The sequence below is a fragment of the Pinus tabuliformis genome, chromosome 2_1 (assembly GCF_031772625.1).
Source record: "Pinus tabuliformis cultivar Carrire ecotype Pingquan chromosome 2_1, CPIR1, whole genome shotgun sequence".
Taxonomy (NCBI): Eukaryota; Viridiplantae; Streptophyta; class Pinopsida; order Pinales; family Pinaceae; genus Pinus; species Pinus tabuliformis.
In genome coordinates, this window is record NC_142299.1 from 22,182,270 (window position 1) to 22,254,358 (window position 72,089).

Genomic DNA, 72,089 nt, shown 5'->3' on the forward strand with positions numbered 1-72,089 from the left:
AGCCTTTGATAAAATTTCTGTAATATCATGTATGTCCCAGGGTAGTGCGTAGCTGCTTCACACTCCTTTGTGATTCCAAGTTCAATATCACCAGTATCTTTGTGGGATCTACCATCAGTCTCTGTCTACAAACCACATGCCTCATCAGGTTCCCAAAAGAAACACAAAACAAACACTTCTTGAGATTGAGGGCAATCTGGTATCTTTGACAGGTATCTAGTATTAGGAAAAAGCTTGCTACAGGGCGTTTTACCAGCCCAAACATAATCCGATCATCAAAATATACCTCAAGGAACTTATGAATAAATTCCTTGAATGCAGCAACAACTATGCACTAGAAAATCACAGGCGCATTCTTCAATCCAAATGACATTACAGTGTACTGAAAACAACCCCACTCAGTCATGAAGGTTGTCTTGCTCCTATCCTACGACGTGATTTTGATCTGGTAGTATCCCAAGAACCCATCAATGAAGGAATATGCTTCCTGGTCACCTACATTTTCCAACACTTCATTAGTGAACGGAGTCGGGAAAGGATCATGTACGCAAGCGTCATTCAGCTTTCTGAGATCACACATATCCTTACTTCATCCTTCTTCTTTTTCTCTTGTACCACCATTGGGCTTACCCAGTCAGATTCTTCCGCAGGCTCAGTGATGCCTGCTGTGAGCATCTTTTCTATCTCTAAGCGGACCTTCTCCTTATATTTCGGATTGAGACAGTAAGGTATTTGCTTAATCGACTTCGTGTTGAGCTTCAATGTAATCTTCATCATTCTTAGGTCCCTGATTATCCCCTTCAGATCCATAAAATTGGTAGGGAATAAATCTTGGTATTCCCGGAGCAATTCAATCACGTTATCTACCGTCTCATCGTCCCAATAGTCTCCAATCTTCGCGAATTTGGGTTTGGCCTCCTTACCAATGTTCACTTGTTTCATTTTCAACAACGCCGTTATATCAGGGTTCTCAATCTGTGGTCCTTTAACCTTGTGGTGACCTTCTGTTTTCGGAATGTTAATCCTCTGTCTATCCTCATCTTCTTCTTTAGTGGTCACGTTATAGCATTCTAGCGTGTGACTTAGATGAGTAGCCCACTCAGGCTGAATCAGGTCCAAAGGATCCTGTGGTATTCGAAAGATAGCTCCTTTCACTTCTTGTAGCGCCCCATCAATATAGTCAAACCCGTTGTTGGTATACTAAATTGCCCTATTTTCTACCTCATTTCCATCAATATCAACCTCTATTTTACCTTAATACAAGAGCCTTCTTCCCTACACTAGTACAAGATGGTTACCCTTTTCCTGCACATGCTCATAGTTTACATTAAGATTTGCTACAACACTTTATTAATCTTTTTATGCAGATTTCATGTTATTTACATATTCTTGCAACTCATATTGATTTCCTAGAAGTAATCATGGAATGCAGTGTTAATAATGTATGAGTTGACTAGTGCAGGAAGATTCTTGCACCACCATTGTCCGAGATTCCGAGAGCTATCTTCCACAAGGACGGATCTTGATCTTCGACTCCGAGTTTAATTGCTGATAAACTGAAGTAGGTGGCATGCATCCAGGGATTTTTCTCCAAAGATAGATGATGGCCCAATGAAGCTCGTGTTGTTATAACCATTGGCCATGTTTTGTATTCAATTTCTAATTCTGTTCGGCCGAGAGGCCTGAATCACAATTATCTGTAATTAGTGTAAATGGCTTAGAGTTGAAGGATATATATGATGTAAATCGTAGATAGGAAAGCTAGCGATCCATCGGTTATTATTTTGGTTTATGTAATCTGGTTATTGCCTCGTTCTGGGGTTGGACTGCTTCGTAATGTAATTTGCCAAATCAAGTAAATACAAGAGGATCATTATGGTTTGCACACACAATGTGTAATTTTGTCTTTGATGTGTTATTTGAAGTGCTAATCGCTTTCATTCCTTGGAAGGTGAATGAATTGGTTGGCCAGGGCCTGACCAACCCAGCTCGTTGACCCCTCTCTCTTTCGTGATTTGGGAAGACGGTGTGTTTATTTCGTAGTAGCTGTGTGATGCAATAGTTTAATTGCTAATCTTTGAGTTCTGAATAAAATTATCTTCTGTAGCCTATGTGTTGAACGGATCCATAGTTTGCAGAGTATTTGTGTTCATTTCTGTTTATAAGATATATTTTACGCATTTACTTTATTCTTGCTTCATGTTTTAATTCATTTTCGAAGCAGATCGTGCGAGGAACTCTTTCCTTCACCAGTGCATGTTTTTGCTTGCACCACGCTCAGTCATTCCTTGCAACAAACATTAAATCACTCACTTGCATTTTATTTCCCATTCTTTTGCAAGTGAATGAATCAATAAATCAAGTAACTATTTTAGGTATTAAAATTTCATCTCTAAAAATATCTAGAAGCAGTTATATTAACTACCAAATTATACTTGCAAAAAATATCATTATTGTGGGTAAAGTACCAAAACTGGTTGACACATGCAAAGAACTTCGGCTATTGATTGATTCTTTTGTAAGTGTTTTATCTAATGAAGTTTATTTCCCTTATGAATTTTAATGAGTAGAAGCATTTTCTTTCTTGCAGCTAGTTAATTCATAATTTCATTACAGTTACAATTCCTTTTCGACATATCTTTTCAGCTTTTGAAAGTAAATCTGAAACTGAGTAAAGGGAACCCTACTTCGGGGCAAGAGAAAGTCTCATGATACTGGAATAGAGTTCTCCAAGCCCTGAGGCTTATAGCACCTTCACTCAGACATAAGTCTTCAGTAAGGAGGATTGAATATACTCTTACACAAAAATACTGTACATGCACTACTGCAAGCAAGATTGCAACTGTGCAAGGATAGGTTGTTTGTGTGGGAGAAATATTAGAAGAAAGGAAGAAATATGAAAGGGCCCACTTGTCAAACTACTTATCATCCATCTGGAGATTAACATAGCATTTCATTTAGAATTTAAGATTGTTTCTGTTGTGTGGAATTTCTTTACTTGATTTACTTGCAAATTGTCTTTTACATTCCAGCACTAGATTTGCCTTGGTGTAAATTGCCTTTCCAATTGTTTTCTATCTGATTCTACAAAACATTCCCTTCAAGAAGTAGGATTAGAAATAGGAAAAGTTCATACCATTTCTAGCATTTCCTGTGCTTCGTCTCTAAGTTTATGAAACCCTCGGGTTGACAATTAAGTGTTGAGGAGTTTTCTCAAGCGCAATTCCTACACCCAACATTTTGGCGCCGTTGCCGGGGAGGCGATTTGAATTGGTAAGAATTTTCCATTTTTTGCAATAGGGGTAAGTCTACTATCATTTTTTCCACAGTGTGCTTCTATTGTTTGAAGGAGTTCATAGGTGCTGATTTATTTCTAAAACTTGCAGCTTTTACTTTTTGAATTTCGTTTGTCATTTTTTCTGAAATGAATGCCTAAAAGAGGTAGGGGTCTGAAGCCCACTAGGGGCCAATGAAACACTAAAAAATCTGAAACCAAAACTCATATTGGGCCTTCTTTTGCAGGCAAAAATTCCAAACAAACTTAGACTCATCACGCAGGAAAAATCCACCTAGGCTCTGGTAGCAGTAGTTCAGGTGTGACACAACCCATAAAAGGGAAGAAGGGGACTGTTGGAATCCTTAGTTAGCCTTCTCAGCCTGTTAAGAGCGGTTCATGTGAAAGAAAAAAGTGGAAGATATGGAAGACCACACAAAAGGAAGTGGTGAAAATAAGGGAAATGAGGAACAATCTACTTTCGGATTCCCTATTGTGAATCCTAATATATAAGCACAAATGAAAAATATTTCACCATCAACTCTTCCTCATTTCTATGGTAAGATACACGAAGATCCATAATCTTTCTTATTTGAGTTTGATGTTTTGTGTAGAAGTTATGATTACTTATTTGATGTCCAGAAATTAAAGTTGTTTCTTGCAACTCTCAAGGACATAGCACTCCGCTGCTTCATGGGACTAGGAGGAAACACTATAAATTCTTGGGAGCAAATGAAGAAAGTGTTTTTATCAAAATATCATGAATATTATAAAACTAGAGATATCCAAGTTGAAATCTTTACTATTGTGCAAAATGATGATGAAATGATAGAGGAATATTTGGAGAGATTCATGTATATTATCCAAAGATCAAAGCACAAATTTGATATAGGTACTATTAGAACCTTGTTATTACGTGGACTTACTGATGATTCTAGGAATAATCTAAATCTGTTAGGACAAGGGGATATTGCTCAAAAACCTTTTGATCAGATCTGTGACTTGTGCAGGAAATTCTCGAGGAACCAATATAGATCCGGTAAAGGAATTCAGAATAAAAATAGGAAAATCGAATCTACTGATGCTATGATTATTGGATTAGAAAACAAAATGGACAATATGAAAATTGAAATAATGAATACTGTTAGTAAACAAATAGACTCTTTGAAGTTTCAGCAAAAACTTGTAGAAGAGCAAGAAACATTGTCTATTTTCTGTTCAAGATGTAGAAGAAAGCATCCTCTAAGAGAATGTCCTCTAGATATTAAAGAGACTAATAAATGTGCAATTTGTGCAAATAACCATGCCACGGAAAAATGTCCCTCCCTACCTGGGCTGAAAGTTGTATTTGAAGGGGGACAACCTGAAGCTGAATCATTACATGCAATGGGAGCATGAATAAATTGGCCTCAGGTAAGTGTAGGTATGGTTCTTGAACCTCCACCACATTTTTTTGGTTATAATGCACACTCATATTCCTATCCTAACACTGGTCACTCTCAACATTGGCAACATGGAAATAAATATCAATATGGACAACCCTCCCAATCTTGGCAACAAGGATGGAGAGGGCCAAACCATTCACATCATTCACATAATTCCTATCATGCACTGATGCAATCATATCCTCCTACATATGCACCTTACCCAATGCCTCAACCATCATTACCTCAGCTGAGTCAACCTATGCCACCATTACCTTTACCTCCACCGTTTCGACCTTCTCAGCTGCCTACTCAACCTTTACCTAATCCTAATAATAAATCGGTAAAAATGATCCATTCTATGACCCTGCTTTCTTCATCCAGATTTTAGACTAAGCCAATTGGAATCAATGATATCCAATTGAGATCAGGGAAAGTGTTAACCTCAGAAAATCAAAAGCAACCCATGGTGATTATCGATGATAAGTAAGAGGAGGAAACTCCTGACCATTCTGGGAAAGATGACACCACTCAGGCTATCCATGTATATTCTGAGCCCTTGTCATCTTCTTCCACAGACCTCCCTATTTAGAAAGGTTAGTTGTGGAGAAGAAATGCCTCATTCCTAAGCCTAGCCTAGATTCTGAGCTTAGGAACCTTTTTATACATGTACATTTGCTCCAAGATATCAAAGAGATTCCTATATGTACAAAAATAATTAGGGAAATTTGCCTCAAGAAGTTAGGGAGGAGAAGATTTGAACCCCAAACCATTCAGTTTGTTGGTAGAGTAACAGAGTTAATGACAGGATGTATGAACATGGAAAATATACCGACCCTGGAAACCCTGTTGTCTCTGTTCAGATAGGTGATGTCCTTGTCTCCAATGTACTTATAGACCTAGGGGCAACCATTAATGTTATGACCAAGAAAACCATGGATCAACTTGGATTGGTCCATATTCGTCCTACTCCCACTGTGCTTGAATTGGCAGATAGATCTAAAATCAAGGCAGAAGGAGTATTGGGTGATGTGATCGTTTCCTTAGATTCTTGGGAATATTCCATAGATTTCATTATGCCTCAGCCAAAAAATTCTGTAGGAGGGCATCTCTTGATCTTGGGACGACCATGGCTTGCTACGGATAATGCTTATATTGGATGTCATTATGGTGATATGTATATTTCCCATGGAGATTCTAGAAAGAAATTCACCCTATATCCACCTACTAGATCTATTCAGGAGATCCGAGACACTTTATGGTTAGACTATAGTAGTGATGAGGAGACCCATCCTGTTTCATTGATACATCAGAATGTTGAGTCCTCACAGGAGGGTGAGATTCAAGACTTCCTGAACACTCTATACACCATGCTTAATTTTGAGTCATTAAGTCAGAAATTTAATCTAGATTTTAAGGAAGGATATGACTCTCTACCTCTATCATCACCACCTCTAGCGACACCTTTGTGTACTCTGGAGCTTGACACTACTCTTGTTGAGATTAGTCGAGGTAAATCCTTGTATATCAGTTCAGACTTGGACCCTTCTCAACGAGAGCAGCTTGTGAATTTGTTGCGAAACCATATTGATGCCTTTGCATGGGGTTATGAGGATATGAAAGGCATCCCTCCTGAAAATTGTACACACCATATCTATATTCAGGATGGAGCCCGACCTGTCCGACAACCCCAGAGGCGAATGAACCCAGCTCTAAGAGATGTTGTAAAGGAAGAATTGCAAAAACTCTTAGATGTTGATTTTATCTATCCCATTTCTGATAGCTAGTGGGTCTCTCCATTAGTGTTAGTCCTAAAGAAAGATGGGAGATGGTGCATTTGCATTGACTACAGAGAATTAAATAAAGCCACTCTCAAAGATTACTTCCCCCTTCCTTTCATCGATCAGGTACTCGATACCCTTGCTGGTAAAAAGTACTTTTCTTTTCTAGATGGCTTTAGTGGATATAACCAGATACAGATAACACCTGAGGATCAAGACAAAACCACTTTTACATGTCCATGGGGTACATTTGCTTACCAAGTGCTTCCCTTTGGGCTATGTAATGCCCCGACTACCTTTCAAAGGGCAGTCTTGGCTATTTTTGCTGACCTCGAGTGTGTGGAAATCTATATGGATGATTTCTCTATGTTTGGTGATTCATTTTAGGAAGCCCTTAGGAATCTAGAAAAAGTTCTTCTTCACTGCCAAGAAGCTCATCTTACCTTGAGTGACAAGAAATGCAGATTAATCCCTTTGGGATATGTAATGCCCCGAATACCTTTCAAAGGGCAGTCTTGGCTATTTTTGCTGACCTCGAGTGTGTGGAAATCTATATGGATGATTTCTCTATGTTTGGTGATTCATTTCAGGAAGCCCTCAGGAATCTAGAAAAAGTGCTTCTTCGTTACCAAGAAGCTCATCTTGCCTTGAGTGATAAGAAATGTAGATTAATGTGCAAGGCAGGAGTAGTTCTTGGCCATCTTATTTCTGACAAAGGTATCTAGGTTGACCCTGCAAAGATAGAAGTCATTTTGAGTCTTCCTATACCCAAAACTCAAAGGGAAGTGAGAGGTTTTCTAGGACATGCGGGCTACTATAGGAGATTCATTGAGAATTTCTCAAGGATAGCTACCCCCCTTTTTCGACTTTTGGCTAAAGATAGTGAGTTTTCTTGGTCTACAGCTTGCCAACAGTCTTTTGAGACATTGAAGGAAAAATTAGTTCAGGCACCAGTTTTGAGAGGACCAAACTAGTCCCTGCCATTCCATATTTCCTCTGATGCCTCAGATACTGCTATTGGTGCAGCTTTAGGACAGGAAGAAGACAAACAATCTTATGCTATTTATTTCATTAGTAAAAACTTGTCACCCGCTGAACTCAATTATACTGTTACTGAGAAAGAGTTTTTAGCTGTAATTTTTTCTATTAATAAATTCAGACATTATATTATAGGATTGATTTTTTTTGTACATACTGATCATTCCGCTATAATATATTTGATGAATAAACCATTAACTAGTGGTAGAGCAACTAGGTGATTGCTATTATTATAGGAATTTAATATTACTATTGTTGATAAACCAGGGAAATCGAATGTAGTAGCAGATTATCTTTCAAGATTAAATAATCTTGGTGAAGCAATTCCTGCTGATGATGATTTTCCTGATGAACATCTTCTTGCTATGTCAACAAAGTCTCCATGGTTTTCTGATATAGCTAACTATTTAGTCATTGGAAAATTACCACCCCACTTACCCAATCGTGAAAAGCGGAATATCATTCAGAAAAAGCGCTGCATATTCCTGGATCCAAGGAGACCTCTTTTACACTAGAGTAGATCTCATTATCCATAGATGTGTAAGAGTGGAAGAGGTGTTTGATATCTTAAAATCTGACCATGATGAACCATGTGGTGGTCACTTCGCCGATAAGCAAACTACATACAAACTGTTACGAGCTGGCTATTTTTGGCCTTCCTTGTTTAAGGATGCCAAACAATACGTCAAGCGGTGTGATAACTGTCAGCGAATTGGCTAGCCTAACCAAACCAATGAGATGCCTTCATGTCCTCAAGTTATGATTGAGCCTTTTGAAAAATGGGCTATTGATTTCGTAGGACCAATAAATCCTTCATCATCAAATAAAAAGCATATCTTGGTTTGTACATATTTTGTTACAAAATGGGTAGAAGCTAAAGCTGTTTCTTTTGCTACTGAAAGATTTGTTGTTGATTTTCATTTTACTGAAATCTTTAGTAGATTTTGTGTACCTAGAGAAATTGTTTCTGAAAATGGATCACAGTTTATTTCTAATCTGGTATAGGGTGTAATGGAGCAGTACAAAATCCGGCACAGGAAATCCACACCATATCACCCGCAAGAAAATGGCCAGGTAGAATCCACAAATAAGGTGATTGAGTCTATCCTCACAAAGACGGTAAATATAAATAGAAAGAATTGGGCTGAAAAATTATGGAAGCATTGTGGGCCTATCAGACCACTTGGAGAAACAACACGGGACACACAACATATGAGCTTGTGTATGGGAAACAAGTCCTTTTTCCGATAGAATTCTAGATCAAGACTTTCAGGATTGTAGTCCAATTGGGGCTAGATCTCTCTGAGGCACAGCAGTCGTGCCTTCTACAATTGAACGAGTTAGATGAAATTCGAAGGGATGTTGTTTAGCAGAACATATTGGTTCAACAACAGTGCAAGAAGTGGCATGACAAGTCCATTCAGAAAAAGAAATTCCAACCAGGTGATTGGGTTCTCCTTTACGATTCAAGATTCAAACATTTTAAAGGAAAATTCCATACACGCTAGATGGGACCATATGAGGTGGTCAAAGTGTTTGAAAATGGAGTGGTAGAAGTAAAAACTATTGATGGATAGAATTCAGTGTTCCTGGTAAACGAGCATAGATTGAAGGTATATTTCAACCCCTTACTAAAGGATATTTTATGCAACAAGTCCAACAACCATTTGAAAAGGAGTTGGTAGGTGATAAAGCCACCCCGTTGAAGAATTCATTCCTTCTTGTCCTTATTTTAAAGAAAAAATAATCAAAGAAAAATAAAAATAAAAAAATGACAAAAATAAAAAGTATAAAAATAAATTTTTTTCTTGTAATTGTGAAAATCAGTTGACTGACATGATTGCAGAAGGAACAACTTGAAAACTAGCATGCTGGTAGGAAGATCAATTTTTTTTTTTTTTTAGGGAATTTTACTTGCATTTTAGATATGTTGGCTTCCACCAAGAAGAAGCAGGTTCACGAAACTGAGCCCTTACTCAAGTTTGGGGTAACTAGCATGGACATTTTTTTTCCAAGTAAATGCTTACTTCCCGCAATAGTTATTTTTCTTGCACTAGTGTGGGCAGAAATCAAGGTAAAATCTTCTTCTATTTCCCATTTCGAAATGTCCCACTAGTTTCTTTTCTAAATTCCCCAATGAATTAAATTCCTCTTTCTTCCAAGAAACCACCCTTACCCGATTCATAGAATACCTCTTCTCCCTTGAATTTTTTTCCCACATCCCATTTCGTTTATCCCTCCTGATGATATCGTTCTGAAATCCATGCTATAATATTCCTTCCCATATTGAAATTTTTACCCCTTTCCCACTTCTTTATCCCCTCATAAGTTGATTGCAGAATTTGATGCAGTCATTCAGAAGGCATGTCAAGAAGCATCAAAGGATGGCGAATAATTTTTCTTATATAATGAGGAAATTTCTTTAAAACTCTAGCTATAGAAGTATGTCCTATCGAAGTTTCTATTTGGTAAAATTATCTAGTGCAAGCACCGTGCAGTGAAAGCACAACGCAGTGCAAGCACGAGTGCAAGCAGGTCTGGTGCAGAGATACAATTGACTGTGGAAGCAATTTACACAATCCTGAAATGGTTTATCAAAGATCTATGGGCTTTTACTTTTGTACATATGTTGATATGATAACTCAATCCATGTTTTAAATTGATGCTTTGTTTCATTAATTACTAATCTAGGGATCAACCTTTAAAGTGCAAGGTGTGTAAGGCTGAAATCTAATCTTTTTTAATAAATGCTGAAAATAAGTTTGATTGAATTATGATGATGGCTGCGAAGGGGTACTCCATCCGATAACCTACACTCACCTTCTTTGCAATTATTTTGCACTATCCTACCATCATTAACCTACCTGTGATCAGATCATTCTAGCCGTTGCATCACCACCGCCCATACTGCCACTACATCCAATCATTGCGATTCACCTATAACGATGATTGTTGACACGGATCTACATCCGAAGTGGAAGGACTGTTCCATCATAGCTGGGTAAGCAGGTCTACAAAGACAAAAGGCAAGGAACCTCCAGTACATAATTCTTAGTGAATGTTGGAGTTACCTGGAATTTTTCCAAAGGTATGATCGGTGAAGTGGAAGAGGTTCAAAATGGCACCCGTGAGGAGTGAACCACTGTCGCTACAGGAGATTGAACAAATTTCTGAGTACAGGAACAGTCTTGCACTTTTGCAAGAAACTGGGTTCCTACCATTTCTCCAAAAATTTGACGGATTTGACATGGGCGTAGTGCTATAATTTGCAAGAATGTTCAAGGAAGGCTGAGTTAGGGTCGGGTCCTTAAAATTTAAAATCACTGAAGAGTTCATTTCACAAGCCACAGGCCTGCCACTTACAGGTGAGCACTGGTTTAAGAAGGAGCGGTTGACAAAGAAGCATTGGTAGCGGTTCGTGGTCGATAAGAAGATTGAGGTCGATTGGAGAAAGGGACTGCCACAGACCGCCTTGGTCGGAAAATGGCGAGATTTACTGTTTATATTACAGAAGTTTGTCACAGGTGAAGGATGCTATACCTTGGCATTCGTATACCACCTTCGACTGCTGTCACATTTTGAGGCAGGGAAATTGATTAATTTCTCTTACTTCCTGCTTAGGAGCCTCAAAAATATCACAAAAAATGTGCAGAGTGCGAGTGCAAGCTGGGTTGCAACCAAAATCTGCCACCATGGACTCATTACGATGCTGGTCAAGAAGAAGTTAGAGAAAAAGGGAATAGCATGGGAGGCATTTCTGAAGGAATTCCGAGCAAAGGATGTAGAAGAACCTGCTAGCACAAGTGCAAGAAAAAAGAGAAAGGTAGAGACATTGTCTCTTGCCAAGCGAAGAAGTAAAGGGTAACCAGTGCAAGCAGAGAAAGGGGCCATTGAAAACACTCCACCTGCAACAAAGACAAGGAAAATTAAGACCTCAGCGAGGAGGAAAGTTGTCAGCCAAGGAACAAATCAGTCAGGCTCCCCAATTGTAATCGACGACTTGCCCCAAGTCTCCCCCACAGTTCACAATCTCTCAATGCTTGCAGATGCAGTAGCACACACTATGGAGGATGAGGAGAATGTAGAAGATGATGTGTTATTGTCAACATTTGTCAGCAGGCTAAGGAGCAAGAGAACAATGTCGACACCAAACACTGGCGAAGTCCAAGCAAAGGAGGATGAAGAAGAACAACATGAAGAATCTCCTGACAATTTTAGTGAACCGGAGGTGGAGACCCTTAATGATTTCGAGGACCAGGGCATTGAAGACCCTGCGGTTTTTGAAGGACAGGGCATTGAAGACCCTGCGGGTTGTGAAGATCAAGGTACTGAAGACCCTACAATTTTTGAAGATCAGGGCATTAAAAACCCTGCGGTGTTCGAAGGACATGGTATTGAAGTCCCTATGGTAGTAGAAGAATGGGGAATCGAAACCCCTATTGATTTGGAAGGACAGGGTGTGGAATCCCTTGAGAAAATGGGAGATCAAGTTAAGAGTACTGAAACCCCTTGCACAAATATTGGTGAGGGCATCCAAACCCTCAGCGATAGCAAAACCCCGAGCATAGAAACCCTCAGCGAATCTTAAAGTAGACTTTTGACAGTCTTGACCTTGATGTTGATTCTGTGGTAGAAAAGGCGTTTCCTCCCGAAGATCTTAATACAACACTGTCCACTCTCTTCCTTAATAGCAGAATAGTGGACTTGGAACAACAAGTCCATGACTTGGAAGCTCTAAACTAGGTCATGAAAGAGCAGAGTTGGCTAGAACAGAGTGAGGTGGAATTACGGGATGAAGTAAAGAAGCAGAAGTAGTAGGTAAAGGTGTGGAAATACTGGGCTTCCAGATGCTATAGGAGCCTGAAAAAGGTATCTAAGCAACTATGAAAAGACCAGGACAGTAAGCCAAAGATAGTAAAGACATGAATAAACATTGAAGTGTAGAACTGAGGTGCGGCCACTCATTTTTGAAGGTTTTTTTACGGAGGTAAAATGTTGTGTGAGGACACACAACAACTTAGGGATGGGAGGATGTTGGTATCCTAAATTGCCCTATTTTCTACCTGATGGAGGGAAATCTTCCCCTACGGCTTTTTGGGTTGAAACCCTAGCAGACTGAAAGTTGTCTATTCAAAGAAGCACACATTCACACAGCCATTATGCTATTATAAGCAAATTCTATTGTAAAGGGTACGTACCTTAGGTCCTACGTTCGAGAAGGCCCTTAGTGTCCAAACCCTTCTTGGAGTTCCCTTCTTTTCTTTTGTCCTGCAAAACAACCAATTCCAAAGAACACAGCAGTATATGGACAAAACCTTATAAAGAAACCATCTTCATGTTATAGATAAAGGTAGTTAGTTATGAAACCCAAACAACCATTTACATATGAATTCTAAACATGAATATCATTAACATAAAGAGGATTCATTTCGGGAACCAAGACATGTGTTTCTTTTATTATAGACAAATAAAGTACATAAAAAGGAATATTTTCACCTGAGTCACCTTCAGCAGGCTCCAAGCAAATCTTCCTTCCGGATCTGTTCTAGCCTCAAGCCTCTAACAAACTCCTTCCATGACTCTCTCCATGATGTCACAAGTAATGGATGAACATCAACACACAAGGAAACAAGAGATTCCTGTACAAATGGGGGAAGTGCAGAAGGCACAAGGGACTTCAGACCTGGTCAGGGGAAAAATCTCAGCATAATAACATTTATCTCTCTTCTCTCCTCCATTAGGCCCTCCCTTTGAGGTCTTTTTATACCTCTCCCAAAGTATTTTTTTAGTTGGGAGTTGGTTGGGAACAGTTGGGCCACGGGCACTAACAGGTGATCAGCAAGTAAAACCCGCGATCTCCACCCGAAAATAAGGAATTTTCTATTCTTTTAAGTGTTTTAATACATATACGTGGGTTGGATATACACAGACCCGCGTATACACGCGTTTAACTCAGGGCAATGTCGTGTATAAGGGATAAAACACTATTTTTTAAATCTTAGGACTAGGTCTGGAAGGAGGGGTTGCCCTAGGCCATGAGTACAGCATCAAAAACCATAAGAGTGAGATTTGGAGCTATAACAGATGCCCCCTAATATATGAGGTCATAAGGGGTACATGATGGCCGAAATATATTATGCGAGTACATGGAAAGGAAGTCTGTCAAAAACTGAGGAGGACTTCACTAGAATTCAGCCTGCCAAGCCACCAAAGGAGATCAGAAAGAAACATTGTTTGAGGCGGGCATACCCATGCTCAGAAAAAATAAAGCATGTCCGCATATAAAGTACAAGCGGATCCACTAAGTATACAAGTATAAATGACTGAAAAATACATAATGGATCATCTGATCATAATGAACAAGTACATGTCTGAATATCACATATAAGACTGTCAATGATGCTGAAAGATGCAATGGATCTCTGATATCAAAGGTTGATCCCAAAAGGTACCAACTGAACATGATGGAATAGGATGGTACTACACTGCAAACTCAGGTGCCCGCATATAGAATGTCACCATGACTGACTGCAACATATAAAGTGGAGTGGTATCAACTAGCAGCAACAGGAGCAACTGTCAAGTGAACCAATGAATGCTGATACAACCTGAGGTCTTCACCGACCGCCGTGGTACATTTCTAAGCCATGGGAATAAATGATCTGAAGTCGACCATGTGAGAAATCGTTTGATTACCGGTCATTGATGTATACCGTTAACAAACGCGAGACTAATCACCGATAATGATAATGAGCGTCAAGATACCCAATACAATCTAACAAGTGTGAATAGATGAGCTGGGGTCGAACACCTGTAAGAATCTATCGATCAGGAGACAATGATGGTTTCCCACTTTCGATAGCGAAGGATCTGCCACTAATGACTGCAAACCCCAAGGTACTGCCAAATGGATTCTAGATCTTTGCCTCAGAGCAATGAGTCGGAGTCGATAGGGAAAGATCCGCTAGAAGGAAGGCATTAAGGCATCCTTCATCAATCTAGCGTGAGTGTAACCCGTAGGCCAATAATGTGGAAGGAATCAGACGAAAAAGATGTAGTAACCCAACCAAAGTACGTTTCCGGGCATACACAAGATGTGGCTAGCGCACGACAGAAACCATCTGAGCCAACCAATAATGAAAGCTGACACAGAGGCGAGGTATCCACCAATAGGGTCAAATGGAAACCCAGGTACTGCACGAATCCTAATGTGTGATAATGTAAGCTGATGTTGAACACAAGGGAAACCACTCAGTCAAAGACCCATGATACTGATCGATGCTGAGCACAAGGTGACCTATCAAAAATGAAAATAGGGCCAGGGTGCAGCTCTAGGCCTGTCCTCAGAGCAAGATGTCATCGTCAATAAGGACAAGACCTGCGAGCAAGAAGTCAATGGGGACCTTCTCAAACCGGCACGAGTAAAGGATCAATATAGCTGATGTGATGATAGACATGACACTGACAACCAGGGATGGCCGACTGAAAAATGAGTCAAGAGACACCGCAGAGAGGCTGACTCAGGTTAACTTCCCTTGAACAAAAGCACGACTCAATGTGACTATGTGGCAGCATATGATGACTTTGTATAAGTTCGCCATGCAGGAGGCACGAACAAACCCTCCATATGATTGGAAGAGATAACCAATCGGGGGAGAACTGACTCAAATAACAAGGTTATGGCGTACCTAAGTCAAACTAAATCCCACCCATGTGGAGGAGACTTTGTTTTGAGTGCTTTGTTCAAGGGCGACATGACTGACTCTAGCTGCCAACAATAAATGGAAATATTGTCCCGTCCCTGCTCTTTTTTGGAATATTTAATTTTTTGTCTTTTTTTGTTAAGCCAGAAAAGGAATAAAAGAATGCTATGGTACAGTGGAAAGAACAAGTGTCGGTGAAACAGATGATTTAGTTCTTGGGAATGGAACGTTCCTACACTCAATGCAGGGAGGTGAAAACTGGTCAGTGACACTCAAAGGTGTGTTCCTTCCACGGGTCAAGGTGTGTCAAGCTGCAGAAGTCAAAGCTATGCAAGGTTGATTTTGCAGTCGTCATGGTCAAAAGTTGGCTTAAACATGAGTCCAAGTGAAGCCGGCTCTAGGCCAAAAGGTGCAAGTGGTCAACATGCAATGCAGTAGTACAACTCAACACAAAGGAGCCTCTAGGGTATAAGGCCAGAACAAAGTGGAGAAGCTAAGAGGAATGAGTCTTCAACGCATAAGTCATGGCAGGACTACAGAGGACTCCCGAGCCTACTCAATGGAGCAGCATGGGCAACAAATGTCAGTGAGGTGCTAACTACGATGCCCATGTAAAGGATGGTTCTACCATCGTGTCATGATTTAAAGAATCGGTGAGTGAAGATGGCTTACGAACCATAACACGATGGGATCGACCCTATGGAAGATGCATCGGAAAATGGAGGCTAGTATGCATAATGCAACGAAAAAATGGTGTCCTTAACCTATATTCTAGTGAGAAAACGATACCTGCCATGACGGGTCAGCAGTCATGGAACCGTCAAAAAACTGAAAAACGTCCAAAATGTCCTGAAAAACAAACCATTCTCGACATTCCAAGATCCCAAGTTAAAAGTCACATGAGGCCAAGCAAAATAAATTCTTGAAAAATTTTGCATTTTCAAAACTTATAAAAAGCATTTTGGACTCACCATTTTTACCATTTGAGTTTGAGAGCAAAGGATTTGGAGCAAAAGGAGAAAAATTCCCACAGCCAGATTCAACCGTTCAAATTCGTCAAAGACCTCCAGGTAACTCTTATACTTAGCTTGCAATTGATTGTGACAGGTTTTAAGATTTTTGATTGATGTTTCACCGTTGAAATTTTGTCAAAAATTTCCTTGCGGCGTATACGCGGGTTGGTAATATTGAACCCGCGTACACGCAGGCCCTATACGCGACTGTGTGCACAGGGACCCGCGTATATGCCGCGAACCATTTTTACACAAAAACTAACGGTTATAAATCGATTTTTTCTCAGGATGCCTATCACGTGGCATGAAAGAGAGCACGCAACGGTAGATAATGAAGTTATGAACAGTCCAAAAGCATTAGATGCCCTATGGGGATGCGGTTTGCTTAAATTTTTCAAACTGCCGAATATGAAAGCGAACACATGTCTGCTTGAGATGCTCATTGATTATTGGGACGTCGAGGAGGAAACCTTTATGATCGATCAGATGCCACTCAGGGTAGAAGTGGAGGATATCTATTTTATCATGGGCCTTTCCCAAAGGGGAGAGGTAGTACATTCCCGGGGCGGGACACGGAGTAGCCTCATGATAGAGGACTATGTACATATATACTGCCCGAGAACTCCCAAGAAGGTTGGGAGCCAGATTTCCATCACACATGTGGCGAGTTTGTCACTTAGGATAATCCTATTCACCATAGCTCGAGTGAACGGATCATCCTCTCTGCATCAGGCGTCACGGGTCATCATGAGCGTGGCAGTTGACTATCTCACTACTGTGTTCAACTGGTGTACTCCTCTCCTGGCCAACATGAAAATCCAGCTCACTTCTATCAGGAGGGGACAGACCAAGAACTTTGGATATGGGACTATCCTGTGTACTTTCTTTTTCGAGAAGGTTCCCGCACTCCGCCCCAGGGTAGCAGTTTCCATCAGCACCCCACGCGATCCACACATGGGCCGGTGGGCCGATCTGATGAAACGTCTGGGGGGTGGGGAGGTCCCAAGAACTGCCTTCGACGATGATTTCTTCACTTGGTGGGATCAGCAGATCATCGTCGTGGATGACTACCCCTATGCTGGGTTGGATTTCCGAGGAGATCCTGATCTAGTGTTACCACCGATCGCAGCATGGGGCGAAATTGGTAAGAATTTTTTGATTTTATGATTTTTTTGGATTTTTCAAATATAATGATGCATTTTGAAAAATATTTTTGCTGAGACTCAAATGACTGATATGATGATCATGTTCCAGATATTGGGCCGGTACGACCAAATGGGTTCCCGCGGCATGGACAGCGCGGTCGAGGAGCTGAAGAGGCGGCTGCTGATACAGAACGGACTCTAAACAACGTCCAACGACACTTGGCGAGACTGAGCTACCGAGTACCGATGGCCGCCATAGAGGAACTTCCTGAGGATATGCAGCGTCATGTGGTTGGTATGCCACGTGACTGGGTTCGCACTTTTCGGCGTGTGGCCAATGCGATAGTTACATACTTAGATGCTCATCCTGAGTCGAGGCATTAGATATGCCGGACATGATTATGGGCATTTGTGTCCCAAATTTTGTATATTTTTGGACACACATATGTACACTCGAGATGCTTTACGATATATATATATATATATATATATATATATATATATATATATATATATAGTTTGACTTTTTGATGCTTGATTTTATTAATGAATGATTGATGTGCCAGTCTATGCCTGATTAGCGATAGAATCAGCTAACCAACTATGAGATCTTGGAATGTGAAAATAATTAATATAAGTAAATAATCTTTGCAACAACCTCACCCTTAAATACTGGCGATATAAAGATGGATCCCGTACCCGATAAATGTTATATAATTGAGACACTATCAATTGAGAATCAAGATACACTACCAACGAGTCAATCCCATGAGAGATTACCTCGGATAATAAATTAATAACGGCAGTATACTCGGCCATATTGTTTGAAGCAGGACCGATACACATGCCTCTTGATGCCATCAATTGACCAGTTCGATAATAGAGTACCCAAGCTGCGGAAGCGAGATTCCGAGTGTGCCAACTAGCACCATTGGCGAACCCAAAATAGACAAAATCATCCATCAACACCTGCCACAGCAGACCAAAAAGTGCTGATATCAGAAAACTCTCGACGATATATGTACAAATATACATAAAGTACAAAGAAGCCATTGCCTGACCAAAACTAATCAAAGTACTTCTTTAGGTAGAGCCCGTTTCGGGGCTCCGCCAGCTTGTTTCCCTCAAAATCAGTTAACTCATACGACCCTTTTTGTAAAACTCGTTTAATAATGAAAGGACCGTACCACATAGGATTAAATTTCCTGCCCCCAAGGTGTCTTTATCTTGGTCATAGACCAAGACAAGGTCACCTTCGGAAAAGACTTGAGGACGGACAGATTTATCATACTGCATTTTAACCCTTTTCTTATGATCCTCATTCATCGTGGCGGCATCTCGACGCCGCTCATCGAGATGTTCCAAGTGAAGTAGGCGCTCTTCGAGACTCGAAGTCTCTGGAAGGAGCTCGACAACCAATTTAAGAGATGGAATTTCACATTCAACCGGAAAGATAGATTCCATCCCATAAACCAACTGAAAAGGTGTAAAACCAGTAGCCGTCTTGACAGAGGTTCGGTATGCCCAAAGAGCCGAATACAACATAACGTGCCAATTGGACCGATTTTTATCGATTGTCCGTTGGAGTATCGTCTTAAGAGTTTTATTGACTGCCTCGACCTGTCCATTGGCCTGAGGATAATAAGGAGACAAATGCTCTTGGCGGAAACCCAATTTGAGAGCCAATTCGGACATCAGTTGATTCTGAAAATGACTGCCATGGTCAGTGACAATCTCTCTCGGGATACCGAATCTTGAGATAACCTGATTGAAAAGAAACAAAGCTGCCGTGTCACTATCGTTCTTATAAGTAGGCATGGCCTCAGTCCACTTCGTAAAGTAGTCTACAACCACGATAATGTACGTGTGATTCGCTGCTAAAGGCGGATTACAAGTCATAAAATCAATACCCCACTTAGTAAAGGGACCGACGGTGACAACGGGAAAAAGAGGAGTTGGATGCGCGCACATCTTCCGAGTAAAAAATTGACACGGGTGACAGTGTTTGACCGCTTCCACACAGTCTTTAAAGAGTGAAGGCCAAAAATAGCTGGCATGTAAGATGCGCTGGGCTGTAGCAAGCCCTGATAAATGACCACCACAAGCTCCACTGTGGCAGTCATTGAGCACTGAATCTACTTCCTCTAAGGTTAAATAGTGTCGAAGGATTGAATCAACCCCTTGACGGTATAATATGTCACCAATGATAACATAGTTTTTAGCCAGGTGACGTAATTTTCGACGTTCATCCTTGGAGAAAGTAGAGGGAAACTTCGAAGTCTGGAGATAGACAATGATATCTCCATACCAAGGGTCGAGTGAAGAGATGAGGAATAAATGTTCGTCGGGAAAACTTTCCTCATAAACAGTATCCTCTCCACAAGGTAGCTCAGAAATTAGCTCCGCGAAAACCATGGATTTCTTAGACTTGGCAGACAAGAACTCGAGATTGAATTCTTGCAAAATGACTATCCATCAATTATATTTGCCCCCAATCACTCGCCTACTGAGGACAAATTGAAATGGATTGACTGCCGCTAAGACAAAAGTTTTGCGTAGCAGGATATAATGACGGAGCCGCTGGACAACATGGACAGCTGCCAAGGCCAACTTCTCAACCAAAGAATAGCGAAGTTCAGGACCTATTAAGCCTCGGCTCAAATAATAAATCACATGCTCGGTGAGAGCATCGTCCTCCTGAACGAGAACCATACCAATGGTTGATTCTGCTGCAGCAAGATATAAAAGGAAGTCTCTACCATAATCTAGTGGACTCAAAAGTGGGGCAGAGACTAATGCCTTTTTCAAAGCATCAAACAATTGCTGCGCAAAGTCGTCCCATACAAATGGAACGCCTTTCCGGAGCAAACGCATGAACCCTTTAGTGATCTCGGCATAGTTTTCTATAAACCATCTTAAGAAATTAGCCTTCCCTTGAAGACTTTGAAGTTGTCAAATTGAGGACGAGAGAGGCAACTGAACTATTGCCTCAACCTTGAAGGGATCAACCCGAATCCCTTCATTGGACACGATAAACCCTAACAACCGACCAGACGTAATCGCGAGAATGCACTTGTTGGGATTCAACCAGATTTTATAAAAATGACATCGCTCAAAAACCAATCGAAGATGACTAGGGTGATCAGTTCTCTTCCGAGAACGAGCAGCGAGATCATCCAAGTAAGGCTCGATGACATGTTTGATGTCGTGGAAAGCATATGACATGGCCCGCTGAAAAGTGGTTCCAGCATTTTTAAGACCAAAAGGCATCTTTCTATATGCAAAGGTACCCCAGGGACATATAAAGGCTGTATTATGTTGATCTTTAGGGCAGATAGAAATTTGATTATAACCCGAAAAACCATCCATGAAGGAAAAAATCTCATTACCCGCACACTCGTCGATAATTTGATCAACGAATGGCGTGGGGTAATTATCTTTCGGACAAGCTTTGTTTAAATCCCTAAAATCGATGCATACTCGGATTGTTCCTTGCTTTTTATCCACAGGGACTGGATTAGAAACCCAATCAGTAAGAGGAAGAGGGTATATGAAACCCGCCTTTAGCATCTTCTCAACCTCAGCTTTGATAGCTGCCGCTTTCCTGGGGTTAACCGACCGAAGCCTTTGACGAACCGGTTTGGCGTTCTCATACGTCTTGATCTCATGCTAAACTATAGAAGGATCAATGCCAGGCATTTCCTCATAAGACCAAGCAAATACATCTCGAAATTCCTTGAAAATGTCGGTGTAAATTTGAATTTCTTCAGGGGAACACTCAATTCCGGCGAAGAGATTCTCGATGACGTTAGGGTCCCTAGAGATGTTTATAGGTATCGTTTTTGAAATCACCGACATATTAACTTCGACACGAATGTGTGCTGGAGCCAAAGGATTTGACACCGTAAAACCATCACTAGTAAAGAGCTCAGAGAATCTAGATTCTACTTCCTGCAATGGAGGAAGAAAGTACGAACGATGGTGTAAGTCTTCCCGAGGTCGATCTATACCCATCATTGCTTCGACGATTGCTTCTTCAGAAGGTAATGTTAGCTACCTATACCAATAGGTTTCATATTTCATGATTGGCAAAGAAAGTTCCAAATATGCTCTGCTTTGATGATGCAAAGATCCCATATTTCCAAGAGAAGACAATGTGTGTATATAGCTTGATGTGGACTCAATTTTGATGGATGGTCCAACAACCTAATCTAGATCATGCCATGTTTCAATTTTCTGTTGTAGAATAGAGAAAGAAGTCTGTCCAAACTATTTAATCTTGGCAGACCAGTAGCTTAGGTAGAGAAAGTAAGGTTCCCAACTGCTTAATCTGGGACCTTGGAAGCAATAAGGGTAGCCTTAGATAGAAAATCAAAAGAAAAAGCCAAGAAAAAAGAAAAGGCAAATAAGGGTCTGCAAGTCTAAGTGCACCCTCCAAGAAGAAACAAAAAAAATGCTAGACAAGTAGATGGGTAGGCAGATGGGGTTGCAGAAATGTCATTCCTTACAATTGAATGTGTGCTAACCTATTCACAAAGGAAAATCAATGGATTGAGAAGGTCTTCTTCTCCATCATGTTGCAGCAAAGCAAAAAAGTATGACTAACTTCCCATTTTCCCCTTTCCCATTCATTTACTAACATCCCTTCATCAGTTGAGATTCATGGAAGAATTTGAGGTTTTATGCTGGTTCTTATTCCTTTAAAAGCCACATTTCTTGTCTAAAATTCTTTTCATTTTGATCTACTCCCTAAACTAAGTGATTTCCAAATAAACTTAGTGATTTCACTCCTCATTCACCTTTTCATCCATATTAACCCCTAACCTCTATTATCTAAATCCCCTATGTTACCCTTTCCCTACTATTATAACACTATGGTGTATAAACCCCAAGCATTGTATAAATATCCCTCCCCTTGGCATTATAGCCATATGTTCACTATCAGGGATTAAATTGACATCTGGTCAGTTTAAGAGCCCTATGCCGTACCCCTCTTTCCCCTTCAAGAAGTCATTTGACCCATTTAACCCCTTCATATGCTAAAAACCTTGTAAAAACCCCATTACTGTACCCCTAACCCGCTTCGTTTGCAAAATATCCACCAAAAACCCACTTTTTCATTTTATCCAAAGTTCTGGCGCTATGCGCATTTTTACAAAATACATTGAAAAACCATGAAAATCCGCCATATTCCAAAGGTTTCCGCCGGGTGCAAATCCCAAAAGAAATATTATTTTAATCCCGCTCGCGTCCGTATCGTCCGGCCACCTCAATGATCCGTCGACCGTCGGATCAGGCCCTTTTCATCCGACGGCTCTCGTGTATATCGGACCGACCACGACGTCCAAAAGATACCTTCCGATATCTGTCAGAGGGTGACGTCAGGCCTCTGCCACGCGTCACCCCCACATCGTATCGGAGGTACCTCTGACATTTTCGCTTCCATATGGAAGGCGGTGCGATATGAAACCGCTAACCATTTCCGGTTTCGGTGAACCCGCCTGCCAACGTCATCGCCAGTGTCATCGCCGTGTCAGCGCCCCGTCCGCCATTTGCTCCACCTGTCTGCCACCTCACCATCCCTGTGGACCTCTCTTATGCCGCCACGTTACCCGATGACGTCATGCTGACGTCATCCGACCTTGACCCCACCTGATGATGTCATGCTGATGTCATCCAAAAAAAGCGCTAATGTTCCGAAAAAGCCATATTTTGGCCAAATTTTCGCGTTTTTCGCACTTTTGCCAAAAACGCTGTTGCTTTCTCTGCATGGTTTTTTACGTTCAAACCGCACACCAACCTGCTAAACTCAACCTGGAGATCACCGGCGCGCCATTTCCACCTGCATTCGTGACCATTTCTCGCTATATACCAGGTGTTTACTCTTCCAAGCACTCAAGTGGGAACAGCTGCATCCTCCTCCACAGCAAATCAGCAAGCAGCTAAAGCAACTGAGCCAACCTCTACCAAAGGCAAGGAAAAGGAAATGGAACCAGAACAACCACCTCATGAGGAGGTACAACAGCAACAACAACAGGTACAACAGCCACCAGAGGAGCAGCAAGAGAAAGAGCAGCCACTGCAGTAGGAAAAGGCAGTTGAGGCCCAAATTTTAACTGAGCAACAGGCTCAGAACACTGTGCCTCCCAGGCAAGAAACTACCACTGAGGCCTTAGTCCTCCAAACTCCACAGAAAGAAGACATAAGTAGAAAAAGGGATAGAGAGACTCCCCTAACCACATCAATAAGTCATGGGGAGAAAAGGCACAGAATAAATCCCCTTTCAGAGGAAGAAGTGCCCATAGGGCAATCTTTGGGCATGGGCCCACCAAGTCTGGAGGCCTCAGCAAGTTCCTTTCAGCAGGAACAAGAGAGGATAGTGGGAGGAGAAGTCAGCTCCTCAAGCCAGCAGAGAGAAGGTGAATTGAGCATCAAACAACAGTTCATTGGTATAAAAAGGAGGAATGAGCCAATAAAAATACAGCTATATAATCATTTGTTAAAAATGGCTCCCACTAACCAGCAAAGACTAATGTCTGTCTATGATGTTAGTGAAGGAAAAATGATCATGAGTCACTTCATGCCAACTGCATTGCAACCACAGTCCCCTTCAGACTACTTGAGGACCAATCTTGAGGTCCTTGCCAAGGACATCCACCCAATGGACAAAATCGAATTGCATAAGCAAACGGGTGAGATGGTGTATGCCTCCTTGGCAGAGAAGACATTGGATAACTACAGGCTAGAAAATAGCCTAAATAATACAACTGCCCAACTTGAGTTGGAGAGAGCATCATCTCAAGCCAAGGACAACAGGATCAGAGCCTTGGAAGATATAATCATAGAGATTGGGCATAACCCCAAGGACATCAAGGGCATACAAAAAATATTGAAATTGAGGGATGCAGACATGGCAGCTTTGAGGAAAAAGATCAAAATCCCAGCAACTATTCACCCTCAAACGGAAGAAGTTGCCCAGCTGAGACATGATCAAGATGCCACAGCTTTGCTGGTGTCTTTATACAAACAGCTGATCCAGACTCAAGAAAAGTTGGGAGGATCAGAGGCTGCACAGGCAACATTTCAAGCATCATTACAACAAAAGGAAGGAGGTCAAATATCTCAGCCTCCTCCTGAAATAATTAACCTTGAGGAAGCTCCTCCAACTACTGCTCCCCTCACTCAACAAACAGATCAGGCAGCACCTTCTACCTCAGCATCAGCGCCAACGATAGATCAGACTCCAAGCCTGGACATGTAGAAGCTCAAGAATGAAATCCAGGCCCTGGAAGCCCAAATGGCAGAATTAAAAGAGGCCAGGGAAAATTTGGTCAAGTTGAATGAAAGATATGACAAATCCAAGCAGACTGTAGCAGAAAAGGGCAGGGAAATAAAGGCCCTTAAGGATAAGATAAAAGAGCTGGAGAAGGAGCTCACACTTGATAAAGTGACAGCTGAGCTCAAGACAGTGCTATGGGCCAACATTGGCCAATCCATAACTGATCAATGGCAATATATTGAGACAATTCATGAACAGCTGGAGCTCATTGCAAAAGCACACAGGGAAATCCAGAGATCAAGGGCATCTCTAGGCAATATGCCTGAAGTTGCCAACAGGATGATCAATGTGCTTAATAATAGAACAAGTGCTCAGTTAGCAACTATGGGGATTTCCAACAGGACTGAGACTATTTTGTTAGTAAAAAGGGTCCTGACACTAAGAAACCTGGTGCAGACATTAGAAAGAAGGACCCAAGACATGCAGACAGAGGTCAACAGATTCATGGACAAATTTGTGGCATTGCAAAACAGAGGTCTCCCTGGCTTACTGAACAGCGCAGGAAGACTACTTACACATGAGCAGTATGCCAAGAGGGTCAACACATTCGCCACAAATCAGATCACTGAAAGGCCCAACACCTCAGAGGAAACAGGGCCAGCTACAGGACAAACTCTCTACAACAGGGTAGAGAATTTATTCTTTATAATGAATGAAATCAAACATCTGTTTGAAGTGCCTCACAATTTCTATAAATACACAGAGGCAGATGAGACTTTGGATGCAATTCTTAGACATCAATTGCCCACACAGGAATGGTGGACTAAGGCAATACAGATGATATTATAAACCAGAGCCTGTAAACCAAATTTTCATTTAAATTCATAAGTTGGCATGCACAAGAAAACTTAGTAAAATCAACATGCATGAAAATGGAAGGGATGAGCCAACTCAGCAGATCATATTCGGCCAACAAAGCAAGATTGACAGCTAACAGGTAACAGGGCTGAAAAGGTCCAGCACGACAGCCATAAAGGCACATTTCCGGAATTAAAAGCAGAACGTTCAGACCGACTCAGTGGCCTCCAAAGGTCAAAGCATCTCCTGACAGATATAAAGAGCATTTATTTTGTATTCAGTGATGTAATAACTTTCTTATCTACTATCTTGAAAAGTTGGTGAACGTATTCATTTCTCAGATGACTCAACGCTTCAGATATTTTGTGTGAGCGTTTGTATATATTCCCCCTCGCATAAGTTTGCATGGGTTGTTGTTGATTTCTCTTCAAGAGTTTCTTATGCTGTATTTTTCCAGACTATTAATACAAAAGTTGATGGAATTTCCAAAGCTCTGCGTTATCTGAGTCGTTGTGGTGTTTTGCTGAATGTTACAGGATTCCTGCGTGTTTCATGGCACAATAAGTCTTCTTCAAACTCTCGTTATGTGTTTTTTGTATCTTCTCGTAGATCATTCATATTCTGTATTTTACAATTAATGGCAAGGAAAAAGAATAGTTCTAGGATTTAATCACAGATTATCCTAGACTCAATCTATGCCATTATAAATGTTTTCTTCAGTTACAGGTATGAAGGTGTAATTCTTAATTGCTGCACTTTCAAACTATATACTTTCACAGTGATTGTTGTTTCAGGAATTCAAGTTTGCTCCTGTGCAACATATCTCTTTCTCACACTCAGCTTAGTGGAAGATTCTTAATTGCCTTTCACTGGTTGAACACACATCACAATCACAATTTCATATTTATTCCATGAGATATTTAAATGGCCCTGTAATTCCAGTAACTCAACCCAATATTCAGTCAACCTGTAGTCACAGACTCCATTGCCCAATGAACTAATACTGCTTGAAAACTTACACCATAGATGCAGAAGACATCCCTCAACCAAAACATAAAACAAAACCCTGAACATAATAGCTAGCCTAAAATACTATCAAAATAGAGACAAATCATAAAGAGAGAGCCCTCTCTGATTACAGTTTGGCTAGAAACTGTAATCCAAAGATTGGTTAGTGGTTACCCCGGCCGTATTCCCTTAAGAGTCAAAGGGAACAACCTGGGTGTTAACATAATTATTGACTCGACTTGGGAACTCCTTAGGATTTTCTAATTACTGTATATCTCCTAAAGTTACAGATGAAGCCTGAATACCAGCCAGGAAGCCTTCAAAACTGTTTCTGTTTTACATTAACATGTTCAGATAAATGCTGCTTCAGTCAATCTTCATGTTAGCTTTGAGATATATACAACTATTCCAAAATCTTGCCTAGTCCTTACAGATATAAAATATTCCAAAAAACATACTCAAAAACAAGTTCAGAAGCTGGATCCTAAGAAGAATCTGCGATATACTAGGTCAAATCCTGACCCCAACCCACCAGCTGTTTTCGAAAATCCTAATACAATCCCTAAGGTCATCAGGAAGCAGCAGGGATAGGAAACTCTTGCTGATTTAAGTCCTGAGACAGCCCATCCAAACCCAGTTCCAACTCCTATTAAGGTTCTATTTCGGTCTACCCCTGTCTCCCTAAGTTCACCATCTACATCTCAAAGCCCTCCTTTCACACCTTCATCCACTGCACATATTCCCTTGACCAACACTCTAGTTTCTATCGGTCCCATCAACCCTGTAGTACCCATCATCCCTGTTATCCCGTTTATCCCTGTCAATCCCATAAACCCTGCAAATATGGCCAATAGGTATGCACCCTTGCAGTTACCTGCTAATGCTGCAGCTCTACCCCAAGACTACCAAACTAAGATCTCATATTTTGACTCCACTGGCCCTTTCACAACTATTCAGCATGCCAAAAGGATGCAAGATCATTTCGAGACCTATGAAATAGATGATGACAGTGTGAGAATGAGGATGTTTGTTCAAAGTCTGACTGGGGATGTAAGAACTTGGTTTAGATCCCTGAATGCAAATTCCATCACAACTCCTGATGAGCTTTATCAAGCCTTTACTAACAGATGGGAGAAAAAGAAAGATCCTCTGCACATACTTGGTGAATATGACACTATCAAACGAGGTCCTCAAGAGACCGTTCTGGAGTATTGTGCAAGATTCAACAATGTATATAACACAATCCCACAAAATTTAAGACCTCCTCCTGATTTGGCCTTGTACAAATTTCCCGATGGTTTTGACCCTGATATGGCCTATTAGTTGAAGGAGAGAGCTCCTGAAACCCTTGCAGATGCCCAAAAGGTTTCTGTCACAGTGGAAGCTAACCTAATTGCCAAAAGAAACAGAGCAAGGTTGGAAAAAAGAACCACCTTCAAAGAAGAACCCTCAGCCTTTGATCAAAAACTGGATGCAATACTCACTGGTATGAAGAGATTGGGTGATAGAGTGGAATCAGTTGAGAGAAAGTCATCATGGGAAGCACCACAAAAAAACCCTCCTAGGAATCCAAATTTTAGGAGAACTCAAAATCCAAACGTTGGCAAGGCCAGTTCTAACCCGGACATAAGACCCCCTTTCCAAGAGAATTATGCTGATACTTCCACATCAAGTGAACCCAATGAATATCCCCACATTAATTTAATGGGTTTGGATGGTGAAAGTCAAGTCTTTTTAACACAAGAAGATCACGAGAATGATGAAATCAAGCTGTTCCAAACCAAATCAGGTGAGTCATTTGACTTTAAACAAGGCTATGACACAGCTGTTTATGAAGTCCATAAACAATACAAGTTAAGGAGTAGAACTGTAAATGTAACGCAGCCTGAAAAGATAAAGGATAGCCAGCAGCCCAAAAGAGCCATAGTCACAGAGCCAAATGACACAACGGAATCACTTGCAAAGGAAGTAACCATTGAAGAAGTCACTGAACCATTTTCTTCAAAACAGCAGCCCATGGCTACATCATCCTTGCACCCTAACCCAAGTGTCACTCCTCAAGAGATGAGCAAGAAGGACAAGCCTCAAGATCAAGATAAGAATCAAGAAGAAGAGTTAGTGAACAAGGAAAGAACTGTTATCCACAACCAAAAGACCCAATCTGAAAAACCCTTTGACCTAGAAACTGAAATTGGTAAATTGAAGGTAGTTGTTCCTCTTTCAGAACTAGCCAAGCATGACATTTATAAACAACAAATCAAGAAGTCCCTTCAACTTACTAACAACAAAGATGATGTCAATGGGTTGGATGATAACCCAGAATTGCTGTTCGGTCCAGAAGTTGATGGAAAAACAGTAGTCACAGGGATCTTACCTTTTTATGTCAGTTTACATGTTCATGATAAGATATTACACAATGCAATGTTTGACTCAGGTGCCTCTCACAACCTCATGCCAAAAGCAGTCATGGAAAGATTGAATCTAGATATTACAAGACCATATAAGGACCTATTCTCATTTGACTCCAGCCAAGTTAAGTGCTTAGGTCTAATAAAAGATCTGTGTGTGTCCCTTGTTCAGTACCCAAATAAAACAATTCTAATGGATGTTGTAGTTGCTGATATCCCACCCAAGTATGGGATGCTGTTATCAAGGTCATGGGGGGCTAAACTTCAAGGTTCCCTACAACTGGACATGTCATACACCACCATCTCTGTCTTTGGGCAACCAAAGAGACTATACAGAGAAACACTAATGAAATACATGGTCAACAGTGAAGAAAAGCCCCAAAATTTTCCCATATATGTTGTCCATTCAGACATAGACTCATACATTATCTTCAATGATAATACAACTCCCTCAAACAATGATGTTGAAACCAATACACTCATACAAGAGGAGGACACTGATGAACAAACTGCTACCCAAGAAATAATGGTTAAACCATCACTAAACAAAGCTATTGTCCTAGAAATCAAGCTAATTCAATCAAGTGATCAGACTGTCCTAGAAGACAAACCAAGTGAAAAACCAGAACTTCAACTTATGATCCCAGATCACAGAGAAGTTATTAAATCTCCCCTAGAAAAAGAGAACCTATGGTTTCTTGAATTTGATGGGTTAGTCAACAAATTAGGGGCAAGAGCTGGAGTTTGGATACATAATAAAAAAAGCAGTTATGCAGAAGGCCGAGCCTACAGACTAAATTTCAGATGCACTAATAACATGGCAGAATATGAAGCTCTTTTACTAGGCCTCAAACTAGTAAAATCCCTACAAGCCATAAAAGTGTCAATTCTAGGAGACTCAGGCCTAGTCATCCAACAAGTAAAGGGAAATTTTGTCACCAATGACAAAAGACTGAGGTCTTATAGATCTGCTGCTGCTGAACTACTACAATCCTTCACTGAATTTCAAATTACCAAGATTCCCAGAATCCATAACTTGCATGCTCACAGTTTAGCCACATTTGCCAGCACCTGCAGCTACCTTTTGAGCCCCATCATTGCTTTACAACTGAGGTAAAACACAGACCTTCTGTCCCAAACAATGTCAAGGACTGGAAAGTATTTGAAGATGATACACAAATAAATAATTTCTTGACCTTGCAACAAGAATTTGCAGGATTAAATATTGACACTGAAAGAGAAAGTCAATCACAAATACTTGAAAGAGCAAGTCAATCACAAATAGAGAGTGAACAGAATAACAAGCCAATGTCACCTAAGACAACTCACCAAATCCTACATCCAACAATTTTTAACAAAGAAAACATACAACAAATTCAACAAATCAGTTGCGAAGAAACAACTGCTGCAGAGGCTGAAATCATAGAGCTAAAAGACAATTTTCTCCCAACAGGCCTAACTCCATTGGAGGACATCTTTGACTCAAATGATATCCCTAGAAAACTAAAAATGCAGCCCTTAAATGCGGCCATTGAAGAATGCAACATTGGCACTATTGACAAACCCAAAATAATAAAATTGTCTGCAGCTTTACCTCCTGATCAAAAACCCAAATACATTGACCTTTTCAAAGAGTTCCAAGATGTCTTTGCATGGGGTTATGAGGATTTAAAATCCTATGACACTTCTGTCATCCAGCACACTATCCCTCTCAAACCGAATCAAAAGCCATTTAAGCAAAAATTGAGAAGGATCAATCCCATGCTTCTCCCTTCAATTGAAAAAGAACTTTAAAAAATGTTTAAAGCTGGCATCATATCACCAATAAGGTTTTCAGACTGGATCTCTAATTTGGTGCCCACAAGAAAGAAAACTGGTGAAATAAGACTATGTGTTGATCTTAGAAATCTAAACCAAGTGTCTCTCAAAGACAACTATCCCTTACCTAAGATGGATCACATTCTCCAAAGAGTGGTAGGAGCCTCAAGGATTTCATTACTTGATGGATTCTCAGGTTTTAATCAAATCCTAGTGCACCCTGATGATCAAGACAAGACTGCATTCACAACCCCATGGGGAACCTTCAAATATGTAAAAATGCCTTTTGGATTGAAAAATGCAGGGGCAACATTTAAAAGAGCAATGGATATTGCTTTTGCCAAAGAGATTCATGACTTCCTAGTCATTTATTTGGATGACCTCACACCTTTCTCAAAATCAGACCAAGAACATTTGAAACATTTGAGGCAGATCTTCTTAACATGTAGGAAGTATGGGATTTCCCTGAATCCCAAGAAGTCTCTATTTGGTTTGGAAGAAGGCAAGCTGTTAGGGCATATTATTTCAAAGGATGGCATAAGAATTGACCCAGACAGGATACAAGCTATCTTACAAATGCCCCACCCAAGAAACATCAAAGAATTGCAAGCCTTCTTGGGGAAAATCAACTTCTTGAGAAGGTTTATCCCAAACTTAGCAGAATTGATCAGATTACTAAATAACATGCTAAAGAAGGATTCAAAAGTGAAATGGACAGTTGAGGAAAATCAAGCCTTTGAAGGTATAAAATTGGCCCTTACCCAAACCCCAGTCTTAACAAATCCTCAATTTGATAGAGAATTTATCATTTTCTCTTTTGCCTCCCAGCGTACCATTGCTGCTGTTTTATTACAGAAAGATGACCACGGAAATGAGAAACCCATTGCTTTCTTTAGTAGAGCTCTTAGAGATGCACCTCTGAAATATCAAATCATGGAAAAACAAGCATATGCTTTGGTCAAAGCTATTAAATACTTTAGGATCTACATCCTATACTCCCATGTCATAGCCTATGTACCAAGCCCAATTGTGAAAGACATACTTACTCAAGAAAACTTAGAGGGCAGGAGAGGAAAATGGATTGCCAACATTTTGGAATTTGATATTGAAATAAAACCTACAAAACTAATAAAAGGGCAAGGTTTGGCCAAACTAATGACAGAAGCAAACTTCCAAGCCTTAGACATAAACCAGCTGGACAATGAACCGGAGCTGGCGACTCCAAAGATCAATGTAGCCTTTGAACAATCCCCTTGGTACTCTGATATATGTTATGTGTTACAAAACCTGTGTGCTCCCCCAGAATTGTCCAGAACTAAATGTAGGTTCTTAAAAATGAAAGCTTCAAGATTTTGTGTCATGGATGGCAATTTGCTTTGGAAAAACCATGAGGGTATACTGTTAAACTGCCTGATTGAAAATGAAGCTAATAATATCACCAAAGAATTTCATGCAGGTGACTGTGGTGGACACTTGTATTGGAAGTCCACTGTGGATAAGATTTTGAGGGCTGGTTATTATTGGCCCACGGTTTTCTCTGATGTCAAGAAATTCACCACCTCATGTCACAAATGTCAAGTGTTTGAGGGAAAGAGAAAGTTACTGCCACTTCCTTTGAGGCAAATTGCAACAGAGAGACCTTTCCAACAATGGGGCTTGGATTTCATTGGGGAAATTCATCCCTCATCCTCAGGCCAACACAGATGGATTCTAACGGCTACAGACTACTTCACTAAATGGATTGAATCTGTTCCATGCAGACAAGCAAATGATTCAACAATCATTCAGTTTTTGGAGAATAACATATTGGCTAGATTTGGTTGTCCTGACAAAATAATAACAGACAATGCTGCTGCTTTCAGATCTAAGAAGATGGTGAATTTCTGCCACAAATTTCACATTACCTTGGGCCATTCTACTGCATACTATCCTCAAGGAAATGGCCTTGCTGAATCATCAAATAAAATCCTGGTGAACATCATAAAAAAGGTGATGGAAGAAAATAAAAAGAACTGGCACAAGAAGCTTGTGAATGCCTTATGAGCAGATAGACTAACAACCAAGAGATCAATTGGGATCAGCCCATATGAGTTAGTCTATGGACTAGAGGCCAAATTCCCTTCATCACTAGGGGTTCCTGTTATAAAACTACTGCAAGAAAGTCAAGCTGAGCCAAATGATATACAAAGAAGAATTAATCAAATAATATGTTTGCAGGAAACTAGAGACCAAGTTTAGAGCAGAGTTCAAGTTTTACAAGAAAAGTTAAAAAAGGCCTTTGACAGAAGGACCAAGGCAGAAGATTTCAATGTTGGTGACAAAGTCCTCAAATGGGATTCAAGAAGAGAAGATAAGGGAAAACATGGAAAATTTGATTCCCTTTGGAGAGGACCATTTGCTGTTCAAGCAGTACAAGGAAACAATACTTATTTCCTTAAAAGTCTTGATGAAGCTGATTTGGATGAAGGTCCTATAAATGGCAGGATGTTGAAGCAATATTTTGACTACTATCCATAAGTGCAGTTGTGTTTCCCTTGTACATATCCAGGTGTATATATTGCTTTCTTTAAAAACATGTAAAAATGCAGTTTCTTAAGTTTTATAAGGTATCAGCAAAACGCAAAAAAGTTCAGAGATTTACCAAGATGGGAAGAGCACAATTTTAGCATTTCAAATCAGCATACTTCAAGTTTTGGTAAAAGTAGTCAAGGGGCAAGGCATTCTGACCTGCTGTTCTTGGTCTTTCAAATGGAAAAACCATCCCCATGTGGAGCCACTGTTAGCTACCGATACCAATAGGTTTCATATTTCATGATTGGCAAAGAAAGTTCCAAATATGCTCTGCTTTGATGATGCAAAGATCCCATATTTCCAAGAGAAGACAATATGTGTATATAGCTTGATGTGGACTCAATTTTGATGGATGGTCCAACAGCCTAATCTAGATCACGCCATGTTTCAATTTTCTGTTGTAGAATAGAGAAAGAAGTCTGTCCAAAATGTTTAATCTTGGCAGACCAGTAGCTTAGGTAGAGAAAGTAAGGTTCCCAACTGCTTAATCTGGGACCTTGGAAGCAATAAGGGTAGCCTTAGATAGAAAATCAAAAGAAAAAGCCAAGAAAAAAGAAAAGGAAAATAAGGGTCTGCAAGTCTAAGTTCACCCTCCAAGAAGAAACAAAAAAAATGCTAGGCAAGTAGATGGGTAGGCAGATGGGGTTGCAGAAATTTCATTCCTTACAATTGAATGTGTGCTAACCTATTCACAAAGGAAAATCAATGGATTGAGAAGGTCTTCTTCTCCATCATGTTGTAGCAAAGCAAAAAAGTATGACTAACTTCCCATTTTCCCCTTTCCCATTCATTTACTAACATCCCTTCATCAGTTGAGATTCATGGAAGAATTTGAGGTTTTATGCTAGTTCTTATTCCTTTAAAAGCCATATTTCTTGTCTAAAATTCTTTTCATTTTGATCTACTCCCTAAACTAAGTGATTTCCAAATAAACTTAGTGATTTCACTCCTCATTCACCTTTTCATCCATATTAACCCCTAACATCTATTATCTAAATCCCCTATGTTACCCTTTCCCTACTATTATAACACTATGGTGTATAAACCCCAAGCATTGTATAAATATCCCTCCCCTTGGCATTATAGCCATATGTTCACTATCAGGGATTAAATTGACATCTGGTCAGTTTAAGAGCCCTATGCCATACCCCTCTTTCCCCTTCAAGAAGTCATTTGACCCATCTAACCCCTTCATATGCTAAAAACCTTGTAAAAACCCCATTACTGTACCCCTAATCCGCTTGGTTTGCAAAATATCCACCAAAAACACACTTTTTCATTTTATCCAAAGTTCTGGCGCTATGCGCATTTTTACAAAATACATTGAAAAACCATGAAAATCCGCCATATTCCAAAGGTTTCCGTCGGGCGCAAATCCCAAAAGAAATATTATTTTAATCCCGCCCGCGTCCGTATCGTCCGGCCACCTCAACGATCCGTCGACCGTCGGATCAGGCCCTTTTCATCCGACGGCTCTCGTGCATATCGGACCGGCCCCGACGTCCGAAAGATACCTTCCGATATCTGTCAGAGGGTGACGTCAGGCCTCTGCCACGCGTCACCCCCACATCGTATCGGAGGTACCTCTGACATTTCCGCTTCCGTATGGAAGGCGGTGCGATATGAAACCGCTAACCACTTCCGGTTTCGGTGAACCCGCCTGCCAACGTCATCGCCAGCGTCATCGCCGTGTCAGCGCCCCGTCCGCCATTTGCTCCACCTGTCTGCCACCTCACCATCCCCGTGGACCTCTCTTATGCCGCCACGTTACCCGATGACGTCATGCTGACGTCATCCGACCTTGACCCCACCTGATGACGTCATGCTGACGTCATCCAAAAAAAGCGCCAATGTTCCGAAAAATCCATATTTTGGCCAAATTTTCGCGTTTTTCGCACTTTTGCCAAAAACGTTGTTGCTTTCTCTGCATGGTTTTTTACATTCAAACCGCACACCAACCTACTGAACTCAGCCTGGAGATCACCGACGCGCCATTTCCACCTGCATTCGTGACCATTTCTTGCTATATACCAGGTGTTTACTCTTCCAAGCACTCAAGTGGGAACAACTGCATCCTCCTCCACAGCAAATCAGCAAGCAGCTAAAGCAACTGAGCCAACCTCTACCAAAGGCAAGGAAAAGGAAATGGAACCAGAACAACCACCTCATGAGGAGGTACAACAGCAACAACAACAGGTACAACAGCCACCAGAGGAGCAGCAAGAGAAAGAGCAGCCACTGCAGCAGGAAAAGGCAGCTGAGGCCCCAATTTTAACTGAGCAGCAGGCTCAGAACACTGTGCCTCCCAGGCAAGAAACTACCACTGAGGCCTCAGTCCTCCAAACTCCACAGAAAGAAGACATAAGCAGAAAAAGGGACAGAGAGACTCCCCTAACCACATCAATAAGTCATGGGGAGAAAAGGCACAGAATAAATCCCCTTTCAGAGGAAGAAGTGCCCATAGGGCAATCTTTGGGCATGGGCCCACCAAGTCTGGAGGCCTCAGCAAGTTCCTTTCAGCAGGAACAAGAGAGGATAGTGGGAGGAGAAGTCAGCTCCTCAAGCCAGCAGAGAGAAGGTGAACTGAGCATCAAACAACAGTTCATTGATATAAAAAGGAGGAATGAGCCAATAAAAATACAGCTATATAATCATTTGTTAAAAATGGCTCCCACTAACCAGCAAAGACTAATGTCTGCATATGATGTTAGTGAAGGCAAAATGATCATGAGTCACTTCATGCCAACTGCATTGCAACCACAGTCCCCTTCAGACTACTTGAGGAATAATCTTGAGGTCCTTGCCAAGGACATCCACGCAATGGAAAAAATCGAATTGCATAAGAAAACGGGTGAGATGGTGTATGCCTCCTTGGCAGACAAGACATTGGATAACTACAGGCTAGAAAATAGCCTAAATAATACAGCTGCCCAACTTGAGTTGGAGAGAGCATCCTCTCAAGCAAAGGACAACAGGATCAGAGCCTTGGAAGATATAGTCATAGAGATTGGGCATAACCCCAAGGACATCAAGGGCATACAAGAAATATTGAAATTGAGGGATGCAGACATGGCAGCTTTGAGGAAAAAGATCAAAATCCCAGCAACTATTCACCCTCAAACGGAAGAAGTTGCCCAGCTGAGACATGATCAAGATGCCATAGCTTTGCTGGTGTCTTTATACAAACAGCGGATCCAGACACAAGAAAAGTTGGGAGAATTAGAGGCTGCACAGGCAACATTGCAAGCATCATTACAGCAAAAGGAAGGAGGTCAAACATCTCAGCCTCCTCCTAAAATAATTAACCTTGAGGAAGCTCCTCCAACTACTGCTCCCCTCACTCAACAAACAGATCAGGCAGCACCTTCTACCTCAGCATCAGCGCCAACGACAGATCAGGCTCCAAGCCTGGACATGCAGAAGCTCAAGAATGAAATCCAGGCCCTGGAAGCCCAAATGGCAGAATTAAAAGAGGCCAGGGAAAATTTGGTCAAGTTGAATGAAAGATATGACAAATCCAAGCAGACTGTAGCAGAAAAGGGCAGGGAAATAAAGGCCCTTAAGGATAAGATAAAAGAGCTGGAGAAGGAGCTCACACTTGATAAAGTGACAGCTGAGCTCAAGACAGTGCTATGGGCCAACATTGGCCAATCCATAACTGATCAATGGCAATATATTGAGACAATTCATGAACAGCTGGAGCTCATTGCAAAAGCACACATGGAAATCCAGAGATCAAGGGCATCTCTAGGCAATATGCTTGAAGTTGCCAACAGGATGATCAATGTGCTTAATAATAGAACAAGTGCTCAGTTAGCAACTATGGGGATTTCCAACAGGACTGAGACTATTTTGGTAGTAAAAAGGGTCCTGACACTAAGAAACCTAGTGCAGACATTAGAAAGAAGGACCCAAGACATGCAGACAGAGGTCAACAGATTCATGGACAAATTTGTGGCATTGCAAAACAGAGGTCTCCCTGGCTTACTGAACAGTGCAAGAAGACTACTTACACATGAGCAGTATGCCAAGAGGGTCAACACATTCACCACAAATCAGATCACTGAAAGGCCCAACACCTCAGAGGAAACAGGGCCAGCTACAGGACAAACTCTCTACAACAGGGTAGAGAATTTATTCTTTATAATGAATGAAATCAAACATCTGTTTGAAGTGCCTCCCAATTTCTATAAATACACAGAGGCAGATGAGACTTTAGATGCAATTCTCAGACATCAATTGCCCACACAGGAATGGTGGACTAAGGCAATACAGATGATATTATAAACCAGAGCCTGTAAATCAAATTTTCATTTAAATTCATAAGTTGGCATGCACAAGAAAACTTAGTAAAATCAGCATGCATGAAAAGGGAAGGGCTGAGCCAACTCAGCAGATCATATTCGGCCAACAAAGCAAGATTGACAGCTAACAGGTAACAGGGCCGAAAAGGTCCAGCACGACAGCCATAAAGGCACATTTCCGGCATTAAAAGCAGAACGTTCAGACCGACTCAGTGGCCTCCAAAGGTCAAAGCATCTCCTGACAGATATAAAGAGCATTTATTTTGTATTCAGTGATGTAATAACTTTCTTATCTACTATCTTGAAAAGTTGGTGAACGTATTCATTTCTCAGATGACTCAACGCTTCAGATATTTTGTATGAGCGTTTGTATATATTCCCCCTCGCATAAGTTTGCAGGGGTTGTTGTTGATTTCTCTTCAAGAGTTTCTTATGCTGTATTTTTCCAGACTATTAATACAAAAGTTGATGGAATTTCCAAAGCTCTGCGTTATCTGAGTCGTTGTGGTGTTTTGCTGAATGTTACAGGATTCCTGCGTGTTTCATGGCACAATAAGTCTTCTTCAAACTCTCGTTATGTGTTTTTTGTATCTTCTCATAGCTCATTCATATTCTGTGTTTTACAATTAATGGCAAGGAAAAAGAATAGTTCTAGGATTTAATCACAGATTACCCTAGACTCAATCTATGCCATTATAAATGTTTTCTTCAGTTACAGGTATGAAGGTGTAATTCTTAATTGCTGCACTTTCAAACTATATACTTTCACAGTGATTGTTGTTTCAGGAATTCAAGTTTGCTCCTGTGCAACATATCTCTTTCTCACACTCAGCTTAGTGGAAGATTCTTAATTGCCTTTCACTGGTTGAACACACATCACAATCACAATTTCATATTTGTTCCATGAGATATTTAAATGGCCCTGTAATTCCAGTAACTCAACCCAATATTCAGTCAACCTGTAGTCACAGACTCCATTGCCCAATGAACTAATACTGCCTGAAAACTTACACCATTGATGCAGAAGACATCCCTCAACCAAAACATAAAACAAAACCCTGAACATAATAGCTAGCCTAAAATACTATCAAAACAGAGACAAATCATAAAGAGAGAGCCCTCTCTGATTACAGTTTGGCTAGAAACTGTAATCCAAAGATTGGTTAGTGGTTACCTCGGCCGTATTCCCTTGGGAGTCAAAGGGAAAAACCTGGGTGTTAACAGGTAAAACTATATCTAAGCAGTCCAAGGCAGAGGTAGAATCAAGGCTCCAAGCCGGGGCCACATCACCATCTAACTCCTCTTCGGGAAAAGGAGCAGAGTGGTTGTCTGCAGAGTCTACGATAGACTGATATCTAAGCTCAGCTGCAGATATAGGGAATGCCATTCCATTTACTTGTCCTTCAACTAATGTGGTCATAGGTGAAGGCAAGGTCCAAGGGTCTGAAAAATAACGAGTTCGGAAGAACTCTTCTAGAGGAGACTCCTTAGATGATGAAATAGCATTGATTTTAGCGAAAGGAGAGGGAAGATCAAAGGTACCCATCAATGAGGAATACATTCCCACTCCTAAATTCTCAGTAGGCGGACGAGGGTTATCCACAAAAGGAATAGTAGAGTCAGAGCTTGCTTGAGGATCGACTAGACAATAGTCCAATTGATCGACCTTAACGATTTTCCCCTCATGAGGAAAGAAAATGACACGAAACAGAGTTGAAACGACGACATCCATTTCGTATGCCCAGTTCCTTCCTAATAGGAGATTATAGTCTAGGTTAACATCTATGACCTCTACTTCAATATTGACAACCTTCCCCCCAACACATATAGGAAAGTTCGGGATAATCCCATGCGGCATATGAGAATGACCATCAAAAGCAGTCAAGACGGTGGGTGAAGGAACAGCCGAAGGCGATCCAATAGCCTTCCAGCATGACATCGACATGACGCACGTGGAAGCTCCTTCATCTATAACGGTATGAAAAATGTTGATTTTCTGATATGTATACTTTATTTGGAAAGCCATATGATGAGGGAGTCACTTTTTGACATTTAACATGTCAAAAGTGAGCACTAAAGAATTAGCTGGATCGACTGCTCCAATCGCGGAAAGTAAAGCACTTTGCTGAGCCAGACACGACTGGAGAACCTCTAAAGTGGACATGGCACATGGACTCTGAGCCAGATCCTCCACAATGGAGTAATTCTGGGCAGCCCTGGCATTAGGATTAATAGTCACGCGTTTAGCGGAACCTTTCGGTATCCGTGGTATAGTCTCAACTGGGAGTCGCTCAATGTGAAGGTTAGTATTTCCGGGAACAGTCTTGTCCTTGGAAGTTTCGGCTTCACCATAATCACATGACCGAGTAGTCACATGGACATTAGAACCCATCATGAAAACATTCGATGATTTTTCCCCTTCCCGGTTGCCCTCTGCGGAGGTACCAGGACTTGAACTCGCGCCAGCAAGAAGTTGCTGCCCTTGGGGAAACGGGTTGGTTAATACAGCTTGAGAACTAGAAGTCCCTTGCTGTCCTAACAAGCGCTGAGCATCTTCAATCTTAGGGCAGAGATGAGTTAAATGGTCTCCACTGCACAACTTACATGGAAACTTGACTTTCTTTCTAGACTCATTTCTACCACCACCAGCGTTGTTGCTGGATTTATTTGCATCAGGCTTCCCATCCTGGTTGTTTTTCTTACCTCATCCTTTCTTTTTCCCATTGGAATTTTGATTTCCTTTGGGGTTATCATATTGGACGGCATTAATTGAAGAAGTTTGGGAAGCAGGGGGATTAGATGATGTGACTTGGTCGTTAGAAGCAGTTTGTAAGGACAACTGCTGCAATTGGTTCAACAAGTTCACGGTAGTTGTGTCTACTGACTCAACGATACCATCGGCATGCGGACTTGGCTTCGACTTAGCTATGTCAACCTTAGACCCAGGAGCATTTGGAAAGTATTTTTTTAGGATCCCAGACTGAGAGTAGATCAATTCTAATTGCTGGGCCCTAAAAATGGCTTGCTCCTCAGAATAGACCCCAGACATGGAGACATCCTTGGAGATCTCGGGTTGTAAAGTTTTCAAAAACCACTCGAGACGGTACTCCGGAGGGATTTCCGCTTTAATGAGCCTCTTTCTCCGTCTCCATTCCTTAATATGTTCAGAAATGTGAGTTGCCTTATCCTGACGAAAAGTGGCTAGAAGTTCAGTTCCAGCATCATAGCGGACAGGCCACTGGAAATGATTTAAGAAAATATTGGCTAAGTCAGCGAAAGACATAAAGCTGCCCCCTGGCAACTCTATATGCCATTTGGCCGCATTACCAGTCTCAACCTAATCGAGTCATCGATAAGGGAGTTAGATGAGCACCACAAATGGAATGTGGTTACATGGTCGCCTGGGTCTTCACCGCTCTTCCCTTCGAATTTTGGAATGTCCAAAGGGAGTTTGGTTGGGACCAGAGGCCAGGCTGGATTATACTTGATTGGGTCATTTGTTAACTTAGTGAGATCTGGCAAGTTCAACGTTGCCAGAAACGGAAGCTTAGGAGGACCTTGGGGATTCCACCCAGACTGGGCAGAACTCCCGAAGTTCTGAAAAGATTGTCCTGGATATTGGGAGGCACCAGGCTACCCGAAGTAACCCATAGAACTGGCTGAAACAAAAGGCAAGCCTTGTGATCCAGCAAAATTCGGAGTTTGACCAACTCTGACCGCAAAACCTCCATAACCAGCAAAGTTTCCTCCTAAAGGATTGTAAGGAGTTGATAACCCCTGATAAGAATTCCAAGCCGAAGCTAGGGGAGGAATACTTTGAAATGAACTAACCGTGGAGTACAGCTTATTCCCATGTTGGCCGATAAACGGATTCCTAGTTCCCGTGCTAATGACCCCAGGGTTAGTCCAACCTTGGAAAGGATTATTGCTTTGTCCTATAGAAGAAAAAGTCATGGATCCTATCGTCGGGTTGGAATGTGGTATATGACCACTTTCGAAAGGAAAACCCTGGAATGAAGTCGATCCACCCATGATGGACGTAGCGGCACTAAACGGAACCGATGGAATACCCTGTGAGTGGGTGCCAAATGGAAAGAATCCAGTACCAAAAGCATTGGTTTGGGCATTTCCACTCGTGGACGGAATGGAGGGAGACCCAACTAAAGATGTGCTAGCAAAATATCCAAACAAGGAAGCAGAGGAGATGGAAATCATTCCTCCCCCTTGTACCGATGTTGGAGTTTGCATTGTCGTAGCACTTATAGATGCCATGCTTCCAGTAATGGTCATCGACGGTAAGCGCGTAGCGTAACCTGGACTAGATGGTCTATGCGTCGGAGTTCTGGCGCTATGCGCATTTTTACAAAATACATTGAAAAACCATGAAAATCCGCCATATTCCAAAGGTTTCCGCCGGGCGCAAATCCCAAAAGAAATATTATTTTAATCCCGCCCGCGTCCGTATCGTTCGGCCACCTCAACGATCCGTCGACCGTCGGATCATGCCCTTTTCATCCGACGGCTCTCGTGCATATCGGACCGGCCCCGACGTCCGAAAGATACCTTCCGATATCTGTCAGAGGGTGACATCAGGCCTCTGCCACGCGTCACCCCCACATCGTATCGGAGGTACCTCTGACATTTCCGTTTCCGTATGGAAGGCGGTGCGATATGAAACCGCTAAGCACTTCCGGTTTCGGTGAACCCGCCTGCCAACGTCATCGCCAGCGTCATCGCCGTGTCAGCGCCCCGTCCGCCATTTGCTCCACCTGTCTGCCACCTCACCATCCCCGTGGACCTCTCTTATGCCGCCACATTACCTGATGACGTCATCCGACCTTGACCCCACCTGATGACGTCATGCTGACGTCATCCAAAAAAAGCGCCAATGTTCCGAAAAATCCATATTTTGGCCAAATTTTTGCGTTTTTCGCACTTTTGCCAAAAACGCTGTTGCTTTCTCTGCATGGTTTTTTACGTTCAAACCGCGCACCAACCTGCTGAACTCAGCTTGGAGATCACCGGCGCGCCATTTCCACCTGCATTCGTGACCATTACTCGCTATATAGCAGGTGTTTACTCTTCCAAGCACTCAAGTGGGAACAACCGCATCCTCCTCCACAGTAAATCAGCAAGCAGCTAAAGCAACTGAGCCAACCTCTACCAAAGGAAAGGAAAAGGAAATGGAACCAGAACAGCCACCTCATGAGGAGGTACAACAACAACAGGTACAACAGCCACCAGAGGAGCAGCAAGAGAAAGAGCAGCCACTGCAGCAGGAAAAGGCAGCTGAGGCCCCAATTTTAACTGAGAAGCAGGCTCAGAACACTGTGCCTCCTAGGCAAGAAACTACCACTGAGGCCTCAGTCCTCCAAACTCCACAGAAAGAAGACATAAGCAGAAAAAGGGACAGAGAGACTCCCCTAACCACATCAATAAGTCATGGGGAGAAAAGGCACAGAATAAATCCCCTTTCATAGGAAGAAGTGCCCATAGGGCAATCTTTGGGCATGGGCCCACCAAGTCTAGAGGCCTCAACAAGTTCCTTTTAGCAGGAACAAGAGAGGATAGTGGGAGGAGAAGTCAGCTCCTCAAGCCAGCAGAGAGAAGGTGAACTGAGCATCAAACAACAGTTCATTGATATAAGAAGGAGGAATGAGCCAATAAAAATACAGCTATATAATCATTTGTTAAAAATGGCTCCCACTAACCAGCAAAGACTAATGTCTGCATATGATGTTAGTGAAGGCAAAATTATCATGAGTCACTTCATGCCAACTGCATTGCAACCACAGTCCCCTTCAGACTACTTGAGGAACAATCTTGAGGTCCTTGCCAAGGACATCCACCCAATGCACAAAATCGAATTGCATAAGCAAACGGGTGAGATGGTGTATGCCTCCTTGACAGACAAGACATTGGATAACTACAGGCTAGAAAATAGCCTAAATAATACAGCTGCCCAACTTGAGTTGGAGAGAGCATCCTCTCAAGCAAAGGACAACAGGATCAGAGCCTTGGAAGATATAATCATAGAGATTGGGCATAACCCCAAGGACATCAAGGGCATACAAGAAATATTGAAATTGAGGGATGCAGACATGGCAGCTTTGAGGAAAAAGATCAAAATCCCAGCAACTATTCACCCTCAAACGGAAGAAGTTGCCCAGCTAAGGCATGATCAAGATGCCACAGCTTTGCTGGTGTCTTTATACAAACAGCTGATCCAGACTCAAGAAAAGTTGGGAGAATCAGAGGCTGCACAGGCAGCATTGCAAGCATCATTACAGCAAAAGGAAGGAGGTCAAACATCTCAGCCTCCTCCTGAAATAATTAACCTTGAGGAAGCTCCTCCAACTACTGCTCCCCTCACTCAACAAACAGATCAGGCAGCACCTTCTACCTCAGCATCAGCGCCAACGACAGATCAGGCTCCAAGCCTGGACATGCAGAAGCTCAAGAATGAAATCCAGGCCCTGGAAGCCCAAATGGCAGAATTAAAAGAGGCCAGGGAAAATTTGGTCAAGTTGAATGAAAGATATGACAAATCCAAGCAGACTGTAGCAGAAAAGGGCAGGGAAATAAAGGCCCTTAAGGATAAGATAAAAGAGCTGGAGAAGGAGCTCACACTTGATAAAGTGACAACTGAGCTCAAGACAGTGCTATGGGCCAGCATTGGCCAATCCATAACTGATCAATGGCAATATATTGAGACAATTCATGAACAGCTGGAGCTCATTGCAAAAGCACACAGGGAAATCCAGAGATCAAGGGCATCTCTAGGCAATATGCCTGAAGTTGCCAACAGGATGATCAATGTGCTTAATAATAGAACAAGTGCTCAGTTAGCAACTATGTGGATTTCCAACAGGACTGAGACTATTTTGTTAGTAAAAAGGGTCCTGACACTACGAAACCTGGTGCAGACATTAGAAAGAAGGACCCAAGACATGCAGACAGAGGTCAACAGATTCATGGACAAATTTGTGGCATTTCAAAACAGAGGTCTCCTTGGCTTACTGAACAGCGCAGGAAGACTACTTACACATGAGCAGTATGCCAAGAGGGTCAACACATTCGCCACAAATCAGATCACTGAAAGGCCCAGCACCTCAGAGGAAACAGAGCCAACTACAGGACAAACTCTCTACAACAGGGTAGAGAATTTATTCTTTATAATGAATGAAATCAAACATCTGTTTGAAGTGCCTCCCAATTTCTATAAATACACAGAGGCAGATGAGACTTTGGATGCAATTCTCAGACATCAATTGCCCACACAGGAATGGTGGACTAAGGCAATACAGATGATATTATAAACCAGAGCCTGTAAATCAAATTTTCATTTAAATTCATAAGTTGGCATGCACAGGAAAACTTAGTAAAATCAACATGCATGAAAAGGGAAGGGCTGAGCCAACTCAGCAGATCATATTCGGCCAACAAAGCAAGATTGACAGCTAACAGGTAACAGGGCCGAAAAGGTCCAGCACGACAGCCATAAAAGCACATTTCTGGCATTAAAAGCAGAACGTTCAGACCGACTCAGTGGCCTCCAAAGGTCAAAGCATCTCCTGACAGATATAAAGAGCATTTATTTTGTATTCAGTGATGTAATAACTTTCCTATCTACTATCTTGAAAAGTTGGTGAACGTATTCATTTCTCAGATGACTCAACGCTTCAGATATTTTGTATGAGCGTTTGTATATATTCCCCCTCGCATAAGTTTGCAGGGGTTGTTGTTGATTTCTCTTCAAGAGTTTCTTATGCTGTATTTTTCCAGACTATTAATACAAAAGTTGATGGAATTTCCAAAGCTCTACGTTATCTGAGTCGTTGTGGTGTTTTGCTGAATGTTACAGGATTCCTGCGTGTTTCATGGCACAATAAGTCTTCTTCAAACTCTCGTTATGTGTTTTTTGTATCTTCTCATAGCTCATTCATATTCTGTGTTTTACAATTAATGGCAAGGAAAAAGAATAGTTCTATGATTTAATCACAGATTACCCTAGACTCAATCTATGCCATTATAAATGTTTTCTTCAGTTACAGGTATGAAGGTGTAATTCTTAATTGCTGCACTTTCAAACTATATACTTTCACAGTGATTGTTGTTTCAGGAATTCAAGTTTGCTCCTGTGCAACATATCTCTTTCTCACACTCAGCTTAGTGGAAGATTCTTAATTTCCTTTCACTGGTTGAACACACATCACAATCACAATTTCATATTTGTTCCATGAGATATTTAAATGGCCCTGTAATTCCAGTAACTCAACCCAATATTCAGTCAACCTGTAGTCACAGACTCCATTGCCCAATGAACTAATACTGCCTGAAAAATTACACCATAGATGCAGAAGACATCCCTCAACCAAAACATAAAACAAAACCCTGAACATAATAGCTAGCCTAAAATACTATCAAAACAGAGACAAATCATAAAGAGAGAGCCCTCTCTGATTACAGTTTGGCTAGAAACTGTAATCCAAAGATTGGTTAGTGGTTACCTCGGCCGTATTCCCTTGGGAGTCAAAGGGAACAACCTGGGTGTTAACAGGTAAAACTATATCTAAGCAGTCCAAGGCAGAGGTAGAATCAAGGCTCCAAGCCGGGCCACATCACCATCTAACTCCTCTTCGGGAAAAGGAGCAGAGTGGTTGTCTGCAGAGTCTACGATAGAGTGATATCTAAGCTCAGCTGCAAATATAGGGAATGCCATTCCATTTACTTGTCCTTCAACTAATCTGGTCGTAGGTGAAGGCAAGGTCCAAGGGTCTGAAAAATAACGAGTTCGGAAGAACTCTTCTAGAGGAGACTCCTAAGATGATGAAATAGCATTGATTTTAGCGAAAGGAGAGGGAAGATCAAAGGTACCCATCAATGAGGAATACATTCCCACTCCTAAATTCTCAGAAGGCGGATGAGGGTTATCCACTAAAGGAATAGTAGAGTCAGAGCTTGCTTGAGGATCGACTAGACAATAGTCCAATTGATCAACCTTAACAATTTTCCCCTCATGAGGAAAGAAAATGACACGAAACAGAGTCGAAATGATGGCGTCCATTTCGTATGCCCAGTTCCTTCCTAATAGGAGATTATAGTCTAGGTTAACATCTATGACCTCTACTTCAATATTGACGACCTTCCCCCCAACACATATAGGAAAGTTCAGGATAATCCCATGCAGCATATGAGAATGATCATAAAAAGCAGTCAAGACGGTGGGTGAAGGAACAACCGAAGGCGATCCAATAGCCTTCCAGCATGACATCGACATGACGCACGTGGAAGCTCCTTCATCTATAACGGTACGAAAAATGTTGATTTTCTGATATGTATACTTTATTTGGAAAGCCATATGATGAGGGAGTCACTTTTTGACATTTAACATGTCAAAAGTGAGCACTAAAGAATTAGCTGGATCGACTGCTCCAATCGCGGAAAGTAAAGCACTTTGCTGAGCCAGACACGACTGGAGAACCTCTAAAGTGGACATGGCACATGGACTCTGAGCCAGATCCTCCACAATGGAGTAATTCTAGGCGGCCCTGGCATTAGGATTAATAGTCGCGCGTTTAGCGGAACCTTTCGATATCCGTGGTATAGTCTCAACAGGGGGTCGCTCAATGTGAAGGTCAGTATTTCCAAGAACAGTCTTGTCCTTGGAAGTTTCAGCTTCACCATAATCACATGACCGAGTAGTCACATGGACATTAGAACCCATCATGAAAACATTCGATGATTTTTCCCCTTCCTGGTTGCCCCCTGCGGAGGTACCAGGACTTGAACTCGCGCCAGCAAGAAGTTGCTGCCCTTGGGGAAACGGGTTGGTTAATACAGCTTGAGAACTAGAAGTCCCTTGCTGTCCTAACAAGCGCTGAGCATCTTCAATCTTAGGGCAGAGATGAGTTAAATGGTCTCCACTGCACAACTTACATGGAAACTTGACTTTCTTTCTAGACTCATTTCTACCACCACCAGCGTTGTTGCCGGATTTATTTGCATCAGGCTTCCCATCCTGGTTGTTTTTCTTACCTCATCCTTTCTTTTTCCCATTGGAATTTTGATTTCCTTTAGGGTTATCATATTGGACGGCATTAATTGAAGAAGTTTTGGAAGCGGGGGGATTAGATGATGTGACTTGGTTGTTAGAAGCAGTTTGTAAGGAAAACTGCTGCAATTGGTTCAACAAGTTCACGGTAGTTGTGTCTACTGACCCAACGATACCATCGGCATGCGGACTTGGCTTCGACTTAGCTATGTCAACCTTAGACCCAGGAGCATTTGGCAAGTATTTTTTTAGGATCCCAGACTGAGAGTAGATCAGTTCTAATTGTTGGGCCCTAAAAATGGCTTGCTCCTCAGAATAGACCCCAGACATGGAGACATCCTTGGAGATCTCGGGTTGTAAAGTTTTCAAAAACCACTCGAGACGGTACTCCAGATGGATTTCCGCTTTAATGAGCCTCTTTCTCCGTCTCCATTCCTTGATATGTTCAGAAATGTGAGTTGCCTTATCCTGACGAAAAGTGGCTAGAAGTTCAGTTCCAGCATCATAGCGGACAGGCCACGGGAAATGATTTAAGAAAATATTGGCTAAGTCAGCGAAAGACATAAAGCTGCCCCCTGGCAACTCTATATACCATTTGGCCACATTACCAGTCTCAACCTAATCGAGTCATCGATAAGGGAGTTAGATGAGCACCACAAATGGAATGTGGTTACATGGTCGCCTGCGTCTTCACCGCTCTTCCCTTCGAATTTTGGAATGTCCAAAGGGAGTTTGGTTGGGACCAGAGGCCAGGCTGGATTGTACTTGATTGGGTCATTTGTTAACTTAGTGAGATCTGGCAAGTTCAACGTTGCCAGAAACGGAAGCTTAGGAGGACCTTGGGGATTCCACCCAGACTGGGCAGAACTCCCGAAGTTCTGAAAAGATTGTCCTGGATTTTGGGAGGCACCAGGCTGCCCGAAGTAACCCATAGAACTGGCTGAACCAAAAGGCAAGCCTTGTGATCCAGCAAAATTCGGAGTTTGACCAACTCCGACCGCAAAACCTCCATAACCAACAAAGTTTCCTCCTAAAGGATTGTAAGGAGTTGATAACCCCTGATAAGAATTCCAAGCCAAAGCTAGGGGAGGAATACTTTGAAACGAACTAACCGTGGAGTACAGCCTATTCCCATGTTGGCCGATAAACGGATTCCTAGTTCCCGCGCCACTAACCCCAGGGTTAGTCCAACATTGGAAAGGATTACTGCTTTGTCCTATAGAAGAAAAAGGCATGGATCCTATCGTCGGGTTGGAATGTGGTATATGACCACTTTCGAAAGGAAAACCCTAGAATGAACCGATCCACCCATGATGGACGTAGCGGCACTAAACGGAACCGATGGAATACCCTGTGAGTGGGTGCCAAATGGAAAGAATCCAGTACCAAAAGCATTGGTTTGGGCATTTCCACTCGTGGACAGAATGGAGGGAGACCCAACTAAAGATGTGCTAGAAAAATATCCAAACAAGGAAGCAGAGGAGATGGAAATCGTTCCTCCCCCTTGCACCGATGTTGGAGTTTGCATTGTCGTAGCACTTATAGAAGCCATGCTTCCAGTAGTGGTCATCGACGATAAGCGCGTAGCGTAACCTGGACTAGACGGTCTATGTGTCGGAGTTCCAATGTATTGTAATACATCTGGATGACTAGATGGTAGTGGAGAATTCGGAGCCGCTAATGACTCTGAGAGTTCTTCTACCTCTATGTTATTCTCCGCTTGAAAGAGAACTCGAGAAAGGACTAGAGTGTCCCTCTCTTGTTCAGAAGTTCCAGGCCTTGCTTGAACACTAATGCCCCCGAGAGGAGGATCAATCCACGATGCGTCAACCGGCGTGGGATGGAACCCACCGGTAGTATTACCTCTGCGCCTTCTAGGAGAAGGCTCCAAACTTGGTGGTAAAAGACCACGAAGTCTTCGAGACCATCTAGGAGATTGGTCATCCACTTTGAATTTTTTGTTATGATCTAACTAAAGACTCAAAAAATTGAAAGCTAGGCCAACTAAGAGCACAGAGCACACACTATAAAGTCCCTAAAGATAACAGCCAGTCAAACAACTTCCAAGTATTTCCGCTCCGGGTGATTAGGACCAGACACCAAAATACAAGAAAGTGAAATAAGGGGCCTTCCGAAGATAGTTTGGGATGATGAGGGCCCAGTCCTATCAGCGAAGGTATCAGAGGAAGTTACGCTGACCTCCTAACAATAGCCTGCACCGGTGCAAGCCCCCAAGCTTCGCAAGGGTGCCCTCCAGTAGTACTGTCGAGAGTGATGCAATGTCGACCTCACATGCCACGTGATTCCCCTCCGCAGCCACCTGTGTAGATCCCTAGGAGTAGCAACTATGGATACCAACTCGTCGCAGAAGCCAGGCGGAATAGTCGTGAGGTAAGTTCGGACAAGTAGGAGAGGGGGTATCTCTCTTCCCTATCTTCACAGACCCTCGTGCTCGACTCCCAGATCCGGAGCTTTCCTGGTCTTCCTAACACTGTTGGATTTTCTCTCGTTATTCAGACTCCTAAGTTTGACGTTTATATGGCCTTAGAGAGTTAACTCTCCACTTGCCTAATCCAAGGCCCTAAAATCCTAAACTTGTTGGTGTAACTGACTAAAACAAAAATTTCTAGTGAATTTTAGTTAGCGCTTGATTTTAAAATAGGCTTTTCTTTAATTCACAAGGTAACGGAAGTGAAACTAGTGGTGTTTTTTGACGCAAAAGAAATTAATAAAAACTTAACTACATGCACATGCAATTTTTTCGTTTTTCGATGAAGAGAAATTTCTATAGGGTTCAGAGGAACTTTTAATAAAACAAATTTTTCTTTTCTTTTCATTAATTCACGCTTCACACTCACAAAAGTTAACAACTCTATGTATGCCTAAAAGGGGATGCAAATCTATCCTAATGCAACAAATATATGCCAATGCAAGACTCAAAACTACTCTAAAAACAAAAAATGAAAGTTGCTTGCTTATCAATCTTTATCTTGCCACTTAAAATGTCTAGATGGAATATGAAATGCTACTATTCATTTCGTCTAAACACTAAAAAAAAGTTCTAAGACAAACATAAAGCACTTTCACTCACTAAAAGGAAACCGAATGAAAACCAAGTTCAAGAAAGCAAAACTAAGTTTTTCAAAAAGATTTTCTTCAAAAGTAACAACCAAAGAGTCTTTTCAAAAATGCTCTCATCAACACTAAAACTTGTGATTGAAGAATAGGCAATCAAACACTTTTGCAAGTTGACACCACACAACGGATGAAAACTCAACAAAAATAAATGTGTTTAAAAGTGTTCTTAACAATCAAAAACAGCAATGAAATCTTTGGCAATGAAAACCAAAAATATCAAAAAGACAAATCCCAAGAAAGTGTTAATCAACAACTTTCATGAAATAAAGAAGTGGATGGTCACAAAAAGTGGTTTCTGTCAAGAAAACAAAAAGTCACCAAAAGCAAGGTTAACACAAAGATTGAGATCAATCTTCCTACCTTGATGAATCAGAGCAACCAAGATTCCTAGCAAGAAATCTTGCGTGCTTTAGCAAAAAACGATGACGCTTGCAATCAACAAAAAACAAGACCAATACTTCTTATACTCAGAGAGAATTTGGAACAGGATGCTCACTATAAAACAAATAACTGATACTGGAAAATGACTGTTTCAGACTGACTCAAACTACCAGACAGACCTTCAGAGACAAAAAGATTTACAAATCTTGAAAATTGCAAGATATATGCGACTGTACTTATGTACAGAATGCGTGTATACACTACATATATGCGGGTTCACTTAAAGCAACATGCGTACATATGCCTCTGTAACTAAGAAAAACAACGTATATAAAAGGTTTCAAGAAAAATAAAAAAAAAACTGAAGAAACTGGCAAAACTTAAAGTTCAAAAACAGACCAGACAGCAACAGCAAACAAACAGGCAGCTGAGCCCTGATTGGATTGAAAAACACCCAAACTAGGAACAACAAGAGTGTTGTCCCCAGTAGAGTCGCCAATTCTCATGGAGGGAAATCTTCCCCTAGGGCTTTTTGGGTTGAAACCCTAGCAGACTGAAGGTTGTTTATTCAAAGAAGCACACATTCACATAGCCATTATGCTATTATAAGAAAATTTTATTGTAAAGGGTACGTACCTTAGGTCCTATGTTCGAGAAGGCCCTCAGGGTCCAAACCCTTCTTGGAGTTCCCTTCTTTTCTTTTGTCCTGCAAAACAACCAATTCCAAATAACACAACAGTATATGTGATGAAAAGGTAGTCTTGGGTATACCTAGAATCCCCTTTTCAAATAAAAATCGGCCCTTGACCTGTGGTAGCAACCTACAGGCTTTATCGGAAGTGCTTAAGGCTTTAAGCCTTTTATGACCATGGACATATGAGGAATCAAAGCCACCTTTTTATCGACACTCTCAATCACCCATCGGAAGCCACCACCTGAGCTTTAAAGCTCGCAAGCACCATCATCCATCTATCGGGAGCGACCCATCATAAATATGTGTATCGGGAGCGACCCACCAATAATACGTGGAAACCATATATATATATAAAACCCCCGTTTTATAACCGTGCCCACATATATATAATTATATGGAACAATACCAAATCCCGCTTTTCCAAAATGCCGGACTTATAAATATATTTATGTGCCTTTATAGTCTATCGGCAGGTCTGATATCGGCCATCACCACCATAAACATTATACCGCGGGCCCGATGACCCCCGATGAGGTTGCGGACCTGATCTACAATTCACCACAGTTGATATTTCTATCGCATCCGCCTCCGCCAAATAGTATTTCGTCGGTGATCGGCGATCGGTCAATGCGCTATACACATATATGCATCCACCGATATAGAACCGGACTCGACTTGGGAATTCAACCCGGTATATAAAATATCGCGTCCACTTTCATTTCTAAGGTTTTCGATGCGATATCGTTCCGCCGATATAGAACCGGACCCGACTTGGGAATTCAACCGGATATATAAAATATCGCGTCCGCTTTCATTTTTAAGTCTTCCGATGCGATATCGCTCCGCTGTCGCCGATATGCCGATGCGATGATGTTACCCGGACCCGATAAGTTCAAAGGCAAACTTAATATTATTTCAAGTCCGCCCATTGCTCTGCTAAAGGTTTCGGTGTCGATTCTCTATGTTAATGGCTTCTCTGCTCTCGGACTCTAGTTAACCCAGATCGCTTTAAACACAAGATTGCTTTCGGTTATGAATAAACACATAGATAGATCGAATTGCATGAACTTTAAAAAGGTAATTTAAACACACAAGACCTCCATGGGCCGCTTTAACAAAACGCTGCACAAAATATTGAAATTGCTCATAAATAAAACATAGAGTCTTGGCCTTTGGCCAGATTACACCATAAAATGACCTCTGTTACCCAAATACAATCCACAACACACTTTGAGCTCTCGCTCCACTCCAAACCTTACTCCTACCTCTCGCTCACCACATTTGTCCTCTTTTTTAACTCAATAATTTCTCTAACAATCTCTAGCAACAATATTCTATTTTTAAGAGATCTAACAACAATCATCTATCTCTTAGCTCTCATGCACACCTAAGCTAAAACAATGCCTTATTTATTACAATAACTAACAATTTGAGAAGTCATCCTTCTCGGTAATAGTCGATGAAATTTACTGTGATTAGCCACAACATGTGGACAATTCTCCACATTGCTGGCTAATGTCGATGCTCCTGCATCAGACTCCCGGGGAAGAAAATATTTGTCCTTCAAACCTTTAGGACTCACTCCATATTTCTGTAGTTCAGCTGTTGTCAACCAACTGGAATCTTCCACTGGCTGCTCCTTCCACTTGACTAGATATTGGAAATATGTCTGCCCTCTGGTTTTCTTAGATACTCTTTGGTCTAAAATAGCTTCAACTTATTTTTGAGATGATTTTGGTACTTGTTCTTCCCAATCCACAGTTTGAATTTCATCACCTGTGCCTTCTTTCTGCAACTCTGTTTCTGCCTCTCTGAATGGATACAAGTCTGCAATATTAAAAATGGGGGATATTCCGATCCCTTCTGGTAGCTCAATCTCATATGCATTAGCTGAAAATTTCCTTTTGATTTTACAGGGTCTTGTTTTCTTTAGTTTTAGTTTATTATAAGTCCTTGTAGGAAATCTCTCCTTCCTCAAATATGCCATGACTAAATCTCCTACTTGAAATTCTTTTTCTCTCCTTTTCAGATCTGCTCTCTGTTTATATCTTCTGCTGCTTTCCTGTAATTTATCTTTGACTTCTTCTTGTAGCTTTTGCATTTGTTCAGCAAAATCTTCAGCACTTGCACTTCTGGCTTCCTATTTTCCCAAATCTCTGAGCTCATATACTCCTCTCGGATGCATTCCAAAGACAATCTGGAATGGACTCATTCCTGTGCTTCGGTTTGGTGTATCATTGTAAGCAAATTCAGCTTGAGCTAATGCCAAATCCCACTCTTTGGGATTCTGATGAACCATAGTTCTTAATATATTTCCCAAGCTTCTGTTCACAAATTCAGTTTGTCCATCGGTCTGAGGATGGTAGGCTGAACTAAAACTAAGTTTAGTTCCCAGCTTCTTCCAAAGTGTTCTCCAGAAATGCCCTACAAATTTTGTATCCCGATCTGATATAATGCTCACAGGTAAACCATGCAATCTTACAATCTCAGAAAAGAACAAATTGGCTATGTGTGTGGCGTCGCTAGTCTTCTTACAAGCAATAAAATGGGCCATTTTTGAAAATCTGTCTACAACAACATATATAGAATCATTTCCTCTCTAAGTTTTTGGTAAACCCAGAACAAAGTCCATACTCACTGCATCCCATGGTCGATCTGGTATGGGCAATGGCTGATATAGACCTGTATTTTGACTCCTTCCTTTGGCATACTGACATACCCTGCATTTCTCAACAAACTTTTTAACATCAGTTTGCATTTTGGGCCAATAATAAAAATCATTTACCTGAGCGAAAGTCTTGTCTTGTCCAAAATGTCTAGACAATCCTCCACTATGCTTTTCTTTAATGATGTTTTCTCTCATTGAACATTTAGGAATGCATAATTTGTTGCTCTTAAATAACAGGCCTCCTTGAATAAGGTAGTCCATCCATTGACTTCTGTTATGGCTCATTGGATTCTGCACTGTCATGTAGATATCCATAAAATCCTCATCATCATGATACATTTCTATCATCTCATCAAAACCTACAACACCCACTTTGAATTCTTGCAAAAGAAAACTTACCCTGCTCAATGCATCTGCCACTTTATTAGACTTACCGCTTTTGTGCTTTATTACAAAAGTGAAACTTTGTAGAAATTCTACCCACTTGGCATGCTTCTGATTTAACTTTGGCTGATTATTAATGAACTGCAAAGCATGATTATCTGAATATAAAATGAATTCCTTTGGCAGTAAGTAATGCCTCCACTTTTTCAATGCCTGCACAATAGCGTAGAATTCTTTGTCATATGAATAATATCTCCTTTTCGCATCATTTAATTTCTCGCTGAAATACGCTATCGGTATTTGCTCTTGGCTCAACACCGCCCCAATTGCTTCTCCACTTGCATCAGTTTCCACTTGAAAGACTTTCTCGAAATTTGGCAATGCTAGAATAGGCTTTTCTGTTATCTTTCTTTTCAACAAATTAAAATTCCTGTCGGCTGCTTCTGTCCATTGAAATGGCTGATTGACCTCCTTGATGGTCTCAAGGATTGGTGCACAAACTTGACTGAACCCTTTTATAAACTTCCTGTAAAAACTAGCAAGTCCATGGAAACTTCTTACCTCGAATACACTCCTGGGAGTAGGCCAGTTTCTGATTGCTTGTACCTTTTCCGGATCCATTTTTAAACCTTCTCTGGAAATCACAAACCCCAAATATACCAGCTCCTCTTTCATGAAACTACATTTCTTCAAGTTAATTAGTAGTTTTTCCTTATGTAGTGTTTTCAAGACTAACTTCAAATGTTCCAAATGTTCCTCTTTACTTTTGCTGAAAACCAGAATATCATCAAGGTAAAAAACAACAAGTTTACCTGTATATTCTTTCAGGACCTCGTTCATTAGTCTCATGAATGTGCTGGGCGCATTAGTGAGCCCAAAAGGCATCACTAACCACTCATACAGTCCACTATTTGTTTTGAATGCTGTCTTCCATTCATCGCCTTCCCGAATTCTAATCTGATGATACCCGCTTTTTAAATCTATCTTTGTAAAATACCTGGATCCACTTAAACAGTCCATTAAATCATCCATTCTGGGCAAAGGAAATCTATACCTGACTGTTATCTTATTGATAGCTCTGGAATCGGTGCACATGCGCCATTCTCCTCCCTTTTTCGGACTAAGCACCGTTGGCACAGCACACGGACTCAGACTTTCTCGGATCAGTCCCTTGTCCATTAACTCTTGAACCTGTCTTGCAACCTCTACATTTTCCTGAGGAGTTAATCTATATGCAGCTTTATTAGGTAGACTTGCTCCTGGTATTAAGTCGATATGGTGACTTATACTCCTAATTGGTGGTAATTCATTCGGCAATTCATCCACAATGATATCCATGTAACTATTTAACACAGATTGAATTTCTTGAGGCAAATCATTTAAATTGGTGGAGGTTCAAATTACCTTTGGCCTTCCTACGATAGCGAAATGCACCTCTTTACTTTTATCAACCTCTTGTAGCAGTTCCTTGCCACTCATCAACATAATACTATTTTCAGGCAGCTCTTTGTCAACATCATTCTTTACTGGCAGCAACGTATGTTTAACTCCGTCCTTCTCTATGGTATATGTATTCCTTCTCCCATCATGAATCGCCTTCTTGTCAAATTGCCACGGTCTTCCCAATAACACATGACATACATCCATGGGCATTATGTCACATAAGATTACGTCTTTGTATGTGCCAATCTGCATTTCCACATTACACTGCTCTGTCACAATGACTTGATGACCCTTCTATAGCCAATATACTTTGTAAGGTGCAGGATGCGCTTTCATTGTTAATCCGAGCTTTTCCACCATCTCTGTAGACACAAGATTGTCAGTACTCCCGCTATCAATTATAACCTTACAGCACTTACCCTTTGACTTGCACGTAGTCCTGAACAAGTTCTTCCTTTGCGCAGGTTCTCCAATCTCCTTTTCTGATCTTAACAAAGTTCTTCTAAGCAGCAATGCTTCACCTTCTTCCAGTGTTTCTTCTACAAGTCGAGGTGGTTCTGGCTCTGCCTCAGCCACATTTGCACCCCTCTGGCTTGCTGACTTGTTACGAGGACAGTCTCGTGACATATGTCCCCATTCTCCACAGGTATAACACCTAACATCTCTTCCTCGCCCTCTTCCTCTGGGCGCGAATCTCCCTCTACTAGATTCACCCATCTATGGTGATCTGCTGCTTGAACTCCCTGTGTCAATTTGATGTTGTGTTCCTCTAGATTGGCCAACTCCTCTACCTCTTGCTGAGCTCTTTCCTCTGTTCCTTTGACTTTGTTTTCTTAATATCTTCTCTTCTACCTTCAATCCTGCTTGATAGGCATCCTCAACAGTTTTCAGACTTAACAGACCAATCTCATCTTGGATCTCATACCTTAGCCCATTAACATATCTAGCTACTTTTTCCAAATCATCCTCTACATGCCCTGTTCTGATACTTAATCTGTAAAATTCTTCAGTTTATTCTTTAACAGACATTCCTTTTTGCTTCAGATTTTGCATCTTCTTAAAAAGATTCAAATGATAATCTTTTGGCAAAAGCTTGGCTTTCAGTTTACTTACCATTTTATCCCATTGCTTGATCTTAGATTTCCCCTTTCTCGTTCTTGATGTCTGTACCTCGTCCCACCAGATGGCTGCATGACCTTTCAATCTAGTTACTGCAAATTTTACTTTCTTGTTCTCTTCAACCTCTTCATAATCGAAGTACTGATCTATGGATCTGATCCAATCCATGAGCTCCTCGGCATTCAGACTCCCTTCATACATAGGGATCTCCATTTTAGGTTTGCCTCCAACCTTTTCCAGCATCTTCAGGATTTTGATATTTTCATTCTCTTCTTCTGCTTCCACATCTGTATCAGATTCTCCTGCAGGAATCTCAGCTCCCTCGTCAGGCGCTCTTCTTTGGGCTGTCTCCATTGCCTCCATTCGTGCACGCAAACTCCGCACTTCTTCTATCAAAACTACATTTGGTTCTGGTCTCCCTCGACCAATTCCTCTCCTTGGCGGCATCTTTACTGTAAACACTATCTCTTATGCTCTGATACCAAAAATGATGAAAAGGTAGTCTTGGGTATTACCCAGAATCCCCTTTTCAAATAAAAATTGGCCCTTGACCTGTGGTAGCAACCTATAGGCTTTATCGGAAGCGCTTAAGGCTTTAAGCCTTTTATGACCATGGACATATGAGGAATCAAAGCCACCTTTTTATCGGCACTCCCAATCACCCATCGGAAGCCACCACTCGTGCTTTAAAGCTCGCAAGCACCATCATCCATATAGCGGGAGCGACCCATCATAAATACGTGTATCGGGAGCGACCCACCAATAATACGTGGAAACCATATATATATAAAACCCCCGTTTTATAACCGTGCCCACATATATATAATTATATGGAACAATACCAAACCCCGCTTTTCCAAAATGCCGGACTTATAAATATATATATGTGCCTTTATAATCTATCGGCAGGTCCGATATCGGCCGTCACCACCATAAACATTATACCGCGGACCCGATGACCCCCGATGAGGTTGCGGACCCGATCTACAATTCACCACAGTTGATATTTCTATCGCATCTGCCTCCGCCCAATAGTATTTCGTCGGCGATCGGCGATCGCTCGATGCGCTATACACATATATGCATCCGCCGATATAGAACCGGACCCGACTTGGGAATTCAACCCGATATATAAAATATCGCGTCCACTTTCATTTCTAAGGTTTCCGATGCGATATCGTTCCGCCGATATAGAACCGGACCCGACTTGGGAATTCAACCCGATATATAAAATATCGCGTCCGCTTTCATTTTTAAGTCTTCCGATGCGATATCGCTCCGCTGTCGCCGATATGCCGATGCGATGATGTTACCCGGACCCGATAAGTTCAAAGGCAAACTTAATATTATTTCAAGTCCGCCCAGTGCTCTGCTAAAGGTTTCGGCGTCGATTCTCTATGTTAATGGCTTCTCCGCTCTCGGACTCTAGTTAACCCAGATCACTTTAAACACAAGATTGATTTCGGTTATGAATAAACGCACAGACAGATCGAATTGCATGAACTTTAAAAAGGTAATTTAAACACACAAGACCTCCACGGGCCGCTTTAACAAAACGCTGCACAAAATATTGAAATTGCTCATAAATAAAACATAGATTCTCGGCCTTTGGCCAGATTACACCATAAAATGACCTCTGTTACCCAAATACAATCCACAACACACTTTGAGCTCTCACTCCACTCCAAACCTTACTCCTACCTCTTGCTCACCACATTTGTCCTCTTTTTTAACTCAATAATTTCTCTAACAATCTCTAGCAACAATATTCTATTTTTAAGAGATCTAACAGCAATCGTCTATCTCTTAGCTCTCATGCACACCTAAGCTAACAAATATTATCCCTAATCTAAATAAAACAATGCCTTTTTTATTACAATAACTAACAATTTGAGAAGTCATCCTTCTCGGTAATAGTCGATGAAATTTACTGTGATTAGCCACAACATGTGGACAATTCTCCACATTGCTGGCTAATGTCGATGCTCCTGCATCAATATGGACAAAACCTTATAAAGAAACCATCTTCATGTTATAGATAAAGGTATTTAGTTATGAAATCCAAACAACCATTTACATATGAATTCTAAACATGAATATCATTAACATAAAGAGGATTCATTTCGGGAACCAAGACATGTGTTTCTTTTATTATAGACAAATAAAGTACATAAAAAGGAATATTTTCACCTGAGTCACCTTCAGCAGGCTCCAAGCAAAGCTTCCTTCTGGATCCATTCCAGCCTCAAGCCTCTAACAAACTCCTTCCATGACTCTCTCCATGATGTCACAAGTAATGGATGAACATCAACACACAAGGAAACAAGAGTTTCCTGTACAAATGGGGGAAGTGCAGAAGGCACAAGGGACTTCAGACCTGGTCAGGGGAAAAATCTTAGCATAATAACCTTTCTCTCTCTTCTCTCCTCCCTTAGGCCCTCCCTTTGAGGTCTTTTTATACCTCTCCCAAAGTAGTTTTTTAGTTGGGAGTTGGTTGGGAACAGTTGGGCCACGGGCACTAACAGATCAGCAGGTAAAACCCGCGATCTCTGCCAGAAAATAAGGAATTTTATATTTTTTTAAGTGTTTTAATACATATATGCGGGTTGGATATACACAGACTCGCGTATACATGCGTTTAACTCAGGGCAATGTCACGTATAAGGGATAGAACACTGTTTTTTAAATTTTATGACCAGGTCTGGAAGGAGGGGTTGCCCTAGGCCATGAGTACAGCATCACAAACCATAAGAGTGAGATTTGGAGCTATAACAAATGCCCCCTAATATGTGAGGTTAGAAGGGGTACATGATGGCCGAAATATATTATGCGAGTACATGGAAAGGAAGTCTGTCAAAAACCGAGGAGGACTTCACCAGAATTCATCCTGCCAAGCCACCAAAGGAGATCAGAAAGAAACACTGTCTGAGGCGAGCATACCCATGCTCAGAAAAAGTAAAGCATGTCTGCATATCAAGTACAAGCGGATCCACTAAGTATACAAGTATAAATGACTGAAAAATACATAATGGATCATCTGATCATAATGAACAAGTACATGTCTAAATATCACATATAAGACTGTCAATGATGCTGAAAGATGCAATGGATCACTGATATGAAATATTGATCCCAAAAGGTACCAACTGAACATGATGGAATAGGATGGTACTACACTGCAAACTCAGGTGCCCGCATATAGAATGTCGCCATGACTGACTGCAACATATAAAGTGGAGTGGTATCAACTAGCAGCAATAGGAGCAACTATCAAGTGAACCAATGAATGCTGATACAACCTGAGGTCTTCACCGACCGCTGTGGTACATTTCTACACCATGGGAATAAATGATCTGAAGTCGACCATGTGAGAAATCATTTGATTACCGGTCATTGATGTATACCGTTAACAAATGCGAGACTACTCACCGATAATGATAATGAGCGTCAAGGTACCCAGTACAATCTAACAAGTGTGAATAGATGAGCTGGGGTCGAACACCTGTAAGAATCTATCGATCTGGAGACAATGATGGTTTCCCACAGTCGATAGCGAAGGATCTGCCACTAATTACTGCAAACCCCAAGGTACTGCCAAATGGACTCTAGATCTTTGCCCCAGAGCAATGAGTCGGAGTCGATAGGGAAAGATCCGCTAGAAGGAAGGCATTAAGGCATCCTTCATCAATCTAGCACGAGTGTAACCCGTAGGCCAATAATGTGGAAGGAATCAGACGAAAAAGATGTAGTAACCCAACCGAAGTACGTTTCCGGTGTACACAAGATGTGGCTAGCGCACGACAGAAACCCTCTGAACCAACCAATAATGAAAGTTGACACAGAGGCGAGGTATCCACCAATAGGGTCAAATGGAAACCAAGGTACTGCACGAATCCCAATGTGTGATAATGTAAGCTGATGTCGAACACAAGGGAAACCACTCAGTTAAAGACCCATGATATTGATCGATGCTGAGCACAAGGTGACCTATCAATAATGAAAATAGGGCCAGGGTGCGGCTCTAGGCCTGTCCTCAGAGCAAGATGTCGTCGTCGATAAGGACAAGACCTGCCAGCAAGAAGTCAATGGGGACCTTCTCAAACCAGCACGAGTAAAGGACCAATATAGCTGATGTGATGATAGACATGACACTGACAACCAGGGATGGCCGACTGAAAAATGAGTCAAGAGACACCGCAGAGAGGCCGACTCAGGCTAACTTCCCTTGAACAAAAGCACGACTCAATGTGACTATGTGGCAGCATATGATGACTTTGTATAAGTTCGCCATGCAGGAGGCACGAACGAACCATCCATATGATTGGAAGAGATAACCAATTGGGGGAGAACTGAATCAAATGACAAGGTTATGGCGTACCTAAGTCAAACTAAATCCCACCCATGCGGAGGAGACTTTGTTTTGAGTGATTTGTTCAAGGGCGACACGACGGACTCTAGCTGCCAACAATAAATGGAAATACTGTCCCGTTCCCGCTCTTTTTTGGAATATTTAATTTTTTTGTCTTTTTCTGTTAAGCCGGAAAAAGAATAAAATAATGCTATGGTACAGTGGCAAGAACGAGTGTCGGTGAAACAGATGATCTAGTTCCTGGGAATGGAATGTTCCTACGCTCAATGCAGGGAGGTGAAAACTGGTCAGTGACACTCAAAGGTGTGTTCCTTCCACGGGTCAAGGTGTGTCAAGCTGTAGAACTCAAAGGTATGCAAGGTTGATTTTGTAGTCGTCATGGTCAAAAGTTGGCTTAAACACGACTCCAAGTGAAGCCGGCTCTAGGCCAAAAGGTGCAAGTGGTCAACATGCAATGCAGTAGTACAACTCAACACAAAGGAGCCTCTAGGGTATAAGGCCAGAACAAAGCGGAGAAGCTAAGAGGAATGAGTCTTCAACGCATAAGTCATGGCAGGACTACAGAGGACTCCCGAGCCTACTCAATGGAGAAACATGGACAACAAATTTCAGTGAGGTGCTAACTACGATGCCCATGTAAAGGATGGTTCTACCATCGTATCATGATTTAAAGAATTGGTGAGTGAAGATGGCTTACGAACCATAACACGATGGGATCTACCCTATGGCAGATGCATCAGCAAATGGAGGCTAGTATGCATAATGCAACGAAAAAATGGTGTCCTTAACCTATATGCCAGTGAGAAAACGATACCTGCCATGACGAGTCAGCAGTCATGGAACCGTCTCGAAACTGAAAAACGTCCAAAATGTCCTGAAAAACAAACCATTCTCGACATTCCAAGCTCCCAAGTTAAAAGTCACATGAGGCCAAACAAAATAAAATCTTGAAAAAAAATTTCATTTTCAAAACTTATAAAAAGCATTTTGGACTCACCATTTTTACCATTCGAGTTTGAGAGCAAAGGATTTGGAGCAAACGGAGCAAACTTCCCACAGCCAGATTCAACCGTTCAAATTCGTCAAAGACCTCCAGGTAACTCTTATTACTTAGCTTGCAATTTATTGTGACAGGTTTTAAGATTTTTGATTGATGTTTCACCATTGAACTTTTGTCAAAAATTTCCCCGCGGCGTATATGCGGGTTGGTAATATTGAACCCGCGTACATGTGGGCCCTATACACGACTGTGTGCACAGGGACCCGCGTATATGCCGCGAACCATTTTTACACAAAAACTAATGGTTATAAATCGATTTTTTCTTAGGATGCCTGTCACGTGGCATGAAAGAGAGTACGCAGTGGTAGATAATGAAGTTATGAACAGTCCAGAAGCATTAGATGCCCTACGGGGATGCGGTTTTCTTAAATTTTTCAAACTGCTGAATATGAAAGCGAACACACGTCTGCTTGAGATGCTCATTGATTATTGGGATGTCGAGGAGGAAGCCTTTATGATCGGTCAGATGCCGCTTAGGGTAGAAGTGGAGGATATCTATTTTATCACGGGCCTTTCCCGAAGGGGAGAGGTAGTACATTCCCGGGGCAGGACACGGAGTAGCCTCACGATAGAGGACTATGTACAGATATACTACCCGAGACATCCCAAGAAGGTTGGGAGCTAGATTTCCATCACACATGTGGTGAGTTTGTCACTTAGGATAATCCTGTTCACCATAGCTCAAGTGAACGGATCATCCTCTCTGCATTAGGTGTCACGGGTCATCATGAGCGTGGCAGTTGACTATCTCACTACTGTGTTCGACTGGTGTACTCCTCTCCTGGCCAACATGAAAAGCCAACTCACTTCTATCAAGAGGGGATAGACCAAGAACTTTGGATATGGGACTATCCTGTGTACTTTCTTTTTCGAGAAGGTTCCCACACTACGCCCCAAGGTAGCAGTTTCCATCAGCACCCCACGCGATCCACGCATGGGCCGGTGGGCCGATCTGATGAAACGTCTGGGGGGTGGGGATGTCCCAAGAACTGCCTTCGATGATGATTTCTTCACCTGGTGGGATCAGCAGATCATCGCCGTGGATGACTACCCTTATGCTGGGTTTGATTTTTGAGGAGATCCTGATCTAATGTTACCACCGAACGCAGCATGGGGCGAAATTGGTAAGAATTTTTTGATTTTATGATTTTTTTGGATTTTTCAAATATAATGATGCATTTTGAAAAATATTTTTTCTGAGACTCAAATGACTGATATGATGATCATGTTCCAGACATTGGGCCGGTACAAACAGATGGGTTCCTGCGGCATGGACAGCGCGGCCGAAGAGCCGAAGAGGCGGCTGCTGATAAAAAACAGACTCTAAACAACGTCCAGCGACACTTGGCGAGACTGAGCTTCCGAGTACTGATGGCCACCGTAGAGGACCTTCCTGAGGATATGCAACGTCATGTGGTTGGTATGCCACGTGACTGGGTTCGCACTTTTCGGCGTGTGGCAAAAGCAATAGTTACATACTTAGACGCTCATCCTGAGCCGAGGCATTAGATATGCCGGACATGATTATGGGCATTTGAGTCCCAAATTTTTTATATTTTTGGACACACATATGTACACTCGAGATGCTTTACGATATATATATATATATATATATATATATATATATATATATATATATACAGTTTGACTTTTTGATGCTTGATTTTATTATGATGAATGATTGATGTGCCAGTCTAATGCCTGATTAGCGATAGAATCAGCTAACCAATTATGAGATCTTGGAATGTGAAAATAATTAATATAAGTAAATGATCTTTGCAACAACCTCACCCTTAAATACTGGCGATATAAAGATGGATCCCGTACCCGATAAATGTTATTTAATTGAGACAATATCAATTGAGAATCAAGATACACTACCAACGAGTCGATCCCATGAGATATTGCCTCGAATAAGAAATTAATAATGGTAGTATACTCGGCCATATTGTTTGAAGCAGGACTGATACACACGCCTCTTGATGCCATCAATTGACCAGTTGGATAATAGAGTACCCAAGCTGCGGAAGCGAGATTCCGAGTGTGCCGACTAGCACCATCGGCGAACCCAAAATAGACCCAATCATCCATCAACACCTGCCACAGCAGACCAAAAAGTGCTGATATCAGAAAAATCTCGACGATATATGTACAAACATACATAAAGTACAAAGAATCCATTGCCTGGCCAAAACTAAGCAAAGTACTTCTTTAGGTAGAGCCCGTTTCGGGGCTCCGCCAACTTGTTTCCCTCAAAATCGATTAACTCATACGACCATTTTTCTAAAACTCGTTTAATAATGAAAGGACCGTACCACATAGGCTTAAATTTTCCTGCCCCCAAGGTGTCTTTATCTTGGTCATAAACCAAGACAAGGTCACCTTCGGAAAAGACTCGAGGATGGACAGATTTATCATACTGCGTTTTAACCCTTTTCTTATGAGCCTCATTCACCGTGGCGGCATCTCGATGCTGCTCATCAAGATGTTCCAAGTGAAGTAGGCACTCTTCGAGACTCGAAGTCTCTAGAAGGAGCTCAATAGCCAATTTAAGAGATGGAATTTCACATTCAACTGGAAAGATAGATTCCATCCCATAAACCAACTGAAAAGGTGTAAAACCAGTAGCCGTCTTGACGGAGGTTCGGTATGCCCAAAGAGGGGAATACAACATAACGTGCCAATTGGACCGATTTCTATCGATTTTCCGTTGGAGTATCATATTAAGAGTTTTATTGACTGCCTTGACCTATCCATTGGCCTGAGGATAATAAGGAGACGAATGCTCTTGGCGGAAACCCAATTTGAGAGCCAATTCGGACATCAGTTGATTTTGAAAATGACTGCCATGGTCAGTGACAATCTCTCTCGGGATACCGAATCTTGAGATAACTTGATTGAAAAGAAACAAAGATGTCGTGTCACTATCGTTCTTATAAGTAGGCATGGCCTCAGCCCACTTCGTAAAGTAGTCTACAGCCACGATAATGTACCTATGATTCGTCGCTGAAGGCGGATTACAAGTCGTAAAATCAATACCCCACTTAGTAAAGGGACCGATGGTGACAACGGGAAAAAGAGGAGCTGGATGCGTGCGCATCTTCCAAGTAAAAATTTGACACATGTGACAGCATTTGACCGCTTCCACATAGTCTTTAAAGAGTGAAGGCCAAAAATAGCCGGCATGTAAGATGCGCTGGGCTCTAGCAAGCCCTGATAAATGACCACCACAAGCTCCACTGTGGCAGTCATGAGCACTGACTCTGCTTCCTCTAAGGTTAAACAGCGCTGAAGGATTGAATCAACCCCTCTACGGTATAATGTGTCACCAATGATAACATAGTTTTTAGCCAGGTGACATAATTTTCGACGTTCATCCTTGGAGAAAGTAGAGGGAAACTTCGAAGTCTGGAGATAGACAATGATATCTCCATACCAAGGGTCGAGTGAAGAGATGAGGAATAAATGTTCGTCGGGAAAACTTTCCTCATAAACAGTATCCTCTCCACAAGGTAGCTCAGAAATTAGCTCCGTGAAAACCATGGATTTCTTAGACTTGGCAAACAAGAACTCGAGATCGAATTCTTGCAAAATGACTATCCATCGATTATATTTGCCCCCAATCACTCGCCTACTGAGGACAAATTGAAATGGATTGACTGCCGCTAAGACAAAAGTTTTGCGTAGCAGGATATAATGACGGAGCCGCTGGACAGCATGGACAGCTGCCAAGGCCAACTTCTCAATCGGAGAATAGTGAAGTTCAGGACCTATTAAGCCTTGGCTCAAATAATAAATCACATGCTCGGTGAGAGCATCGTCCTCCTGAACGAGAACCATACCAATGGTTGATTCTGCTGCAGCGAGATATAAAAGGAAGTCTCTACCATAATCCGGTGGACTCAAAAGTGGGGCAGAGACTAATGCCTTTTTCGAAGCATCAAACGATCGCTGCGTAAAGTCATCCCATACAAATGGAATGCCTTTCCGGAGCAAACGCATGAACCCTTTAGTGATCTCGGCATAATTTGCTATAAACCATCTTAAGAAATTAGCCTTCCCTTGAAGACTTTGAAGTTGTCGAATTAAGGATGGGGGAGGCAACTGAACTATTGCCTCAACCTTGAAGGGATCAACCCGAATCCCTTCATTGGACATGATAAACCCTAACAACCGACCGGACCTAACTGCAAAAATGCACTTGTTGGGATTCAACTGGATTTTATAAAAACGACATCGCTCAAAAACCAATCGAAGATGACTAGGGTGATCAATTCTCTTCCGAGAACGAGCAGCGAGGTCATCCAAGTAAGCCTCGATGACATGTTTGATGTCATGGAAAGCATATGACATGGCCCGCTGAAAAGTGGCTCCAACATTTTTAAGACCAAAAGGCATCTTTCTATATGAAAAGGTACCCCAGGGACATATAAAGGCTGTCTTATGTTGATCTTCAGGACGGATAGCAATTTGAGTATAACCCGAAAAACCATCCATGAAGGAAAAAATCTCATTACCCGCACACTCATCGATTATATGATCAATGAATGGCGTGGGGTAATTATATTTCGGACAAGCTTTGTTTAAATCCCTAAAATCAATGCATACTCGGATTGTTCCTTGCTTTTTATCCACAGGGACTGGATTAGAAACCCAATCAGTAAGAGGAAGAGGGTATATGAAACCCGCCTTTAGCAGCTTCTCAAACTCAGCTTTCATAGCTGCCACTTTACTGGGGTTAACCGGCCAAAGCCTTTAACGAACTGGTTTGGCATTCTCATACGTCTTGATCTCATGCTGAACTATAGAAGGATCAAAGCCAGGAATTTCCTCATAAGACCAAGCAAATACATCTCGAAATTCCTTAAAAAGGTCGGTGTAAATTTGAATTTCTTCAGGGAAACACTCAATTCTGACGAAGAGATTCTCGATGACGTTAGGGTCCCTAGATATGTTTATAGGTATCATTTTTGAAATCACCGACATATTACCTTCGACACGAATGTGTGCTGGAGCCAAAGGATTTGACACCGTACAAACATCACTAGTAAAGAGCTCGGAGAATCTAGATTCTACTTCCTGCAATGTAGGAAGAAAGTAAAAACGATGGTGTAAGTCTTCCCAAGGTCGATCTATACCCATCATTGCTTCGAGGATTGCTTCTTCAGAAGGTAAAACTGTATTTAAGCAGTCCAAGGCAGAGGTATAATCAAGGCTCTAAGTTGGGGCCACATCACTGTAGAGCTATAACTAGGGTCTCTCACACCACCAATTATTCCACATTATTAAGTCAATCCGGGATCGTTTTGTTCTTGCAAGGAATAACTCAATCTGAGGCTGTTCTGTCCAAGTAGTGCTCGGCAGTATAGCGTTCTAATAACTTGAAAGGAAACAAACACTAAGCTGTAACTAAACCAATTCAGGAAATGAAATCACACAAGGCAGATGATCAGTCAAGGGTACGGAACCAATAACCCTTCCCTTTAGAAACTGATAAAGAAAGAAAACCAAAGCATGGGCTTATAGGTCAGGGAGCTAGGCAGCGTCTTGCTGGGCTCACGACAACCTTAGGCCTGCTATCACGCAAAAGCAATAAAGGTAGATTGGAAAAATTAAACTGGAACAACAATTCAGTAAAGAAATGGAACAGTAGTAAAGAAATGGAACAACAAACTATCATAAACAGGAAACGTCAATCATATAAAATGGAACAGCAAACCCAAATAGAACAGCAACCCAAATGGAACAGCAAATCCAAATGGAACAGCAAATCCAAATGGAACAGCAAACCTAAAAGGAACAGCAGACCCCGAAGTATGTACGCGTTCTATACTACTGCAGCGATCCGAGAGTAGTGTATGATGTGACTATGTTTCTAAACAAAGTGATATTATCTTCAAGCCTCACAAATACTTATTTCATATGAATCCAATAATGATAACATTCATACCAATATCTTGTTGTAGAAATGCAATTCGAATAGATTCAGTTTGTGTAATACAGAGACGTGAATTAAAGAACTTATTCAGATTTCAAATATTAATTAAGAAACATAGTCTATCAGAACAAAGAGATATCGGATTACTGTAATGAAAGAAATATGCAAACCACACAAATCACCGTATGATACAACAGCGAGTGACCGTCGGAGCTAGGCCCTTGGCTACGATGGTACACTGCTTAGAGTTACTTCAGATGTAGAAACGAAGTGAACACCAAATCCTTTATATTGATTGCATTAACAAAAGTGTACAAAATCAGATCTTACAAAAGCTCAGTGATCAAAATCGTTCTGAGTTTTTAATTAAAATAACAGTCGTCCCCCACGCTCGGTGGCGTTGTGCCTTTATATAACAGAAATGACGGAGATGTCTAGATACAAAAGATAAACTTAAAGCAGCGATCCCTCAGGATCGAAGATCCTGAGGGATTCGCTATTCGTTCGGGTCTCCTCTTTCCTTCTTGCGTTCTCCATCACGATATCCTGCATCCTTTTCCTGGGTTATTCGGCTCCAATTTTGCTTGATCTTGTCCGCATCCGGTTCCCTGTCGACGGGGCAGCAGTTACTTTCCTTGTGCTTCTCGTTTTTGCTCGATAATCCCCTATTTCCACGTCCTTCTGCATAGAAAACATTGATTATTAGTAATTGAGCTTCGTTTGCCCATTTTCACACAATTTACTAAAACCCTTATGTTTTTAGGCTCAATATGCAGAAAAGATTAGAAATAGCATTGAAAAACCACTAGATTACTTATCAAAAAGCATACCTTCCAGGTGCTCCACACACCCCCCTGCTTACCCTGTTTCATGTCCTCATGAAAACGTTGTAATTGACATGCAGGGCTGTGAGAGAGTAGGCCGGAGAATGGATCTCTCGAAGAGGCCGACAACCATGATTAGCAACTAGATGGTCAAAGAACCGGTCTAACTGATCTGCAGGCATCTCGTATAGAGCCTGATATCCAGGTGCAGGATGCCAAACAATTGGGCTGCGAAACCGATATCCCAACCAAAATGGGCCTGCTCGCAGAATCCGTTCCCCATAGAGACTCAATCGACTGGCAGCCAATTCAAAATTCTCAAAGTTAAAGGGTTCCCTGAGCTGGATGTTTGGGTTAGAGGTTCGGTATCGAAACTTTGCAGCATGGAAGGCCTGGTCTTTAATAGTCAGGAAATACTCCAGACCATTTCAGATCAAGTCTTCATGCATGGGACCTAATATCTTCATGACACCTGGGATCCTCATCATACTCCTATGCTCTCTCCATAATGCTGCTGGGTCCCTAGGTTCAGCTCGTACCCAAAGGTCTAAACTATTTTCTTGCCTCTGAAAGATGTTGTAAGCTTTAAACCATTTTAACTGATTCACCCCAAATGAGATAAAGGCTTGAAATTGTATATCGCCAACGAAAGGGCCAGGATTCAAATCAGTTTCCTGGTCTAAGACAAGGTTGTGCAAGTAGAATTCACATAACAATCTTTGAACTTTAACTCCATAGTGCTTGCAGCAATCTATAAAATCATTAACAATGTTGATATGGATGGGTGCTCCTGCCCTAACAACTTTTATTTTTAATCTCAAATAATGTTCAAGCAAAAACAAAGCATAATTTTTAGCAGGGGATCTACAAGTCAAAACATCAGTATACAAGGAACACAAGGTGTCCATCTGCTTAACAACACTATCTAGTCGACGAGTTACCTTAGCAACCTTTTCCTGCTCCTTCTGCCATCCTTCAAAGGCCTGGCTTTCAGACTGACTGATGTTTCGAAGTTGCTGTTGGAGCTCCTCATATCTTTCCTTGGGGACCGTCTGTTCTTGCAACTTCTCGGCCTCCTGCTGGGCTTCCTTCATCATTTTATGCAAGGTCCTGGTTTTCGGGTCTTTCTTCCAGGCAGCCGTAGAAGCTGGAAGTTTAACCTGGACTTTCCTATTGCGTTGTTTCGAATTTAGGACCCGAATTACACCCGAGGGGGGTGTTTCCGTTTGAACCTCTTTGCTATCCGTCTCCTTTTTGATGCGAACAAAGGGTTGGTGTGGTCTTCCTACCACCGGAGCCTCTTGCTGTTCCATTGGAATGTCCATTCGTTCCTCCGGGCCAGATGGAACAGCAGTTTCCATTGGAACAACACCTTGTTCCTCATTAACATTCGGAACAACGGACTGTTCCTCAACAGTAGGTCTCCTGATGGGGTTTCGTCCTTCAAAACGAACCCTAACCCTCGGGGTTCTTACTGCCGTGGTCCTTTTCTTTTGCCTTGTAGTTTTTTGTATTCTCAGACTGGATTTCAACATTCTGATTTGTTGCCGAAGTCTGGCTATCGTGCCCAGCATCCTCTGGTGCTTCTTCTTCAATTTTGCAATTTCCCTAGCCTCGGCAGAGGGTTTGGCCTTTAATTTTACTCCTTCTTCCTCTCCCGGAACATCTTCCGGTGCCCTGGGGACAGATTGTCCTGAATTGATGTCTTCTGCTTCATTACCGGGCAGGTTTCCTTCCCCTGCTTCTTCTGCATGCCCTTCTTCAGGTAACTCTTCTTCTGCGGGACCGTCAGGGATGCCTCCTGGACTGGAGGCTTGGCCGTATTCTCCCATGTTGGCCAGAACTGCTGCCAATTCCTCTTCTCCTGGATGGTCTTGCAACGGGCTACCCATAGATTGTGCATTTTCTTCCTCAATTCCTTCTCCTGGCTAGTTAGTTCCAGCCTCTAATTGCTCAGCATTTCCTTCGGGTAATTCACCTTCCTCTTCCGAAGGTTCGTCCTCGATTTCGATTGGTTGGGTCACAGTTTTCTGAATATTTTCCAACCTTCCCCTTATTCGAACCAATCGAGCTGACTTCCTGGGTCTTTCAGGCAGGTTGGGAGTGCCAACAGGTTCTCTAGGTTCCTCTGGTCGTTCCGGTGTATCGGAGGATCGCTTCCGTTTCAACACAACCTGTTTTTCTGCTGCCGACTTCTTACGTTTCTCTGATTGTTCCGACGTGCTAGAGGACTGCTTTCGTTTTGAAACAGCCTGCTTTTCTGCTGTTGGCTCCTTGTGTTCTTCTGAACGTTCCAGTGTGCTGGAGGTTCGAGGTAAAGCCAGTCCCATTTTGACTGTTTCAACCAATTCCTCCCAAGTGTCTTGTTGTTGGGCAAGACTGTGGCTTATTAT